We start from the raw sequence: 58248 nt of genomic DNA on the forward strand, positions 1-58248 counted from the left end.
AATACAAAGATCTGAAAATAGAAATACCGTGTTTCTCACATAATAAGGCCGGGCCTTATTTTTTTTGACCCTGAAAAACGGCTAGGCCGTCTTTTGGGTGACTTAATTCCCCCCTTGCATCCTCGGGTGGGTGGGCGGGCGGCGACAGCTTGGATGTTCAGGAGACCTTCGGGTTCGGGCCACCGTTGCTTTCCCTTCTCCCTTGCTGCCCCTTCTCCCTTGCTGCCGCGGCATTAAAGCAACACCGCGGCACTTGGCACAGCCACATGAGGCCAGTCCTTTGGGAGGACTCCTTTGGGAGCGCCCACCGAGGGAGTCTTCGCAGCTCAGTTTCCCCTACCGACGGCCCTGGTGGGATGAGCGGAGGGTCCGGCAGGGAGGTGCTCACTGCCCACCAGGGCTGCGCCAGAGCCGTGCAGGCTGGGCAGAGCCGGGAAAGCGAGCCGCGGATGCGTGCGTGCCTCCTCCTGCCCCTCGTTCCCAAATCTCGCCCGGGCGAGCAGCACTTCATTTGCTCTGCAAAGCCACGGCTCAGCAAGCAGGAGGAACCGGCTGCAGCCACCTCCTCCGCAGCGCAGACGTTGACCTTGCAGGGGAGAGAGGGAGAGATCCTCTCGAGCGAGCACCTTCCCCTGCAGCCCTCCGCACGAAAGGAGGACCTGCCGGTAGGGGAAACCGAGCCGCGAAGACTCCCTTGGCGGGCGCTCCCGAAGGAGTCGGTCAGAAGCGGCGTGACTAGGCTGGCCGCGGAGGCGCTCGGTGCAGGTGCCTCCAAAGGCGGGAAGGACGGGCTGGTGGGCGCTAACCTCGGTCGTTCTCCCCGCGTCAGGCTAAGGGTGGTGGTTGTTTCTGCTGCGAGCGGCTCGGACCCGCTGCTGCTGCTCCGCAGCCTCCCGCCTGGCCTTTCTTTGAGGTGGAAGAGCTCGCTGGGCTGAAGGGACCGGCGCGTCAGAGGCGCGCAGTGTAGGGAGGCTGGGGAGGAACCGAAGAGGCCCCGGGAGATTCGCCTCCCCACATGGGGTTGGGCTGCCCTCTCGGGCAGGGGAGGCTTTGTAAAATAATTTGCTTTACCTTCGAAAGCAAAGGGAAGACGGGAGCGCCTGAAGCCAAGTATCTCCTCAGGGCTCCGGTTGCAGGGAGGAGCCCTGACTAGCCGCACATGGCTGCACCAAATGCCTAACGCCGCGGCAGCAAGGGAGAAGGGAAAGCAACGGTGGAAGGTCTCCCGATATGAAGTGCCCCACCAACGCAGGCAGCACCATATCCGGGCATGCAACAAAAGTACTTCCTAATGGCAAGCACCCCCCCCCGCCATTCCCCCCCATTTCGCATGTTTAATATGGGCCTTAATTTGGGGGGAGGGGCTTAATTTGATTTTATGCCAATAAGACATGGTGGGGCTTCCTATTGGTGGAGGCCGTATTGTTGGAGAAACACGGTAGGACTGCCCTGGCAAAAGAAAGCAAAGGTAGAACCAATAGTAATAGGTACTTTAGGTGGAATCCCAAAACAACTGGAGCACCACTTGAACACCATCAGCATTGACAAATTCATCATCAATTGCAAAAGATAGCTTTACCTGGAATAGCTTGCATCCTGCAGTGATATTTGTAACTTCATCAAACATCCAGATCTGCCTATTCCAGGTCCTTAGGAAGGACTCAGTAGCTGAACAAAATGCCAAATCCAGCCTGAACATCTGGCTAGCTGTGAGATGAACCATAATGATAATAATAACAGACTTCGTAGCATAATAAAAATGCCTGCATTACTATATGATAAAATAAACAGACCTGATTAGATTTTACTGAATAAGGGCATAGCATCCAAGGAAGAAACAAACAAGAGCCTAATTTTTAAATCTGAAATTAAATTGGGTTCTTGGGGACAAAGTTGATTTGGAGAGTTAGGAATACAAGGTAGGAGAGGAAGAAAAATATTCCCTTCAGTTAAGAAATATGAAGTAGGGAAACTAATAGTAAATGTGAGACAAAAATTTTCTAGTGATGGCCACTGTTAATTCTATATTTCTAGCTGATTTATAAATGAAGATAATTGTGGAGAAAGATCTTGGAAGCCAGAGAATAAAATAAAAAATAATCAGGTAGAAGTCGCAGTGCACTTCCTAGCTAATGTTAGATGTCTCACGTTTCTTCCTACACAGACCTATACTCTAGATTGAATTAAATACACTATAAAGGTTCTAGAATATCAAGGTGACTCCAAAGGGTCAACAGGAGAAAGTTAATGTCTCAGCAGGTTCAGTCCCCTTCAGTTCATCTGATCTTTTGCTGATAGTGTTTCCTCCAGGGAGAAACTGGCTTGATTTGCAAATAAATTAGATTGAGCTAGGGATCCTGGCTCATTCCATACTCCTGGGACCCCTGCTGGCAAGCAAGAAACTAATACATTTTGGAAGTGAAGGAGGATGGTGGGAGAAAATGTGAATGTGATTCCTTAAGACGTTTTAAGCTGAGAAATAGTTATAATGAATTTTACAGTTAAAGCCAAGACAAGTTTTGAAAAACTAGTTTAATTTAGAGCTGGACATTTTCAATCTTTTTAAAATTGAGAATAAAAGGGAAAAACATAAAAATAATAGTGATTGTGATACATTGTCAAAGAGAACCCCTGCCCAAAAAACCCCACATAAAAGTGCTATAAAAAAGTGGGGGGGGGAAATAAACATAATATGACATGACATAATTATAATTAAGATATATTTTATAGTTAAAGCCAAGGGAATTTTAAAAAATTAATTCAATTCTGAGTGAGATATTTTCATATCTTTAATGGCCAGTTGTTGTGATACTGATAATCCTTGTTCTATGCCCCAAAGCTGTACGTGAAACTTCATCCATTGTTCATGCATCACAATTTCATAATTTCCTTAACTATGGTAAAGAAATAAACAATAACTGAGTGGAGAAGCGATAAATTAACTTTCCTTAAGAAGTCTGAAGGAAATTGAGGAATGGATTTATCACATTTAACTGGAAGACAATTTAATCCTGGACCTTTTTTGGAAGGTAGACAGACTTTGGAGATTGATCCTATGATATTTAAGCAGACAATAATAGATAAGAGATGGTCGTAAGAAGCAAACATGGATATTTGATCCAGGACAAATCACTCTTATTTTTTGGGATGACTTGGCTATAGTAAATTTTCCATGAGTTGATTGCAATAACAGTTTGTTATCAGAGAGTTTTGAAACATTAATGTTATTTTTTTTTTTATTCTTGTTAACAACTTGGTCATTAATATATAGATAACAGGCCACTAAATTGCAAATAGATTTAGTAGTTTAAAAATATGGGGGAGGTGTTTCTCATGAGTGGGAAACTAGTATTGTTGTACATTAATCAGTATTCAACCAGGGCAGATAATGTGTCTGTGTTAGGGTTTTTTTTAATGCACTTTTTAATGTCTTGTTTTGTGGGGGTTGGGGTTTTCAACAAATTCAATTTGTTGTTGTTTATTTAATATAATTTTTTTTTTGAAGTTTTGAATTTGTTTTTGAAACTATTTTTGGAATAAAATAAAAAATAGAATAACAAAAAGGAATAAACAGTAATTGTCAAGAATCACTCCAGCATAGCAGAAGATATACCTATTGTTCAGTTTGCATTTGGGTCAATTTTCTGTTGGCAACATTCAGAGCAATTTGCATTCAGAAGATCGGTATGAAAAAGCAATAGTGAGAAGCATACAAAGGGCCAAACATTTAATTTTCATAGTCATTTATTTATTATTATTTATTAATTCAATTTCAGTAGCAACCCATCTTACACATGTGAATCTTGGTGGCTCACAATAATTAAGATAACATCAAAACACAAAATAAACAAAATACAAATAAAAACAACAAAGATGTATAAAACTATATTTAAAATAACATAGAATATAATCAATGGCAGATTTACAGTACAATCCATTTATAACATTCATGTAAGTAGTCTTCAGTTTACAACTACAATTTTCAGACCAGAATTTTCATTGCTAAGCTAGCGGGTTGAGTCACACTTGACTTTAGGGTTCTTTTTGCCATGTTTGTTAGTGTGAATCATTGCAGTTAAATGATTCACACCGTCATTAAGTGAATCCACTTTCCCCACTGACTTTGCTTGTTGGCAGCGGACTGGGAAGGTTGCAAATGAAGATCATATCACTCTGGGACACTTCAGCCATTGTAAATATGTGCTAGTTGCCAAGCATCAGAATTTTGATTGGAGGGGTGGACTACAATAGTTTTAAGTGCAAGGACCAGTTTAAGTCACCTGCTGTAACTTTAAACAGTAGCTAAACAAAGGGTTGCAATCAAGGACTACTGAATAACCACTAAACAGGGCCTACACTTCTTACTACCAATTCATTCTTTTCTCCTAAGCCCAGTCTTCTATTTCAATTAAAAAAAAATAACATCAGAGAAATATGATCATCTTGTGAGGAGAATCAGATGCTTAAACAGGTTACTTAACCTGCCAAACTCTGCCAATCCCATCTCATTGTATTCCTGAGCAACTATTTGACTCCTATTTCACATCATTTCCCCATCCCTGTAAATGCTTAAGCTCCTCCTAGTCTCATGGATTCTGCCCAGCAAAAGCCCATCTAAGATTTTTACACATCTAGCATCAAAGACCCACCTGTGTTTAAAATTGGAATATGAGATTGAGGGAAACAAGCTAGGGAAATAATGTTGGCCAGGAAAATTAAATAGAGAAAGAGTTAAAGACTTCTAGCAAACCTTCCTCTGTAAGTGGCCCTTAGCCCTACCATCATATGTTTGAGGGTGTAAATATTTGAACAGATGTTAGAGTGCTCATTTGAAGTTCCAATCTAGAGATGTTCCTTTAATATGGGCAAAATTATTCTTATGTGTTAGATAGAAGACATCTTACAGGCTTCATGGACCAAAACAGTTTTTCTCTCTCCAAAATATTATTTTCCTCCAAAAATGGCTGAATTCCCCCCAACCAAATAATTTTACATTATATCCAACTATAATGCTTAAGGGAATAAAACTGAATAAATAATAGAACTGAAGCATTTCTTCAAGCAGCAGCTTAATTGGATCAGATGATTAATGTCCTTTTTACTTGAGTGACTTAAAAGCAAAACTAGATTGCCAAATGTTATAATCCCCTCTCTTATAAAAAGATATAGTGGCTGTCAAAGCGCTGTTGAAATGGCAGTTTTCCTGTAAAATGCATAAAGATGCTTGCATTTGTGGAATTGTGGGATGCGAACGATGCACATGGAAATAGAGAGCTGGAGATGCAGGTTGGCTTGGACAATGGAAGAAATGTCTTTCAGCAGATGCTCTTCACCAGAGATGGGCAAAAGAAAATAATACAGGGGACTGCAGTTAAAATCGGGAATTGGACTGGGGTTGTGTTGCTTCGACTGCATTTCTCTCGGGTAGGACAGTATCTCCTCAAGTCCCATCCACATACTGACAATACACAGACCTCTTAAATTCAGACAGGTGGCAGCTCTAGTGCCACTACTTTCTGCTCTGCTCATCCTCAGAGGCTTTCGGCCACGATCCTGGCTGGCTGAACCCTTGGGCGGAAGGGAAAAACTCTAGCCATCTTTCATTTCCCCCCACCCAGTCCCAGAAACAACCCCTTCAGGGGATCTCTTGCTGCGCTTTCCAACTCAGATCCGGGTAGGGGAAAAAGAGAACCCGGACGGTAATTCGGATTCCTTCCACTTCTCTATTCTCGTTCTCACATGGAGCTTGAGCCGTTGTGTCGTTCGGTCGCATGACTCACCGCTACTCCACGGATCTCGCTCTTTGCCGCCTCCCGTCTCCGCTACGGGATCCCTTCAGCAGTAGCAGCAGCGGCAGGCACCGAGAGCCACGGGGAGCGGGCGGAAAGATTGGGTTCCCTTGCCAGTCTACCACCAACGTCCGCTGGAGGCCGCCGGCAGCTGCGGACGCGCCTTGCCGGCGGAGGGGTGGGGGGAGAGTGATCGCGTCGCGGAGACCCCACAGCACCCAAAAGAGGCAAGAAGGGGCGTCCCGGGTGGGTGGTGGTGGCAGCGGCCGCTAGGCGGCGGTGTGGAGCGCGGTCAGCTTGCTCCCCTGGCTCGCTCGGAGCTTTCGGCCACAACCGGAGACTCGTGCAGCGCCTGCCTCCCAATTTCTTGCCTGTCCAAGATCCGTCGCCGCCTCAGCTGGGCAAGACCACAAAGGGGAAGTTTCTCACAGAGCTATTTCCAAGCGCGCCGCGACAGGGGCTGAAGGAGGGGAAGGAGGATTTGGGTAGAGGCAGAAGACGAGGCTTTCTCCTCGCTCGCTCGCTCGCCCGCCCGCCCGACCGCCGTCCTTCCTCTCGCCGTGCTGTCGCGGGGCTCAAATCCCCGGGACTCGACTGGGAAGCCCAGTGCTTCGCCAAGTGCCGCCTGAAGGGAACTTCCATCCACGAGAGGGGGACACGCGTCCCTCAGGAATTCCGGGCAGAGAACCCTGAGGAAAAGAAGCAACCGGAGCAGCAGTTACTCCTGCAACTGTCGCCTCTATCCAGGACGTTGCCGTGGCCAAGTACCTGAGGGCTGGTTGGTTACCACACCCCGGTTGCGGTTACCGATACGGCGCACGAATCTGGCTGAGTTTGATCCCGGGGCTAGAGAGCTTCACTCGAGAGGGCACCACCAAAGCATCTATCTACATCACCACTCTCACATCTGCAAAGCCTGGCTTCCTGCTGGGGTTGCCTGCAGATGTGGTGCTTATAAAGACTGTGCTAGATAGCCTGTGCCATTCCAGAAGGAAGCCACTCCTTGCAAGACAGCTGGCCAGGGACAACCCAAAACGAGCAAACGGGAGGTCCCCAATAAATCTGACCTTATCCTGCTTTTGTGCCAGTCCACTGGCATCATAAGAGAGTATCTGCCAAACTAGTTGGGTCTCTTCCTTGTGTCTCAGTGTTTGTTCTGTGCCTCTGGCATCATCCTCTCCCAAGACAATGCTTTAAATAATCAAAGATTCCACAATCATCTGGATTTTATTTTGTGCTAGTATTTGGCAGTTATCCAAGCAGTGGCACAGAAAAGACCTCTCTAGATTCAGCTCCACTGATCTCCAACAACTGCCCATGCCAAGTGGAAGAGACCACCAGCTACCGCCTGCTCTGCTGATGATTGTCTACGTTGGGCCCCTTGCATGAGACAACCAGAGTTTCCACACTGAAACCAACCTTTGTCCTACTACTAACCACCCAGAGTGCAAGGAAATCTCCTTCTCCTCAGGATGTCAGTTGTGCGAAGAAAGTTTGGCGATGACTATCAGGCAGTGGTGGCTGCACCATCCCATCGGAAACGGCAGCGCTTTGTTGACAAGAACGGCCGCTGTAATGTCCAGCATGGCAACCTGGGCAGTGAGAACAGTCGCTACCTTTCCGATCTCTTCACCACTCTGGTGGACCTCAAGTGGCGTTGGAACCTTCTCATTTTCTTGTTGACCTACACTGTGGCTTGGCTGGTGATGGCCTCCATGTGGTGGGGAATTGCTTATTTGCGTGGGGACCTAGATATACACCAGAGCCCCAGTTCAGGACATAACCCCTGTGTGGCTAATGTCTACAACTTTCCCTCAGCCTTCCTCTTCTTTATTGAGACAGAAGCCACCATTGGCTACGGCCATCGCTACATTACTGAGCGCTGTCCAGAAGGAATCGTGCTTTTTCTGTTCCAGTCACTGCTGGGCTCTGTGGTAGATGCCTTCCTCATCGGATGCATGTTCATCAAAATGTCCCAACCCAAGAAACGTGCTGAAACTCTAATGTTTAGCCGTGCTGCTGTCATCTCGCAGCGAGATGGAAAACTCTGCCTTATGTTTCGGGTGGGCAACCTCCGCAACAGCCACATGGTCTCAGCCCAGATCCGTTGCAAACTCATTAAGGTGGGTGAAAGGATTCCCTGGAAGGGAGGGAGGCTCGTGGCGGGTAAGATTCTTCCTATCTTCTTGCATGCGGATCTTGGCGGCTCTGCTCTAGGGCATAGCAAAGCTCTGTCTTTAAGCTTCCTGTTCTAAGACTATTTATTTTTTTTTCCCCTCTCTGCAAAGGAGGAACAAAGAGCTATGGGAGAAGGCAAGCACATTTCATACATGATAGTGGGTGGCAAAGGAAAGCTGCTGTATAAATAATACACACCAGTAGATATTAAACCAAGAATAAATGGGCTCTAAAAAAGATGCTGAAATGGGCTTACGGAGTTGCAGCCGGCACTCTAAGGATAATAGATGTTCACTGCTACGCTTTGTGATATTGGTAAAATATACACAATTCCAGATTTTGCTTTGGATATTTAATTTTGAGGATATAACTAGAGACTACAGATTTACAGTTGCGGCCTTCTGCACTTATTAGGGAACTGTTTCCAGTAATGTTCATAGGATCAGGGTGTATTTTATTAATTTCAATAAATTCAGCTCTTCACAACTTCTCTCTTTAAAAACCAACAAACTTCGAAACCCAGAAAACATTCAATAAGCAATCAAGTTAGAAAATGTCATTGAATGTTTGCAAGTACCTCTGAGTAAGTCGTTGGTGAACTTTGCTATTGAGTAGCCTATCTATTTTGTTAATACACAAATAAAAATTAGGAGAACGTACTAAGGTTCCGTCACAAATGACCTAGGCTTTTGAGTTTGGGTGGCTTGATTTAAGCAAGCTTGATTTAAATCCAAAATGTTTATAAAGCCAGCTCTGAAAGACAGAGGAAATACGCTAAATAGAAAATGTCTTTAAACACATGCAGTATGCTATTCCACTTTTCCTCTGCTGCCTTGACTGGTACCTACATACGTTCTGCAATGCCAATAAATGGCCAGTGCTTTCTGCTTTGACCCCACCAGTCAGACAGAATAGATTCCAGGCTTTTCCATTCCTGCAGTGCTACTGCCACAGCTGCCATTCCTGACAATCTGTTCAACATAGGAGCCCTCACCCAAACCAATTTACACCCAGCCCACTCTCTTCCAGGTCAGAATCATTCTACAACAGCAGGAGCAAACAATACTCAGAACAGCAGCCAGGAGGAAAAATAACACTGAAAATGCTGCGGGCAAGGAACCAAACACAATGAATACCTTTCTGAATTATCTGGAATTGAATATTTCCTACCAAAGAATATCTTCTTACCTCTGCAGACAGGTCTGTCCTTGGCAGTGAGGAATTCAAAATATACTTCCTCTTTGTCATAATTTCATGTAGCATGAAGGAAACAACTTTCCTATCTGAACCTAAGGCTAACATTAGGCTGGGTCTTTGGGGTAGAAATATAGGCTTTCACACAATAAAGAAGAAGGTGTTAAACATCCAGAGTCTAAAACTACATCCAAGTCAGTTACAAATCTGAGACATCAAATGAAGACAGCATTAGATTACCAAATAATATGGCAGAACCTGTCAAACAGATCATCATCATAACAAGTTGTAAAGTAACTATTATTTACTTGTACAACAATATAACAGCTCAGTGCTATGTACTTCCTTCCACCTGAAAAGAAAAGAACTAAAATAATTCTGATATTTGTAAGACAGAGAAGACAAAGAGGTCTGGAACATCTGCTTTTGGAAAACAAAAAAGAACCCCCCGAGAAAGAAACAGAAAGAACAAAAAAAACTGCAGCTAGTTCGATTTAGTCTTTTCCTTGCCTGTGCAATGCTGTACATAAGAAACATGCGTGGACACAAGAAGTTATAAGAGTCGCCATTTCAGAAGCTAGCAAGACTAGAAATCTTTAGCAGGATGACTTCCAATTAACTAAAAACAACTAGGTACATGCCTATCTCTATTTTCATTTTTTTTTTAATTTTCTCAGACAGCAACATAAGTACTTCTTGTGTTTATTTTTGTATAGTTCGGATCTCCTTCCAACTTGTAAAAGATGGCGTATTTTTAAGCTTCTCACAGTTTTTACAATTGATACTCTAGTGAGGTGTATGTGATACATATAATGGCAGACAGTTATTGCTGAATGAAATTTGTAGCACTACAGAAATGGCTGCTTTTGTTCTTATAATAATCCGGATGCACTTTCTGCTGCCTCGATATTTTTCAGAAAATCAAGCCGAGCACATGTTACTCCCAGAAGAAAAAAAGACAGATATCATTTTAAAAGAAAGCATATAAATTGATTGTTGAGTGTAATACAAATAACCCTACTTAATGAAAGCATCAGTAGAAATGTTGACCTTTGACAATTCAAGGGAGTTTAGATTTTTTTTTTTAATGATAATAGTATAACACTAACTGCACTCTCAAGCTCTCAACTTGTGTATAATATCTTTCCAGAGCTTAGTGCAAGCCAATGAATATTGAATTTTGAATATTCTTAAACCACAGTGACACTGAAGAATCTAGACGCATGATATGAATAATCCATACATATCTCTGCACAAATTGTAATAATACATGGACATCTCACCCCCATCTCACCCCCATATACACAAAATTAAGTATCCTTTCCTCCATAATTCTATCATTGGAGTTCCTCACCTGTAACATATGTAGAAATGATATGAGTAGTAGATTTACCACTGCTTAGTAATAGAACTGGAATTGGTGAAAACTAAGTCTAATAAATTCCTAATTAGGTCTAGGTCCAACCTGCTAAGATCCTTCTCCTACAATTCTATTATAAGTGGCACTTTCCAGATTTATAGTATAGATAATCCTTCACTTACAACCATTTGTTTAGTGACCATTCGAAGTTACAATGGCATTGAAAAAAGTGACTTACAACTAAATGCTTGCATTTATGGCCATTGTAGCATCCCCATGATCACTTGACCAAAATTCAAGCGCTTGACTATGGGAATGCAGTACCAAAGGTTGCAACATACCAGGGTCATGTGATCGCCATTTTCAAACTTCCCAGCTGGCTTCCAACGAGCAAAGTCTATGGGAGAAGTTGGATCTACTTAATGACCACATGATTCAATTAATGGTTGCAGTGATTTGCTTAGCAATCATGGCAAAAAAAAAGTCAAAATTGGGTGCATTTCACCTCTACTTTGCTTTGCAGTGGAAATTATGGTCCCTACTGAGGACTATCTCTTCACATATTCTAATAGACCCTAATAGTTATCCATTTCTTGTTCATTGTAAGTTAATTGTTGACATACTAAATTCCATGATGAATCCTGTTGAACTGCGTGGGGCTCCTTCTTGACTTTTTTGTTTGTTTGTTCATTTGTTCCTTTGAATCTGCCTTGACGCTTAGAGATTAATGGACTAGTCCTTTGCAGTTGTCCTGACAAGGTTTTCATAAGTAGTTTGCCCTTGCTTATGTCCTAGAGCTAAGAGAGAGTGGCTGGCTTTAATACCTCAGGCAGAACTAGAACACACAGTCTCCCATTTTCTACCCTGCTGCTTTAACCACTACACCAAACTGGCTCATCACTCTTCATTATACATGCATATATTTGTATTTTAAATAGTTAGCTGTAATTAAGCCCCACTGAAACCAATAAGACCAGTTAGTAGTGACAAGTCCTATTACTTTAAATGGTAATAAACTGACCCTCTGTTTCAGTCCATACTCGTTTCTCATCAATTTTTGGTCATAAAACGTACCCCATAGAATAACAAATAGCACCCCGCCATAAAAACCACTAAGGCATTCTCAAAACCACTAAGGCATTCTCAAAGCATTATGCTGGTCTATGTCCCGTAATAAAAGAATGCCAATTATTATAAAGAGTAATGCTGATAATATTGTGTTACTGTTTATCTTTTTATTTTGGTATACAAGATACTTGTAAGCAGAGTATAACATTTTTATCTCATCCTTCCCCATGGCAAGAATTATCTTGTCAGGGTCACAGATTCCAAGGTGTGAAACTGAACATGATTTCTTTCTTCTTTTTCTTTCTTTCTTTTTTTCTTTTGCAAACTGAATTAGCCACACAAAACTCAGGATGGATTCCAAGGTCTGCTCTTATTGGAGGGTGGCATTTGAAGGAAATCTGCAGCTAGCCAGCCCTTGTTCCTCCTGGCAAGAACCGTTTCCTCCCCATCCTGCTGTAGCCACGGCACAAGAGTAGGAAGTGCCTCAAGCTGTCACTCGTATTGGAACGAGTTGTTCTCTGACTTGTGGCCCCAGTCCAAACCAAGTGCTTTGACTATCAAATGCAAACCCTGGTGAGTGCTGGAGACTTTTGACAGCAGGCAAGTTGTGGCAGTTGGCACCAGCAGGCATCGCAGCACTTCCTAGAGCTGGATTCCAATGGTGGCATTTGAAGGTCAAAAGCAAGATAGGGGGTGCACTTCTTCCTTTCCAGCTGAACTGAGCAATCTGAACATTTCAGCTTTTAGAAGTCAAGGTTCTAGTTCCTAACATGTCAAAGTAAACATAAGGATCAAGTTTCTAATATCCAGTGTTCCAAAGTAAATGAAAAGATGTGGAATATTTTCTTTCCTGTGTCTTTAACAGTTCTTAAGGAAAAGTTAAGGTGGCATAGGGCATTCGTGCCAATTGGGTCAAGCTTAATTCTGCTCTGGGATATATTTTAAAATATGGTTTTGATGTTGTACTGGCTGCCATTCTGTCAGCTCAGGCTAACTACAGCTCAGTGTTTCTCAAACATGGCAATTTTAAGATATATGAGCACAGCTCCCTAGTCAACCATCATTTCTGGGGGTTAGAAGTCTATACTTCTTAAAATTGCCAAGTTTGAGAAGCAATGCTGTAACTTATCTATCTCAAATAAATGATTCTAAAAGAAAGTGAAATGCTGGGTTTCGAGCAAGACATGTCTTTCCATTAATTCTCCTATCTTATATTTCAGATCCTGTAAAAAAATTAGTTTGCAGATTAGGCAAATGCCTGGGCTACAAAAAAACCCATATGGTCATCAATGATGGCAAATAGGCATAGTAGCCCTGCTGATATTTCATGGCATTCTAGATTTCTGCAACCAGCTAAATAACAGTAGCTCACTTCAGTATGGATAAAATAAGAATTAATCATTTCATATTTTGGACTTAAATGAATTTAGATAGATTAGGGTGGATTTAATGCTTTCTTCCAGCCTCCCAATCCTGCATTTCCTAAATATGTAACAATTCAGAGGTTTTCCCTCCTTGTTCTATTTAGTAGTAACCTGGAGTATCTTATCATATCTTGAAAAGGCATTGAGGTTAGGCTTTTGATGGTCAGGTATCAGAGAGTACTTTCCACCTTTCCATTCATCAATCGCTCTCATGAAGAAGGTAAATCTTTCCAAAGAAGGCTATATTCATAAATTGTATTAAACCATGGGTTGTGGTATTAATCAGAAATCATAAAACAAAGCAGGCACATCTCACATCTGTTCAGCAATCTTTTTTTGCATTAGGAGCAAAAAAGCAATGCTGAGCAAACTTGTGCTTATAGATTAGATGAGCTACCAAGCTATTTACTGACCACAAGACTGGCAAAACATTATTAAACAAGGCAGCCAACAATAACAAAAAAATATTGTAAAAACAAGAAAGAATATCTAACTCTTAGGAGACATATATTAAGCTCCAAGAATTCATATCTTCACCTGAGGTTCTTCTGGATTTAAAGGAGGTACACCTACTGCTATGCCATCCTTCTATGCGTATTTACAAAGAAGTAATGTACCCTGATTCATAGCTAGAGTGTCTGGGCTTACTCATTGCACTAAGTCAAAGCCAGACAGAAACATATTATGGTTTACTGTGATTGATTTTTGTATTTAGTGGAGTGGCAAAAAGGAGTTGGGAGGGAGAGAGGGAGCTCAAACGACAATTTTCCTTAGATGCTTGGAAAAATATCTAAATTAATCAACAACAAAAAAAACCACCTCATGAAGTCATCAAAATGCTCAAAAGAGGTTCACACAACATATTAATCAGGAAATTATATTAGCTTTAGCTCTGCAGTGTATTGCAAATTCAGCCATTATGGTTTGTAATTGTAATGTATGGTCTGTGAACGTAGCCTGCTGTGGTTTATGTAACAAATAGGGCTACCGGTTCTGGGTTATGAAAATCCAGGCAATCACAGATAGCAGATATGGTTTCCAATAGGTGTCTGGATTTTTGTGGCACGAATGTGTGACTCAACAGTAATAAAAGCATAAAATAGTTTAGCATAAAATGTAAGCCCAGTTCTTTTATTTAAAAAAGACGTTGGGTACGAAGCATTAGCTACTCTGTTTAAAACTGCAATCGTACCTACCCACTTATGAATACAGATTAATTCAATCTTTCTTAACATACGATAGAAAAACATGTATAAATTTGCAAGTTCTGGGAATCCAATCCATGTGGTCTATTATTGTGATTTTTCTTTAATTTGTTGTGTGAAGTATGGTTTATCTGTAAACCATGGTTGAGCAAAACACATCTACTTGTCCAGGAGGGAAAGGCTACTGCTGTGCTTGCCCTGCCATCCTAAACTTGATCTGCAAAGAGGACACTTTAGCTGTCTCTGCAAAAAAGGCATTTTTCCAAGATCAGTCTGCAAATAACCTTTTCTTAGTCCTACCAATGAGCACAGGGCAGGAAAATGCTATACCCGGTTTGTAATCCCACTTAAACCCAGAATATACAATCAAATAAACACATAAAGTAATGCTATAACTCACTGTTTCTCAGCCTTAGCAATTTCGGATGTGTGGACTTTGACTCTCATAATTCCCCCAGCCAGCATACTAGAATTCTGGGAGTTGAAGCCCACACATCTTAAAGTTGTTGCCATTGAGAAACATTGTTGTAATCAGGGGTCTTCAAACTTGACAGCTTAAAGACTTCTAGACTTCAACTCCCAGAATTCCTCCTCTAGTCATGTTAGCTCAGCAATTCTGGGAGTTGAAGTCCACAAGTCTTAAACTTGCCAAGTTTGAAGGTCCTTACTGTAACTGAATCTTCCACTTTTTTGTCCTCTTGAGTTTCCCTAAGTTAGGGCTAACAGACCTGGGTTGCAAATATCTGAGCTCATTTATTGGACTCTCAGATGTAACCTACTCATTCTTGGCTGTTCTGATTATGACCTTCTGAAATCTCAATCAGAAATTATTCATTCAGCTAACTTGCTCTTGTTTTTAATGAGATGGTGCAGAAGATCTTTTGTCAGCAAATCATGGGTATTGCTACCAAACTACAGTTTCCAACTATTCTTATTACCTTTAATGGCACTTAAGGCAATGCTTTAAAGCTCATGCTACCCATCTGAGGACAGAGTTGGAATTGCCATCCTAAGTGCCATCCTAAAATCCATCATCTCAACTTTTCTGCTGCTAACTCTACATGTAACGTCAGCCTTCCCTCTCCACAAGGAAGGAACCCACCAGGACCCATGTTGACAGGTTCTTTCAAATCTGAAGAGAGGATAAACTGTCATGATCTACTCAGGTCTGATGAGCTTGGTAACTTCAGAAATGAATGTATCTAACTCATTTGTTTTTCCAACTTGAGGATCTTTATGTATTTTTGGTATGTGTCTTTGCTGGGAATTTTGAGCTGGGAATTCAGTTGGAGGGCATTTGAAGTTGGGAAGGTTTCAAAGCATTTGAATTAAATGATTTTAGATTTTGGATTTTAATCCATATAACAAACAGGGCTTTAGAACACTGGGTATTAAATTAGGCAACCCACAGGGATGCCTGGTTATAAGTGATCTGCTTATCATTTTACCTCACCAAAAATATCACGAAGCCAAGATTGCTAAACCGAGGCTGTCACACCTTGGTCATGTCCCAAGAGCTGATTCACTAAAAAAAAATCAGTCATGCTGGGACTGATGAGAGGAAAAAGGAGAAGGGCCACTCTAGTATCTTCTGGCTGGACACTATAAAGCAGGGGCATCCAACCTTAGCAACTTCAAGACTTGTGGACTTCAACTCCCAGAATTCCTCAGCCAGCTTTGTTTTGCTGGCTGAGGAATTCTGGGAGTTGAAGTCCAAAAGTCTTAAAGTTGCCAAGGTTGGAGGCCCCTGCTGTAAAGGATGACACCAGGATGACTGTGGCAATCTAAACGAGGTGGTGTGAGACTGAGGTGCGTGGAGAGTGCTGATCCATAGAGTGCATCGGGGATCAGACACCCCTGAATGGCTAGCAACGGTGGTGATAGTGCTGTGCCCTACCACTTGCAGTTGGAGGAATGGATCCTGTCTTGGATCAGGCCTCATGGAGAATCTGATCCGAACTGCTCAGTAAATGGTAGAAGGGGGCTGACTTTAAATCCGTCCCAATAAAATCCATTTTTGCCATTGAGTTTGACTTTAACATCTCTCGTTCATTTTTATCAAGCCTCTGCAGTCTGCAAGATGCTCTGAATATTACTGAAAAGAGTTTCCCTCCCCACTTTTGCTGCTGCAAAATTAGTTAATTTGCTGAAATTATTTCTCTTTCATTCCATTTATCTTTAGTCACGACAGACACCAGAAGGAGAATTCTTGCCACTAGACCAATGTGAGCTTGATGTTGGATTTGGAACCGGGGCCGACCAACTGTTCCTCGTTTCTCCTCTAACCATCTGTCATGAAATCAGTGATAAGAGTCCCTTTTTTGCCCTCTCGCAAAGATCCCTAAGGAGCGAGCAGTTTGAAATTGTCGTAATCCTTGAAGGCATTGTTGAAACTACAGGTAAGTGATTACAATCAGGTGCCGCCCATATAAACTTAATATTGGGTTGTTACTTCCAAGCCTGTTGTATTTTCTTCTTGTGATGCCTTGTAAGTAAGTGCAAGGTTATTGTGGATATGGAAAGAGGGAGAGGTAGATTGACTTTCTGTAATGCTATGTGAGAATGACTGTGAGAGGCAACAAGAAGAATGCAAACTAGATAACCGTCAGGCAAAAGGTATCTCAGCTCACAGAATGATTTCAAAATAGATTTTCCCTAGTTTTCTGGGAAGTAAAAGTAAAGGAGGAGAGAAATCTTTTCAGATTTGCAAGATTCTCTAAATGTAATCTTACAATAATGGTAAAATTAGTACTCACTGTTGTGCTTCTTATTTGAACTACTTCAAAGGGCTAACACTTCCCTAACGCAATCATTTGTGTGTTAGGGCAAAGATGAGATAGGAACCAGATTCTTAGCATTTTTTACACTCAGATTTGATGCTCATCCCCAATAGTTAATTTGTCAACTGGGAAAGTATATCAGAAACATTATTTCTTCTTCCTTTTTTATACTTACTATTTATTATTACATTGCTCAGTGAACATTGGGACAGCTAGCCCAAGGCTATTCACGTTAGTAGGCAATGGTATATTGGTATATCTGGAAAGGAAAGCTGCAAATGCCAAGTCAGCCTTGATAGCAGTTCATAGTCTTGGATAGACCATTAAAAATCAACAAATTAAATAAATCACAGTTTAGTGTGGAGAACTATTATGTGAGTACAGTTTATATATTCTACCTACAAGCTAGTTAAGATTCCTCATGTGGATTCCAATATGCTTGGAAATCAACCTTTGATCTTGGAAACTATTTAGCATTATCTGTGACTATGGTGATTTCTTCAGTATTGAAAAAGAAAGCTTTTTCTTCCCCACCTGCCCTGAAATAATATTTTTTTATATCAAAGCTTTCACATGCTTTAAGACATGCCCTGTACCTTCATCTTAGTATTGAATTCTGTCTCAAATTTATGTCTCTTTTCCCTCCTCCCCCATATAGCATGATTGAATATTTCGCTGATAAGTAATTTCTCAATTATAAGAATGGGAATTCTAAGTTACCATTAGAAGAGAATTTGTAGCTCAAGGTTAAACTGTGGGGTGCTTAGTGTCCTTTGAGCTTGGTGGATTTCTTTCTGACATTTCATTACCAAACTAGGTAACATAATCAGGAATGTAAATTAGCTGGGCAAATGAATAAGAAAGAATTTAAGACCTTACTACAATCTTTAAACCAGCTACACTCAGAGGAAGCTGCTTCATTATGCATAATAACTTGATCAGCCCTAAGCATTTTTATGCCAGTTGCCTGCTTCCCTGTACTGAGTCCTCCCTTTGTTCAGACTTAAAGGACAAGTGGGATATGCAACCAATTCATTTTCAGTGAGTGAATGAAATATTTTTTAGAAGTCAAAAAGACAGCCATGTCTATGCAATGAAAGCACACATACTTTCCTTCTTTCACATGCCTTATAACAAATGCAGGTCATGGATGCCCCTTTCCCCACTCATCTTATACTCACCCTTTAAGAACAGTGGAGAACTTCTGTCCTTTTGCTGAACCCCAAGACTCAAATAATAAATACAACTGATACAGAAAGTTAATTATGTGACCTGTAGCACGGCCATTCTGATTCAAGGGCACCTATTTAATGAAGCAACATTAGAAGTGTGTAGATGCTTTTTGAGTTCTGACATATTTATCATTGCTAAAATAGAGGAGACATTTTGCCTTTGAAGATAAGAAGGGGGAAAAAAATTCCCTCCCCACTGGGTCGTAAATTATTCCAGGGCTTAATCTGAGCCAACTTTCTCCAGATGTCAGCTGCCAGCTCAGCTGCAGTACCTGCCTTCAAGTTCTGCAGAATCTGTGCAGGAATGATTGTTCTTTGGAATGGCTCCTATTAAAAGACATTTAGAGTACCTCTAAAATGAGTGGATAGACCCAAGAAAACTCTTTTGCTGATTACTGTACATTCCCATTTTTTAATTTATTACTCTCTTGGTAGCAAAACTGCTGGGAAAAGATTGCCTTCTCTATTATTAAATATCTTTGTCCTTGGTGGAGGACAAGATGTTCCCTAAGAGAAATTGTTCCTGGCAGCTGATGACTCAACAAGAGCCTTCATCAACCTGATACCCTAGTGGGTACCTGTAATTCTTGTAACCCAGAACTTTTGGCCAACTGCCTAGAAAGTAGGCAGCTAGAAAAAGATATTGAGCTTCTAGAAAGGGTGCAAAGAAGAGAAACAAAGATGATTAAGGGACTGGAAGCTAAAACATACAAAGAATGGTTCCAGGAATTGGCTGTGTCTAATTTAATGAAAAGAAGGAATAAGGGTGACAGTGTTCCAATATCTAAGGGGCTGCCCCAAAGAAGAAGAGGTCAATCTATTCTCCAAAGCACTGAGGGCAGGACAAAAAAGTTTGTGGGTAAAAGCTACATAAAAGGAAACGGCACATTCCTTTGCTAATGTCGCCAAAATCTTGTGAAATTATTTTTTACTGTAATGATTGATTCCAATTAGATAACCAACTTAAGGAATGGATTGTGCATAGCTTAATCCTATAGTTGAGCCAAAGAAGGTGGGTTGGTTCCCATAAAATATTGTGCATTTAAATGACTACATGTTTTAGCTGAAGGACCATATCCTAGATCTTCACTAGTATAAGATCTAGTATAAAGATAGAATGTAATCTGCATTTCAAAGGCATTCTTGATACTTTGTGTGGTGATCACTAATCAGAGGCATATTGGCTTACCTATAAAAAATGCACCAGAAGGCAGGACAAGAAGCAATGAGTGGAAACTAATCAAGGAGAGAAGCGAACAAGGGAGAAATTTCCTGAAGATTAGAACAATGAATCAGTGGAACAACTTGCCTCCAGAAGTTGTGAATGCTCCAACACTGGAAGTTTTTAAGAGGAGATTGGACAACCATTTTCTGAAATGGTTCCTGCTTCAGCAGGGGGTTGGAACAGAAGACTTCTAATCAATCCACGTAGAGAGGATCAAATGGGGAAAGGTACTGGGTGGGGACCACTAGTGATTCTTGATTACCATTTCAGCATTTCCAGTATTTTATGCTGGGTTATTATCACCTTCCAATTGTAACCACGTGATTACATTCATTTTTTTGTTTTCCAATCCTTTCTTACTGAACTTTGTCCTTAATGATAAAGGAGGACAAGATAGAATAGCTGCTCAATATTTTTGACTGAATCTTAACTTAGAAAATAAATAGGTCTTGGTTAGGTATGGGCTGAACTTTTCTCTAAGTACAGCATGCTAATATACCATATTCTTTTTCAGTAGTGAACCTATCAAAAAAACAGGGCAAAATTAAAACAAACCACAGTTTTCCTGACACAAGATACACTTGTAGTTTTCCCCCCAAGCAAGGATTGTATAACTTAGAATTGTGAATGAATTTTCATTCTGGATTTCATATGATTTAAGTATCATATTTTATTTATTTATCATATTTTGAAACTGCCCAATTCTCTCACACTCTGGGCCATAGAAATATTATTTTAAATATTGAATATAAAAGTATAATAAAATATAAATGTATTTCAGCTTTTCTGAGATTTTCAACAATTCTTTATTACGGCCTTTAGGTCAAAAAACTTCTGGAATGTTTTACACATTCCTAAAAAGAGAGGGGCCAGACCCTATAGATTTAATTCTGCCTGAAAGGCCATTTTGCCCTAAACTCTGGGAAGGCAGATGTTGCCCTCCAGATATTTTGAACCAACTCCAATCAACCCCATTCAACATGGCCAAGAAGCAAGGAATCTTAGGAGTTGTCAGAAGGAAATGCAGAGCAAGGACAGGAAATTATGACTGCAGGTAGTTTGCAATTTACAATCATTCATTCAGTGACCATTCTAAAGTTACAACGGCACTGGAAAAAAAGTGACTTATGACCAGTTTTCACACTTTAGGATCGTTACAATATCTCCATGATCACATGATCGCTTGGCAACTGGTATGTATTTATGATGGTTGCAGCATCCTGGGATCATGTGATCGCCATTTGAAACCTTCCCAGACAGCTTTTGACAAGCAAAGTGAATGGGGGGAAGCTGGATTTGCTTAATGACCATATGATTCACTTAAGCAGTGCAGTGATTAACAAACTGCAAGTTAAATGGAGCAAAACTCACTTACCAACTGCAGGGGTGGGATGCTACCGGTTCTGCCCGGTTCTACAGAGCCGGTTGCTCTGAAGAGCAGCAGACACCGAACCAGTTCAGTGTTTGCTGCTATTTAGTCCACCCGCCCACCCGGGCTCTTACCTGTCTTTTATTTCCTGCTTTTTCAACCTCAGCTGCTTTGCGCGGCACAGCTGAGGTTGAAAAAGCAGGGGAAAAGAGGCTTTTCAAACGCTGTGCACCCACACGCAGTGCTTTTCAACTGTCCGAGTGGCACAGCCTAAGGTTGTTCTACATGCATGCACAGTGTGCGTCAGGCGCAGAATGTAGTAGTAACACCAGTTGAATCCCACCCCTGACCAACTGCCTTTCTTAGCAATGAAAATATTGGGCTCAATTGTGGTAGTAAGTCAAGGACTACCTATAGTTGGATACTGTTGAACATCATGAACATGCGAGTTTTGTGGCGCTTGTTGTTGTTCCAAAACTGCTAATTCTCATAGGGCCTGGCAATAACAAGAACAAATTAGAGTCTACACAAGCAACGGCCAGATAGAAACAAGACCAACCCACTCAAAAAAAAGGAAGCCAAGTAGGTCATTAACTAAGGTGGAAGGAAAAACTAATCATAGAAACCTCCTTTTATTTTAGTTTATTTTTTAAAGGGAAACTTTTTCCATATGGATAACCCTTGACAAGATTGTTCACTTAGCAACTGTTTCAACACTCCCCCTCCAAAGATACTTACAACTTGGTTCCAAGGTTGCCATGGTTAGGTATCCCACCTCATAGTCACATCTCGGGTGCTTAGGCAGCCTGCATTTACAACTACTTGTAGCTATAGTCACATTACTTACTCATGTTATTGCAGTGTATGATGTTTTTCCCAAAAAACAATGTTTACTCCTGTTTTGGGCAAAAATGCCCATAGTGAACAATAGGTTTACTTAAGGACTGTGATGTTAACTTACCAACCACCACAAAAAAGGTCATAAAATCAGATCAGTCATGTGTCAGACTGTTATGACTTACGACCATAATTAGCAGGCTCCGTTATGGTAATAAACTATAGACTACCTGTAATTTTAGTTGCTACAGTTCTTTTGGTATTGGCTTCTACTTTCTTTAGTAAATATTACTTATTCTTGGATCTTGGATTTTCTTGTTAGTTTATCAATGTGATTCTAGCTGTTTCCAGCCAAAAGATGGTAGAAACTCTTAGACATCATTGCTCTCCTGCCAACTCTGGTCTAGGACTGCAACTCCCAGAATCCTCAGAGTGTACAACCCTGAACAGGCATTGGACAATGGTGGAATTCAATTTGTTTTACTACCAGTTCTGTGGTGGGCACGGCAGGGAAAGGATATTGTAAAATCTCCAGTCAGAGGTGGTATTTGCCGGTTCTCCGAACTACTCAAAATTTCTGCTACCAGTTCTCCAGAACTGGTCAGAACCTGCTGAATTCCACCTCTGGTATTGGGCCCATGCTCTGCTTGGAACAAAATACTGAGATAAAAGATTTTGTTACCCCGGGAGATTTTAAAAGTTTCTTTTCTTTTTTTCCCCATTGAATCTTCCTCTTTTAATAAATTTTCCATAATTTTTTTTCCAAACATTTTTATTAAGTTATAAAATATTATAAAATACAAAATGCAAAAGTAAATAAAAGAACAGTGAGAGGGGAGGGGAAGGAGGAGAGAGAAGTGAGGAAATGTAGGGAAAAGAAAAAGAAGCTTTGAACTTCCGACTCTCTCTGTTGCAGTAGAATAGGGCATTAACATGAGATCCCAGGTTTTTGTTTTTCCATAATAATAAGAACAAGTCATTTCTGTAAATCTAATCTGTAAAACTCAAAGTCAAAATTACATTCTTTTCCACATCAAGTACAAGATTTGGAAGCCGTTTCCACGTGGAAATGAAAGTACTTATGTTTTTTTTCTTTAATCAGAGTGGTCAGTTTTGCCATTTCAGCCAACTCCATCAACTTCTGCAACCATTTTTCCATGGTAGCTATCGAAGTGTCCTTCCATTTTTGCACATATAATAGTCTTGCTGCTGTCAACATATATAGCAGCAAAATTCCCGATTTTTTTTCTCCAGTTCTTTTTCCATTAGTCCCAAAAGGAAAAAATTCTGGTTTCACTTCTATCTCCATTTTCAGGATTCTCTGTATTAAGAGTATGAATCATACTCCCAAATTAGAGATTAAAGGGGTTTCTTAATCATTTCTCTGAATATACATTCTGTATCCGTTTGTGTATTTTACCTTCAGCACTTCCTAGGCATGTATGACTTTTAAACAGGGGTAGTAAAACATACTTAAATAAACTGAGCTAAGTCAATAACTACTGAGGGATTGATCACCAGCAAATGGAGCCACAGGTTGTTACTTACCTTTGCATGAACTGGAATTGATGGATGAATTATACAAACACAGTGCTTGCACGATCCTCTGCCCACCCCATTCCTAAATTGCCATATGGCGTTCTCCTGACCTTTCTAAGATGATTAGTTATGCTTTAACTCCCTTGAAAGAAATAGGACTAAAGTCACTTTTCTCAATGTGGCAACACCCAGAATTCCTAGCCAGTGGGTGTGTAGACTCTGAGGATTCTGGGAGTTGAAGTCCTAGACCATCTTGGGAATGGGAAAGGCTGAACTGAAACAAGACTGACACAGAAATTGTTTGGTGTAACGGTTAAAGTACTGGATTAGAAAACAGGGATTGTAAATTCTAGGCCTTCTTTAGGCATATGTAATGGTGTGCCTTGAATTGTACATAACAAAGGTGGGATATAGCAACTAACTTCCTTTAGATTATCTTCATAATTATTCTTTTGCAGAGCGTTGTGGTGAGTTTGCCACTAGTGATGTTTGAAAAGACTCAGGATATACCAGTGCTATAATTTAGGAAGGTATATGGAAGAGAGTTTAGAATCCAGTTATCAGAACAGTCAACACATTTCCATTATTTGTAACACAGATTTCTAGTCCTTGAGGCTGTTGAGATCCACCTAAAAATGTGTGGTGATCTCAGAAGCAAGACAAGCAGTGTAATAAAATCTGTAGCTGTTCAAGGTGTGTTAACTTCATTTAACAGTCCTTTGCTGCTGCTTTTCCTCACAATTGACAGAGTAGAACACATTATGTAATAATTGTGTTTAAAAAAAAACCCTCCTTATAAGTGGTTAAAAATAAAAGGACCTGTAATGAAAAATGGAACCACTGTACAATACATTATGCAAAATAAGGGAAGATGCTATGTTTAATTTGCATAATTTGTACAGATTGCCTGGTTCAACGTTTCTTGGCTGAGATTCTATATGGTCCTTGTCTGTAATTATTATTTATTTGGTTATTTTAAGTTTGGGATACATGAAGCTCAGGGAATGCACTAGCCATAAAGGCTGCTAGGCATTGGACAACTAGTGCTAATAAAACTTTTTTCATGCCAAGAGAATCGTGGAAGAACTAAAAGTGCTTGTATATCTTTGTAATCTGGTGTAATCCTTCACAGCTGGATCCAAATGGAAATTGCTTTGATGTATCTAGGTTGCCCTCAACCACTGAATGTGTACAGGTAGTCCTTGACTTACACCAGTTTGATTAGTGGCCATTCAAAATTACAACAGCACTGAGAAAAGTGACTTATGACCATTTTTCACACTTACAGCCCCTATGGTCATGTGATCAAAATTTGGCCATTTGTCAACTGACTCAAATTTATGATGGTTGCCATGTTCTGGGATCATGCAATCTCCTTTTGCAACCTTCTTGACAAGCAAAGTCCATGGAGAAGCCAGATTCACTTAACAACTGTGGCACGAAAGATCGCAAAAATGGGGGGAAAACTCACCAACTGCCTTTCTTAGCAACATAAATTCTGGGCTCCATTGTTATCATAAGTCAAGAGTTAGCTATAGTTACATACAAATTGAATATTGTTTGAACAGAGTCCCAAATTGCTGTCACAGAATCATGGCATATATATTCCTAAATCTGCCTTCATTGTTACTTGTTAAACTGTGAACAGCCTAAGGCGTATTAATAGCTGCTTCTTTTTAGAAAAAAAGAATTCCAGTGCTAATCTCATGCAGAGTAGTGATTCTGTTCACATAATAGAAGCAAGTACAGTGGGTAAGAGGGGAAGCTTTCCCCCAGTTCCATCCAAACCAAATGCCACTCCTGACCAGATTATGGTTGAACAAAGCTGTGTCTTCTCTAGGAAAGCACAAAGGGAGCCCGACACCACCAGGTCAGGCAGGAGAAAGCTTACATAGAGCCAAATCAAACCTTGGAGCAATCAGCCTAATGAGAGATGGCATGGGGAAATGTAGCAAAACTGCCAGAGTGACTAGATTAGCGGCACGCAACATTTTTTTCCGGCTGCGGGCGACGCAGTTGTGTGCCTGGGCCAACCCAACTAGAAGATCATGTCTGGTGCTCGGACAAAAAGTTTCATTTCATTTCTTTTCAATTTGCTTAATTATGTTCTGTTGGCACATGTTCTTCTTCAGTAATTTGTTTAATGATTTTCCCCTTCTGTCCCATTAAAACTTACTGTATTATTTTTCTCCCTCCCCCCACCCCCACCCCCCCCCGGGAGAAAATACATCTTTCAAACTGGAAGGACATCTTAGATTCAGCAAAAATAGAGTAACTGAGGCAGATTAATGTGTTTGTTTTCTGCCTGATTGCCTTTGAAACGGGCAATCAAACTCATGGCTGTCCACCCAGTTTTAGGTTAAATCAGTACAATTTAGTAACGATTTGATGGGGTCCCTTGCTCAAGGCTTTTGTGGGATTGTATGTGGCACAAGTCGCATCCAGCTAAACAGACTATGTCACATCTGAGCAGAGCACAAGGAAAGGACGAAGCCAAGAAGGAGCTCCAGGAAGAGTGGTATTATAATATACGCACCTAACTTTGATTCTTTTACTAATTTCTTCTCTTAGGAATGACATGCCAAGCCAGAACATCTTATACAGAAGATGAAGTCCTCTGGGGCCACAGGTTCCTTCCTGTGATGTCCCTGGAAGATGGCTTTTTCCGTGTAGATTATTCCCAATTTCATAGCACCTTTGAAGTTCCAACGCCTCCCTATAGTGTGAAAGAGCAAGAAGAGAATTTGGCTCTTCCATCACCTCTGAACACCCCTACTGGGAGTCATAGGAGTCGACGGGAAAAGATCTCCTCTCTTGACTGTCTCGATTTTTTTGAAGAGAAAAGCAGCCGCCTTCCCAGCAAATTTCAGAGGCTTTGTACAGGGAAGGTGGATCTCCAGAGAGGTATCCCAAGCCTTTGCTCCACCAATGTTGAGAAAGCTTGCAGCACTGGTGACCTCTTGAAAATCCAGCAGATCAGTTCTGTCTGCAACATGGAGGAGGAAGGTGAAAAGTTGAAGTTGGCTGCCTTCAAAACCAAATCAGAGCTCCTGGCTCGGTCCACTGGGAACCTCGAATTCCAGCAGAGACCTCAACTCTTGCATACCCTAGGGGCAAGATTGGAGGATCATTTGCCTGCCAAGTTACGAAAAATGAATTCAGGGCTTTTCTCTTAAAAGAGCAGACAGACAACAGGTTGCATTTTAAACTTCTAAAATTTTCACAATGTTGTTAGGAAGAAGATTCTGACAAAGCTGATCTGTGCTGCTATGCCAATTCAATTTCATAACCACAGTTTGAAAACCAAAATAATTTCAATCAAGAATAAATTGCTAATAAAGTGGTGTGGTAAGAAGGGATATATAGTGGGTGGTAGTTAAGTGAAAACTGTATTCTGTTACGTGTAGATTATTTGTTTTGTTTTTCTTTTTAAGTTCTAACCTTCCTCCTTTTGAAGCATGCTTTTTTATTAGTGTTCGTTTTGGGATTTCCTCTTTGGAAAAATAGACTGGAAACAGGTATTGTAAAGCAAAAATACTTCCATGTGTATTCTGGATGTCATTCTGTCTCCGTCTGAACAGATGCACAAATTTTACGCAGGAAGCAGGCAAAAGTATCTGCAGGGGGGCAGGTAAAAAAAACCACACACAAATATGAAAATAGAGGACCTTGCAACATAATGGTGTACTGTTGTTTTCATTGTTTTAACTAAAGCACTGGGTCCTGCAGATATTTCTGGGTTCCAGGCATGTAGCAGAATTATTGTTGGGCTTCAGAATTTGGATCCTCTATTTTTCAAGAATCAGTGCTAAAAGCAAGGAACTCAAAGACCACGGGTGTCAAACTCGCCGCATTATATTGCCATCACATGACATTTTGTGGCATTTTTCCCATTCGCAGAGCTGGAGTGGGCGTGGCCTGCACATGACGCATCCGGCCCACCGGCCGCCAGTTTGACACTCCTGTGACTATGGTTGTACAGGCGTGTTTCTGCAAAAACACCTTTTCGATATTGAGAAAGATGCCTTCTTGATTTTCTTGCAGCAAAGATAATTATTGGGGTTAAATAGAAAGATAAGAGACCCCTAAGCCAGGGGTCCCTAATCCTCAGGCCGTGGCCTACTACAGCCACCAGGCTGTGGATGCGGTGGGTGAATGTGTGCACACGCATGAAGCTCCATTTGTGCAACTGGTGGGTGCATGTGCACGTCGCTTGTGCAAATGGAACTGAGGGTACCGCTTGCTTGTCACTTGTACAGAACCACCCTCTCTCCACACACCCCGACCCTCCACGGGTATGCAAAGTCAGAAAGGTTGGGGAATGCTGCCCTGAGTCAAGTTTGTATTCTGGTATTTTACTTGGCAATGTTACAGAAGGGATGTTCCTGAGGTGAATAAGCTGAGGTCTCCTTTTACTGCTAAGCTAAATCTCCCTGCATCTCTTACTGTTGGCTATGTTGACCAATGGTGTTGGAAGATTGCAATTGCAACCATGTTATTGAACATGGTTCCTAGCTTTTTTGACATTGCCTCTTCCATGGACACATCTGGTTCAGGATTGTTTAAAAAGGATATGTCTCTGCCCCATTTTTGTCTTAAAAGCTTTCAGGATCATCATCTGCTTGGTGCATTGGCCTGAATTTTTAGCCTTGATTATTTAATTTTCCTGACCTTTTTCTTTACACGTAGCAGCTGCCATTTCAGCACATCCCTGTTGTAGGAAGTGAAGCAGAGGTGATATTCAGCAGGTTCTGACCAGTTCTGGAGAAATCTATAGTGGAAATTTTGAGAAGTTCGGAGAACTGGTCAATACCACCTCTGACTGGCCCCACCCCCATCTATTCTCTGCCTCCCGAGTCCCAGCTGATCAGCTGGGTCTTCTTTTGTTGCCCTGCACAGGAGAATGGAGCTGGAAAGTAGGTTAATGGGGTGGGGAGGGAATGGGGATTTTGCAGTATTCTTCCCCTGCCACATCCACCAAGCCATGCCATGCCACCAAGCCCACGCCCACAGAACCGGTAGTAAATAATTTGAATCCCACTACTGAAGTGAAGCTTCTGGATCTGAATGTAGCCAGGGATGACTTAGTGCCTAGAGGTCAGTAGGAATTACTATCTGGCCCCCTATGGATTTGGAGGTCAACACATGACCTCTTGTTCGTCTCCCCTAGAAAAGGAGGCCATCAAAGGGAAGGTGGCCATTTGAGTTTGCAAGACAATTGGAATTGCCAATGCAAGGAACTAAGGCTATGTTGGAGCATTGTGGGAAATGGAATGCCTACCCGTTGTTGCCAGACGAGCCTGCTGAGGTGAAGACTTATCAAATGCCTGCTACTTACACTTGGCTTAGGTCCAATTCAGACTTGAAGCTAACAAAAGACTTAGTTTTCACTTTTATTGCTGCCCCATAGGGCACCAAGAACCCCCTGTTTGGTCTAGTGACTAAGGCATCAGGCTAGAGACCAAGAAACCGTGAGTTCTAATCCCCCCACCTTAAGTACAAAGTCAGCTGGGCGGCCTTGGGCCATTCGTTGTCTTTCAGTCTCAGGAATGAGGCCCTAGCACACCTCTTCTGAAACCTTGCCAAGAAAAATACAGAGACTTGTTCAGACAGTCGTCAGGGGTCACAGCACAGAATAACACCCGATTCCTGCATCTGAATACGCTCAAATATAGATGAAACATGCCTCATGCCATGCCTCATGGTAATCACTATAGCTACGATCAAACGTTTCCCTTTTGCAACAGTGTCAGCTTTAACTGTTGCAGATTTCTTTTTCATTTCTGATGTCTTATTTTCCTCACTTTTCCTTTTCCATCTTCCTAACAGTGTATGCAGGTTTCCACAGCTGGGGAATAAGCCAGTCTCCTCCGAGAGGTGCTCTTGAGATGGGTGAGATGAGATTCCTGTCGTTATTTTCATGAGTGTTCTGAAGATGCTGAGCTGACAAAAGTTGGATTTGGGAATGACTGTATGAACTCTTTTCCTGGGTGTGAAGTTTCTTCCTTCGGGAGATTCCTCACAATTTCAGGCTTTGAACTTTTCAGAGGTAATGGGCTGGTTTGGGTGTCCAGGTTAAATTAGGAAAGTGCGAAAATTCCTTCGAATGGTGTCTCGGTTCCTAGTGACTGTGTGGAATCATCTTTGACCTCATATGGAAGTGGATTTTCTATTGCTTCCAACTGGGATTTTTTTTTTTGGACTTCCTAGTCTAGCCTTCCCAGTCTTGGCCATCCCTCATGATATTTCATCCAACCATGAACCCGTCTCACCTTGTGTAGCTTTTCTGGGGTGGCCCAAGGTCAATTAGGAACTGCCATCTGCTAAGGGCTAAGCGCATATAAATCTCGTAAAGAATTAGGACTCCAATGGCGATGGGAACATAAGGATCACTTGACTGTATTTCGTTCTCCCAAAAAGGCAGGCTTCTGAGTCTTGTTGAACCAGGCAGTAGCAGCAGTCAAGGTCACCTCACAGAAAGACTTTCCTCACGATGGGAATTGCATGGCAGACTCTGACGATGTCAAATAAAGTCAGTTTTTTATCCCTCCCCAAAGGGACAAATGATTTCCAGAAAGGGTAACCCTGTTGGTCTGAATCCGTGCAAAATAACTGATGTGGAATCCCAGGAAGGCTATAGGGGAAGAAGTTGCTTCTTTTACAACCCTGCCAGTGAGTAGTCCCTTTAACACAGAAATGCCTCCGAAACATTTAATGTTAAATGATTTTGATTGTGTCAGAATGGAAAAGTTAGTACATGAATGAAACTGATCATACTATCTGTACTGAATTAATTTAATTTCCATTCAATTTAAATTCAATTTAAACTCCACCCAGTCTGGAACTCCTTTTTTCATATGCCACCCAAAAGAGAAGAATGGTCTGAAAATGCTTCTAAATTCTTGAAATAGAAGTGGATTTTTCATTCTGTTCCATTTCATTCTTTCTTGCATTTAACTTTTCTATTCCATTACTACTAATACAAGGGGAAATACCCTGCTTTCAGAATTGACATATCTGTTGTCCTATTTAGCCATCTGGCAGAATGAAAAGGCTTTGGGATCCAACCTCCCAAAACAAAAACAATTTCAGTCAAAGGCCACACAAAATCACAAGAAGTGAAGTGATGGGGAGGGAAATTTTCACAGACCACCAGAGAAATCTCTGAAGCATTCAGAGATGCTTTGGGAAACATAACGTTTGCCCTAAAGTCAAACTCACGGTGTCACATTGTCGTCATGTGACATATCGGGACTTTTTCCCCTTTCGCTAAAACGGGGGTGAGGGGTGGCCAGCGCATGATGCATCCGGCCCGTGGGCTGCGAGTTTGATACCCCTGTCCTAAAGTAACTTTTATATATGTACTTAGAATTACCCCACCTAAAGGACTGATGTAAAGCCATCTGGTGAGTCAAGGGAGGATTTGAGCCTCGATCGTCTTGTTTCCAGGCCAACTTCAATCCCTCCCTACACCTGTTCTCACTGTGTGTCTCTTCCATCCTCATGAAAATTGGTTGAGTTAGATGAGGGAAGAGAAATGTGGGTCCTAAATGCCCCTTGTAAATCACTGGTAGATTGGGAATGTAATTTTGCCTCTCCCAAAAGAAAATAATGTCCATGACAAGAACTTCCTCAATTTTATGCCCTTCAACTGTGTTAAGCCATAACTCTCACCATTTTTAGCCAGCAAGCAAAATGGCGTGCTGATTGAAAATGATTGCAAAGGGAGTTGGTATGGGTCATTTCATCAGAGGCACCAGCTAAGTGCCCTGGATCAGGTAAAAACAACAAGAAATGCCTGTGTGTTTGAAGCCCCAGTCCTTTTCCTTACAAAAACAAGGAAAAGCAAGAGAGAGATAATTATACATTTAACTGACAGCCATGAGGCTAGCTTGAAGAAACAAGTGCATCCATAAGGGAATCAGAAAGACCAAGATGGCACCTGCATGTAAAAAAACAAAGGCAGATATTTTGATTATGGAGTCATTGTCATCTTGACTAGAGAGAGGGAGGGAGGGAGGGAGGGAGGGAGGGAGGGAGGGAGGGGAGAGAAACTTCAGAGACACAGATAGCTAGAGTGTGTAAAATCAAACCAATACTAAGAGTTTTTTTTAATTTGGATGGAAAGGAATAAAAATATAAATACTTGGATTCAGTGTCAATGACATGCAAAAAATGCAGTCTGAAGCAATTTAATTTGGCTTAATTATGTGCAAGAAATGTCCCTTCGCAGAAACACTAATTTAAAACTCCAGTTGAATTGTTTCAGACCAACCTTTCTACCCATGTTCTGTCCTTTCTCAATTTTTGTTACTCTTACTGTTTTTCAGTATATAGCAGATAAATGCGCCCCACTCTAAACATTTAAGGAAATGTGCCCTAATCAATCCGTGTCTCTGCCTTTATAAAGTGTGTTGTTCTTCAGGATGTCCGGTGGCTGTTATATTTGGGGGAGATTGTGGGGTGGAGAAGAGAAGCATACCAAGTTATGTAGACCTGAAACTCCTTCTTTGGTTCTCTCTCAAATGTAGTGGAATTACAATCTCTGAGGAATCTCTAAATTGAAAAATAATCTCTTGACGAAGAGATTATTATCTGGATAGAGCTGAATCTTCCTGAATTTGATAATACAAAATACTAAGATATTCTTCTATTCACACCTTGGTAGCTTCTCATCCACTCAGCTGTCAGCCTGAAATTTCCCCATTTGGGGTGTGTGTGTGTGTTTAATATGACAAATTCCAGAGGGGTTGCAAGGGAAGTCTGTTGCAGAAAAATAACACAAAGATTTGAGCCATGTAAAACAACAACAACAACAACAGATTTATTGCAATTTGCCATCAAGGCTTTTGTCATAATAAATCTGTTGGTTTACGAGAGACCACAATATCTTTTTTTTTTTTTAATCCTCCCCTTCCATGGATCCTCAGCAGCTAAAATATCTGCTGCCGATCAGGTTCTTCTTGCACTGGTGATGTGCTTTTTATAAATGTGACAACTCATTTATTATTAGTAGAATTAGTGTGAAATATTCTTTACCATTGTAATCAAAAGAAGAACACAGAGAAAATTTTAAAAAAAACCCTTAAAATAAATAGGAAAAAAAAAAAAGATTTACAGACGTTGGAAGATATAAAAAATTTCTTTTATGGTAGGAAAGGGAAAAGGAAGAAAGAAAAGTAAAAAAAGAATTCCCTAACCTGTAGGATTCTAGAAATAATCTTGCCAAAGGATCTTAAAAAACAAACAAACCCCCCACTATATAGCTGGTGAGGTGCGCCCTCTAGTGATAAAGAATGAAATGGCATATATGTAGTCCAAGACCAAAGACCTAGCAGGAAAAAACACTGTTCTGTTTCTGGCAACAATAAAACAACGTAAGGCCTGTTCCCACATAAAATGTCAGAATCTACAGAAGGACTACCTAAATATTACTAAATATGTTTATTTTCAACTTTCTGAACTAAAAGAACAAAAAAAAAGCAAAGATGGGAAACCATTGTCCTTGTAATGTTTGAGACAGCTATAAGAAAATTTTTGTCTTAGGCTACATCACCTATTTCCTCAAATAAGTCTGACTATTCTCATCTCTTTTTTTTGTAATGCATTTTTTATTTTATTTTTTGTTTCAAGATATCATTATGTGAATAGTGTGGTTCTGGAGTGTCTTCCATTTTAAAACAAATATGACAATAGTTTTCAGAATTAATACAGTTGACATTCTTATAAAATTTTATATTAATACACATATTTTGTTAAATTATCAATCTTAATTATTAAATATTAAAGTATGTTATTTTTTATCAATCTCTATATTCTTAATATCACTCCTTATACTACAGATACTATATTAATAATAATTTTGCAGTGTTTAACAAATTATATAATTCTAATAACAATTCACAAATTCATATTGATTTATATTTTTGCATTGTTTAGCCCCTTATTATTTTTTAATTGTGCCACTATTATATTTAAAGCATCCCTTTTCAAGTCACATTTTAATGCAAATAAAATAGTATTCATCATATTAATGTTTAACATATTGTACAATTCTACTAATAATATAATTGCTTTTATTAAATTGTAATCTTTCATTATCTTATTCTATATTGTGCTATAATAGTTTAATGTCAATCAGATTCCACATACCATTTCTTTTCCTGCAATAGAATGTTAATATTCCTATTTATTACATTCAACGATTGTATATCTTAACTAATAGTACACACATTTATGTGGAATCATAATCTTTTCCCGCCTTTTAACCATCATCCCTCACTTGCATTAAAGCTTTAATTAATCATTTCTTAGCTTGTTTCCCAAATTCCTCTCTTAAGTTTTCATTTCTATTATCATTTTTTGACCATTCCTCTTGAATATTCCTCCCTTCTCTACTATATTCCATTGTCTCATTTTCAAATTATCTACTCTTACCCGTCTTTCTCCCAAAAAATTATCCCTACAATTCCAACTCCTGTTTGACTTCCCTTAAAGTACTCTTCTCTTGGTTTATTACATCAATCATTATCATTTTTATTTCCTTTTTATCATTTCTTTTTCTTTGTTGCTTCATCTATTCAATCTTTCTGGTTACTCTTCTGACTGGCTCCTCCTCTTCCTGGATCTCCTGCTTTCTTTCTGTCATTTGAGTCTCCATTTCCAGATACACTTCCATGCTCTGTATTTTATTCAAAATGTTCTCCAATCTTCTTGCCAAGGTATCTTTTATATCCTGAAATTCCAACACAATTTCTTTGCAAATTCCACTCATCTTTGTTTTTGTTTATTCTATTTCTTTCTGTCCAATTGTCCAACAGTCCTTTATTCAAACCAAAGTCGCTTTTCACATGAAAAATCCAATGTCCAGGAGTCTTTATGTCCTAAAATTAATCATTCTGTTTTTTTAAATAGTCCAAGAGTAAAACCTTCATAAATTCCTCTACTAGTTGAATCTTGTATTATAGCTTTCAGGGGTCTTTTAATAATAAACTTCTTAAACCAAACCTTATCAAAACTTTGGGGATCTGTAGTGTCTTCCTTTGACAGCAGATGGCGCTCTTAAATCAGTTTTCACTGATTTATTATTAAAAATTTATTATTTTTGTCTTTCTCATCAAACTTTACTAATATTTCCAAAAAGAAATGTTATTTTCATTTTTTAAAAAATAGATTACGGCATTTTAAAAATGTCTATCCAAAGCTGATGTCTGTCCAATCAAAGAATCCAATTTTCTATATTTTTAATAGATTTACAATTTTCTTCCTTTATTTTGCTTTGCTTCCTTAAAATTCTACTCCAGTGTTAGGTCACTGCCACTTTAAGAATAATTATGAGTCCTCTTTTCTGAGTCTTCTTGTCAGGGTTGCATTTAAAAGTTCAAGAGCATTCTCTCGCCCAGTTCACACACTGTTCACTGTCTCTTCGCTCCTCACTGTCTTGGGTTTTCAGACTGTCCCCGGCTTCATGGCAGCCATTTTGGTTGTCGCTGTATCTCATCTTTGGATGAGGGGTTCTTCCAGGTCAGGGAAGAGAGATGCATCTCTCCTTGACCTGCCAGGCCTTAACTTTATCACCCCTCCAGGGTGTCTATAGCTTCGATTGGAGCCCTTGGAACGAGACCACGGGGTGAGCTCAGAACAGGAACACGGAGCTCGCAGTCCTCGCTTCCAATAGCACCAGAAGTACATCCAGAAGTCAACTATTCTCACCTCTATGGAGACTTTTCCCCTCCTTCTGTTTTATCGCCTTCTATACATGTAGTTCTTGACTTACAACCACAATTGAACCCAAAAATTTTGCTGCTAAGCAAGACAGTTGTTAAGTTTTCCCCTATTTTATGACTTTTCTTGCCACAGATGTTAAGTGAATCACTGTAGTTGTTAAGTTAGTAATATGGTTCTTAGGTGAATCTGGCTTTCCCATTGAATTTGCTTGTCTGAAGGTTGCAAAAGGTGATCACATGACCCCAGGACTCTGCAACTGTCATAAATACATGCCAGTTGCCAAGCTTCTGAATTTTGATCATGTGACCATGGGGATTCTGCTACAGTCATAAGTGCGAAAAACAATCATAAGTCACTTTTTCGAGTGCCGTTCTAACTAAATGATAACTAAACAAATGGTTGTAAGTTGAGGACAGCTTATAACTGTGTGTATTTACAAAGCCTCTCTCACAAGAACCAACAGCATGCATCTGGCACAGTGGCTTAATCTCATAAAAATCTATAAAAATTGAGGGTTAGAGTTAGGAATATCCATAAACCAACAAACAAAAGCTTGAGAAGAATAGCAGAGTTACCTTTTTGGAAACTACTGTCTTCTTTTGTGTTTAATTATATTTTACACAATGGTTAAGAATAAAATAGCCTAAGTTGAAACCTAGTTGTTTCCTTAAATTGTTAGCTTTATTTATTTATCTACATTTTATCTATTTTAACTACATATTTATCCACATTGACCAAGTATATAAGCTGCTAAATTAAAATCTGACACTGAGCACCATACAGTTCCTCATCTTTGTAAATTCAGATTAAGATATCTGAATACAGGTAAACATACCAATACAATTAAAGCCAAATCAATAGGAAAAAGAAAGAAGAAAAAGAGGAAAAATATACAAAGTAGTTTCATTAGTTGTAAGGTGTTGTTGTTGACAGAGCTAAAAAATAAGGAAAAGACATAATCAGGATTGTAGAGCTGTACTACCAGCTACCCAACCTTGAGTCATCAGGAAATTCATATCAGCATGAAAAGTTGCTGAACTCTGTTCTGGGCTACAAAAATTTGAGCAACCAGATAGATCGTTTTTTTTCCTTCTGCTATCATGATTGTTTAGATTTTCGCAGCCTAGAACTTATATCTAGCCTCCAGTCTTTCTTTCAAGCCCTTGCAGCCACCTAATTTCCTTCCAAAATGACAGGTGAAATGGTATAATAGACTTTACACACCCCAGACTGCCTTTAGAAAATCTTGGAATAAGTGGGAAAATATTACTAAGTACAGTTAAGGATTTCTTAATTGAATCTATCTTATGGTTTAGAACTGAGATGAAGGCAGCAGCATGGAGCAAAGCAGACAAATGGGGCATTTTTGTGTCAGGATTAAATGGGAACTCAAAAACAATAACTGTGAGAGGGATCTGGAGTCCTAGTGGACGATCACTTAAATATGAGCCAGCAGTGTGTGGCAGCAACCAAAAAAGCTAATACAATCCTTGGAATAGAATCAAAATCACATTTTAAAAAGGAGTAAGGCCACGCCTGAAATACATCCAGTTTTGGTCACCACATTACAACAAAGATGTTGAGACTTTGGAAAAAGTGCAAAGAAGATCAACTAAGATGATTAAAAGGCCTGGAGACTAAAACATAGTTCTTGCAGAATTTGGGTTTAGCTAGTCTGGAGAAAAGAAGGATTAGGGTTTCTTTTCTCAGGACAAGCAGTATTCCAGTGTTTGAGAGATTGCCATAAAGAGGAGAGAGGGCCAACTTTTTCAACGCACCAGAGGGCAGGACAAGAAACAATGGATGAAAGCTAATCAAGGAGAGAAGCTTGATTAGCAGTGAGAACAATTAATCAGTTGAACAGCTTGCCATCAGAAGTTGTGGGTGCTTCATCACTGGAGGTTTTTAAGAAGGGACTGGACAATCACTTGTCTGAAATGGTATAGGGTCTCTTGCTTGAGCAAGGGATTGGACTATAAGACCTCAAAGATTGTTTCCAGCTCTACTCTGGTTGATGGCTTGCTTGCTTGCTTGCTTGTGATTGATTGACATGGCCAATAAATCACTAGTGGAAGGAATCTACTTATTGTTGGTGCCTTTAAAAGGTAGCAGAACTGACAACTTGTATATGGAGCCTGAGAAAGTGAAGCATGGAAAAGCAAAACTGTGAGTAATAGGAATCTTATTCTACGCTTTTACTCTTTCCAAGAACAAACCCAGTTATTAAGATTGAACAAGATTGAAGTGAAAATCTGCAGAAACTGTACAAAAGACAGTGCCCTATGATTCCACCCAGTATATCTTTGTATGGAGTTATAATTTTTTCCCCCGGGACATGAAAAACTGGCAGAGGGGCCTCTGTCAGCTATAGTTTTAAGAATATTCTTGAACCCATGTAAACTAGAGTAATACAACTAAATGATGGGAGAGGCATTGCTTTGTTTGAAAATATAGTTCTCCAGAAAAAAGAGGGAAGGAGAAGCAGCATCTTCATTTACTTTCTGGTCAATTGGTACTTTGTGATTAGAAGGACTTGATCATCATGATAATCGTTTGTGCTTATAATTTGCTTTCAAAATGTTAGAAATCATGAAAAAAGCATATATCTTGCTGGCTCCTGTTCAGTGGATATTTCTTTCATTTTTGCCCAGATAATCTCCAGACAGCAAAGTTGCTCCTTCTCTTCCTATTTCAGCTTTCCATCAATTTTATAGGCTAAGCGATCAAACAGATTGGTTGAACAGCATCCAAATTTAACTGGGTTGAATTTGAATCTTTATTTCCCTCAGTCCTAGCTTTCAAACTAAGTAAATAAGAAAGCAGGGAGAAAAAAGAAGAAATTAAACCAGGATGAAATTTGCATCTTAGATCAAACATGCCATCCCAGTGAGAAGGATGCTGGGAAGAGAAGCCCAAGAAGAATTAGCTCTATTAAGAAGAGACCCTTCAGCACCCCATTCTACTCAGCTGAAGTGTTCTTTCAGAATGACCCTTGTTTTTCACAGTGTTTTAAGTAATTGTAATGCTGGTAAGTGTTAATAACATTTGATAATGTTGCTTCAGAAGCAAGCATTAGAATGAATGCGGTCAAGGAAATGGAAAAAGAAGTCTGGAAGCTTTTGGGTAGAAATATAAAATTTTATGATGTTGTTATTGTTAGTTATGAAGTCATGTCTGACCCATCGCGACCTCATGGACAATGTTCCTCCAGGCCTTCCTGTCCTCTACCTTCCTCTGGAGTCCATTTAAGCTCACGCCTACTGCTTCAGTGACTCCATCCAGCCACCTCATTCTCTGTCATCCCCTTCTTCTATTGCCCTCAATCTTTCCCAGCATTAGGCTGTTCTCCAGTGAGTCTTTCTTCCTTCTCATTAGGTGGCCAAAGTATTTGAGTTTCATCTTCAAGATCTGGCCTTCTAAAGAGCAGTCGAGGTTGATCTCATCTAGGAGATCAACTAACTGGTTTGATCACCTTGCACTCTCCAGCACCATAGTTGAAATTCTTTGATGCTCAGCCTTCCTTGTCCAACTTTCACAGCCATATATTGCAACTGGGAAAACCATAGTCTTGACTATATTTTTGTTGGCAGGGTGATGTCTCTGCTTTTTAGTATGTTTTCTAGATTTGCCATAGCTTTCCTCCCCAGGAGCAAGGGTCTTTTAATTTCTTGGCTGCAATCCCCATCTGCGGTGATTTTGGAGCCCAGGAAAATAAAATCTGTCACTATCTCCATTTCTGCCCCATTTATTTGCCAGGAATTGAGAGGCCGGATGCCATGATCTTAGTTTTCTTAATGTTGAATTTCAAGCCAATTTTTGCATTCTCCTTCTTCACCTGCATAGCAAGAGGTTCTTTAGTTTCTCTTCACTTTCTGCCATTAGAGTGGTATCATCTGCATATTTGAGGTTGTTGATATTTTTCCTGGCAATCTTAATTCCAACTTTTTATTCATCTAGCTCTGCCTTTCTCATGATGTGCTCTGCATATAAGTTAAATAGGCAGGGCGACAGTATACAGCCTTGCCAAACTCCTTTCCCAATTTTGAATGAATCAGTGGTTCCGTGTCCAGTTCTCACTGTTGCTTCTTGACTCAAGAGACAAATAAGATGGTCAGGTCACATCTCTTTAAGGATTTGCCACAATTTGTTGTGATCTACACAATCAAAGGCTTTAGCATAGTCACTGAAGCAGAAGTAAATGTTTTTCTGGAACTCCCTGGCTTTCTCCATGATCCAGTGTATGTTGGCAATTTGATCTCTAGTTCCTCTGCCTCTTCGAAATCCTGTTTGTACTTATGGTAGTTCTCGATCCACATACTGCTGGAGACTAGCTTGTAGGATTTTGAGCATAACTTTGCTAGTATGTGAAATGAGTGCAATGGTGCGGTAGTTTGAACATTCTTTGGCATTGCCCTTCTTTGGAATTGGAATGTAAACTGACCTTTTCCAATCCTGTGGTCACTGTTGAGTTTTCCAAATTTGCTGGCAAATTGAGTGTAGCATTTACTGCATCATCTTTTAAGATTTTGAATAGCTCAACTGGAATACTATCACCTCCTCTAGCTTTGTTGTTACTCAGATTTCCTAAGTCCCACTTGACTTCAGATTCTAGGATGTCTGGCTTGAGGTCAGTGACCACCCCATCATGGTTATCAGGGACGTTAAGCTCGTTCTTGTATAGTTCTTCTGTGTAATTTTGCCACCTCTTCTTAATCTCTTCTGCCTCTGTTAGGTCCTTGCCATTTCGATCCTTTATCATGCCCATCTTTGAATGAAATATTCCCTTCATACCTCCAATTTTCTTGAAGAGATCTCTGGTCCTCCCTATTCTATTGTTTTCTTCTATTTCTTTGCAATGTTCATTTAAGAAGGCATTCTTATCTCTTCTGGCTATTCTCTGGAATTCTGCATTCAATTAGGTGTATCTTTCTCTTTCTCCCTTGCCTTTCGCTTCCCTTCTTTCCTCAGCTATTTGCAAAGCTTCCTCAGCCAGCCATTTTGCTTTCTGTGGGATGGTTTTAGTTGCTACCTCTTGTAAAATGTTGTGAACCCCCATCCATAGTTCTTCAGGCACTCTGTCTATCAGATCTAATTCCTTACATCTATTTGTCACCTCTACTGTATATTCATCAGGGATATGATTTAGTTTATACCTGGGTGGCCTAGTGCATTTCCCTACTTTCTTCAACTTAAGCCTAAATTTTGCAACAAGAAGCTCATGATCTCAGCCACAGTCAGTTCCTGGTCTTGTTTTTACTGCCTGTATAAAGCTTCTCCATCTTTGGCTGCAGAGCATATAGTCAATCTGATTTCTGTGTTGACCGTCTGGTGATGTCCATGGGTAGAGTCATCTCTTGGGTTGTTGGAAAAGAATGTTTGCTATGACCATCATATTCTCTTGACAAAATTCTATCAGCCTGGGCCCTGTTTCATTTTGTACTCTAAGCCTGTTATTCCGGTTATCTCTTGGCTTCCTACTTTAGCATTCCAATCCCCCATGATGATAAGGTCATCATTCTATAAGGTGCTGTAGGACTTCATAGAACCGGTCAATTTCATCCTCTTCAGCACCAGTGGTTGTGGCATAGACTGGGACTACTGTGATGTTGAATGGTTTGCCTTGGATTCAAACAGATCATTCTATCATTTTGGGGATTGTACCCCAGTATTGCTTTTCCTACTTTTTTATTAACTATGAAGGCTACTCCATTACTTCTGAGGGATTCTTGCCTGCAGTAGTATACCTGATGGTCATCTGAATTAAATTCACCCATTCCTCTCCATTTTAGTTCACTGATTCCTAAAATGTCAATGTTCAGTCTTGTCATCTCTTGTTTTACCATGATTCATGGATCTTACATTCCAGGTTCCTATGGAGTATAGATCTTTACAGCATTGGACTTTCCTTTCACCCCCAGATACATCCACAGCTGAGCGTCCTTTCGGCTTTGGCCCAGTCGCTTCATTTTTTTGGGCGCTACTAGTACTAGCCCTCTGTTCTTCCCCAGTAGCATATTGGACACCTTCTGACTGGAGGGGCTCATCTTCCAGCGTCATATCTTTTTGCTTTTTGGTACTGTGCATGGGGTTTTCATGGCAAAAATACTGGAGTTGGTTGCCATTTCCTTCTCCAGTGAATCACCTTGTGTCAGAGTTCTCTGCTATGACCTGTCCATTTTGGGTGGCCCTGCACAGCATAGCTCATAGCTTCATTGAGCTACGCAAGCCCCTTCACCGTGACAAGGCAGTGATCCATGAAGGAGATAAAATTTTATAGCTAGCACTAAAAATTTGGAATTTCTTTGTTTTTTCAGTCCAGTCACCCTAATCAAGTTTTTAATTACTTCTTTAGTTTGGTACAGTGAATGATTGGCCAATTGAAGGAAAGGCCACTAGATTCCCCCCTCCCCTAAAAAACTAGTCTTATTTGCAGACATTTTCCAATTAATTGCTAGTGCATAAGAAGTAATGGAAACAGCTTAATTAGTAAAAAAAAATCTCAGAACATGCTTGCTTTTAATGTAGTTGCAGAACAAGGCGACTACCTGAACAGAGAAATTGAGGGAAAAACAGGAAATATATGTTTTCTTAAGTTTTCGCGGGTACTTACATGTAGGGTATTCAGCTTTGTTCGGGTATTTTCCCACGTCATTATAGTTGTGCTTTTAAAGTTGTAGCAACGTTTCAGCAGAATCTCATCTGTCATCATCAGGCTTCTGTATTGTGTTCGTCTGTGTGTGTGTGTGTGTGTGTGTGTGTGTGTGTACGGACACACACACACACATACGGCAATGACTTGTGAAAGGAGGACCTTGAAGGGGGCAATGTACTCATTATGGCATAGTGTGCTACTTGTTACTGGAAATTGGGGCAAAACTGCTGATTATTGCTAGATAATTCAAATGCAAGTTAAGCAATGTTAATAAATGGCTGGATGGCTTAAGAGGGGTTGTCTTAAGGAGGGCTTATGGAGAAATATGTATAAAAACTGTACTGTTGAAGGAGTGGCCTTCACAACAGGCCTAGTGTGTCTTTCTTTTGCGCAAAATAAAGCTTTTGCAAATCTCCATTTTTGGTGAGTGGTTTTATTGGGCACTGCACACTGGGAAGAACCGGTTTTCTGGGACAAAACAGTTGTGATCTATGGCCCTCCTGCTTAGTCTCCTGCCCAGATATTAGCTGAGACAGACCTTTGTCAAGACTCCTGCTCTCCTTTCTGATGTTTCACTTTCAGTGAGATTTGGACTGGATGATTCCTCAGGTAACGATACTTCCTTTTATTCAAGGCCTCAATTTGTACTTTGAGCACATTATGCAAAACCTGGCCCATTTAAGAGACCTATAATGCTGGGAAAGGTGGAAGGAAATAGAAGAATACTAGCTACAAGATGGATGGATGAAGTTACAGTGACACTGCTAGAAGACCTAAAAAATCAGGTTAGGTTGTAGAGAAAATCTACCCGCAGTATGTGAGCCCTAAAAGTCAACTCTGACTTCATGTCAGTCAATCAATCAAAGATATTTAAAAACAAAAAAACTCCAGCCATTGTAATGCAAGCCCTTGGACACTATATTTACATTGAGATCTACTGAGATGCTCTTATTCTACATAAAAGAAAAAGCTGGATGATAACCAAATGACACAAATATCTTTATCAGGTGTGCCTCTGGACTTGAATTTATAGAGCAAAAGACAATGCCCATAGATGTATTCCATAAGACACACTCCTTGCTTTCGAACAATATTAAGTCAAATCAAATCCCTATAGCAATAGCAATTTGCACTTAGACTTATATACCACTCCACAATGCTTTACAACCCTTTCTAAGTGGTTTACAGAGTCAGCATAATGCCCCCAATCTGGGTCTTCATTTTACCCACCTCGGAAGGAGGGAAGGCTGAGTCAACTCTATAGCTCTCCGGAAGAGGAACTCAGAGGTTAACACAAACTGAAAAAGAGAGAGGCCACACCGCTAATCAGGATGGGATTGATAGTCTGGGAAACTATAATATGGAGTGGAGATCAGAATGTGTTCCACATCTAATCACCAAGGCAATAAACCATAAATAATAAATAGGGTGATACAGGAGTGGCTCATGGAAGAAATGGGGATTCAAGTGTCTCCTTTTTAGTCCTTATGCAGGCTGGCCCTGAATTACAATCCCAACTGAGCCCAAAATTTCCACTGCTAAGGAAGACAGTTGTTAAGTGAGTTTTGCCCCATTTTACAACCCTTTTTTTTTTTGCCATAGTTCTTAAGGGAATCACTGCAGTTCCATTAGTAACATGTTTGTTAAGTGAATCTGGCTTCCCCGCTGACTTTGCTTGTTAGAAAGTCACAAGAGGTTAGGGTTAGGGTTAGACCCCAGGACGCTGCAGTTGTCATACATACCAGTTGCCAAGGGTCTGAATTTTAATCGCGTGACCGTGGGAATGCTGCAAAGGTTGTAAGTGTAAAAAATAGTCATTAAATCACTTTTTTTTTCAGTGAGATTATAACCTCCAATGGTCACTAAACGAATGGTTGTAGGTCAAGGACTACCTGTAAATCAGATTCCAAAAGATAGCAGGTGGGAGTGTCCGCTTTTCTGCCAGGCAAACAGGCAGGCACCCATTGAAGAGGTGCAGGCAACCTTTTACCTGACTGTATTTTTCCATCATTTCATTTCCTGGTATCTGGAGGCAGCAGGGGAAAGGAGTGTGTGTGTTTTTTGTTTTTGCTTTTGCTTTCATGTATTTATTTACTTTAAAAAAATTATATCTCAATGACTCTCAATGGCTTACAAAGATGAAAACCCAATATAAAACAATAAAAAACCAATAGCCCTCCACATCCTCCCCCCCCCAGCAACAATCAGTCAATCAAAGGAGCCATTTGAAGGGCTCCATCCCACTCTGGGTTCCCCAGGCCCTTTGGCAAAACCAGGACATCTTCACACTCTTACAAAAGAAATGATGAAGTGGGGACATGATGTTCCATGGGCAGAGAGCCACAGGGAGGGAGGGAGGCAGAGCTGGGATTCAAAAATCCCAGCAACTGGCTCTCCGCCCAGTTGCTGGGTGGATGTGGCCATGGCCTACCGGAACTTCCTGTTTCCGGCTTCCGGTGGGCTTCCAGAGTCCGGGGATGGCCATTTTTGCCCTCCCACGGGTCCAGAGGCCTCCCCTGGGCCTCTGGGAGGGTGAAAACAGCCTCTCCTGGCTCATTTCTGGACTTCTGGGAGGCCCGTTTTCCCCCCTTGCAGAATCTCTGCGCAGACCCTGCAATTACCTCCATAGAAAATGGGCCACGTGGAGACTCCGGGGAGGGGAGGGGAGGAGTAGGCGGGGCCAGCCAGTCACTTGACATACCAGTTCGGGGAACCAGATGTAACTTTAACATCTGGTTTGCCCAAACCGGTCTGAACTGGTAGAATACCACCCCTAGAGGGAGGCACTATGGAAAGGTCCCTTCTTCTTGAACCTGCTAGATGTACCTCCTTAGGAAAGGAGACCCATAGCATTTCTTCCCTCTCTGCTCAGGTGGGTTGGATAAATGTGACCAGGAAAAGACGGACTGTATGTTAATTCTTCATTAAATGTAGCTGCTACTTCTTTTTGCTCCCTGAACCGCTCCCTTTCAGTGACCTGCTACCCATTTTTAGTGGCGCGCTCTTAAAAGAACATCAGGCCACAGATGGTCTACTTTTTGCAATAAAGCAATCTACACCTTTGTTTCTACACATGTCAACTAGCGAAGCCTCTACCCGGATTTCTTCCTCTGCAAGCTTTGGAAGAAGCTCACGCATGCTAGCTAAGACTCTGTGGATCAGGGCTTTTTCCGCAGTTTTGTCCAGATTTCATAGATACTGGCTGGGTTCTCGTAATATATTAAGCCATGGTAATTTTACTAAGGTTTATTTCATAATTAAGAGTTTACAATTGGTTAGATTCATTCAACACACTAAATAAAGAGATTTTCAAACAAAGCAACTTTTAACATGGTGCTTCAACTCTGAGAATTCCATGCCCAGCAAAGGTGTTTGGGGGAATTCTGAGAGTTGAAACCCATACATTTTACAATTGCCAAGTTTGAAAAACACTGAACTAAACAAAAAACCACCTTTTGGTTGTTGATTTTAATAAGGGAATCTGTAGAAATGTTCCTACTTGGCCAGTGTTTGTCATCCCATCGATCAAGCCCTTCCGGTTTTCGTCACCAGGTTCCTGAAGTACATGTTCTAGCTACCACAATTTAGAATATATTCTGCATTTAATTTCAAAAAACAGGGTCACTGACCTTTTTGTACATCTACAGATTCCAATTATCAGCAGAGGGAGCTTGAGTGACTCTTCAGTTTCCAATTTCCTCCAAAAGATGAATGGAAATGGAAATGGAAGTTTCCAGAAACAAAGTGCTTGCGATCAGTGAGATGCTGGTGGGGGGGAATGCTGCTTCAAGGTATGGCCAATGTTTTGCAGGGATGGAAGAGAAGCGGGGAGGCAAGCAAGGGCTCCCTTGAGGTCCTGTGCAACAGTTGGGGAAGCTTAGCAATGCAGGTTTAGACTCTGTTGCCATGGTAGGTACAAGAAGAGCCCTGTGTCATCTGCATTATACTTTTTAGGAGTACTGTCCAATTTAGCCAAAGTCCAGAAATGGAAAGTATGTATCTCAAGACCATGGTTGGCTCCCAATTTGTGAGGTGACACTGGACCTCCAGCCCTCCCTACATTAGGGAAGGTCAAATAGATACAGGCATGTTCATCATATCAGGAGCTAAATAGTAATATATCATTAGCTCCCAGTCAAAATTTCCCAACTCGTTGCTCTTCGCATCTTTTGGATTAATGTCCCAATACACACCAGGAATAACTGATCAGTTGATAATGAGAACAATCGTGATACTAGGAGAGGGGTGGGTGCTAACTTTCTACACTAGTCATTCAAGAGCTCATAACATTTCTTCTTATTTCTTCCTGTGAAATGAGCTGACAGAGAGTGACTGGGCCAAAAGTCATCTAGAACAGGGGTCTCCAACCTTGGCAAATTTAAGCCAGGCGGTCTTCAACTCCCAGAATTCCCCAGCTAGCAAAGCTAAGCCTGAGGGACTTCAAAGCTGGCTGGGGAATTCTGGGAGTTGAAGTCCGCCAGGCTTAAAGTTGCCAAGGTTGGAGACCCCTGATCTAGAAGGAGCTTCAGTGGCTGAGGGAAGATTAGAAACCGAATCTCTCCATTCCTAGTTCAACACCTTAACCTTGCACTGGCTCTCCTTCCCCACTAGGTGTCGATCATTTCATATCTTTCAACGGGCAACTTCCCGAGGTCTTGCATACTAGCCCCAGGTAGGGGAACAGAGGAAGAGATGCCTCTTCAGATAACCTGGTCCTGGAATGCTTTGAAGGTTAAGCAGCACTTTGAGTTTGGCTTGGGGGCAGGGGCCCACAGTGCTGATTACAAGGCACTAGTATCAAGCGACTGCAGGCTAAAAATGGTTGATGTTACCTACCTCTTCCCCAACTGAGAGCATTCTCAAAGCAGCTTACATGATTGCTGAATTCTCAATCAGAAGCTACCAGGGCACAAATAATTGTTGTAAGGCTCCCTTTCTCCAAGTAGTGCCATAATCAACAAATGTTTTCTGTGTTCATTCATTCATTTATTCATATTCATTCATTCGTGGAATCCAAACCAAGTATCCAGTACAAGCCGAGATGACATGATATGCCATCGTATTAGCACAATTTTCATCACAAAGAAACCAGGTTGACAAACTAAGGGAAGGTGCGGAAGAAAACAAGCCAGGGTTCTAGTCCACCCTCATCAAGGAAGGTCTCTGGGTGAGAGCCAATAAGGTAGACCAGACCAAGAAACCAAGGCTCTATAGATCTGAAACTAGTTTCACTAGAACAGTAACAGAAACTTGAAACTCTGCATGTGTTTCCTTGTCCCTCATTTATCTTGGTGTAAATCAGAAAGAAGCTTCTATGAGACATTTTCTCAAATTAGTTTTTGGGGATGAACTCAAGCCCCACTTGTCTGGGTCTTCCTCCTCCAGTCCTTCAAAGCCATTCCCTAGTACCGGTAGGTGCTTTTGGGCCAGCTGTTCTCTCATTCAGCTCAATCTAGCACATGGGATTATTGTTGGGGGGGGGGGGAATAGGAGGACGAAGCGGTATCTTTGTCACCTTGAATAAAAGGCAGAATATAAATCTAATAAATACATAAATAGATAGAACAAAGAACATGATCTAATGGGCACAACATGACTGATGCAAATCATTTGTGCAATGACATCATCACTGCACAAGTGACGCAAATTCATGATGTCACTTGCCCCTGCTGTGGATGCCCTGGAACCACGAGCAATTCCAATACATCTGGAATTTTAGCCACGTTGACTAAAAAGAAAAAAGCTAAGCAGAATTTGGAATTATAGATTTAAAGAATCATAGTAAAACAACATTTGAAAAACACCCAAAGTCTATTTCTCGTCTCTTGTCTTATTTCTCCTGCGAGTCAAAGGGCCCTTCCAATTCATTCCAGTTCTTTTCCTGGTTCTTCTTCCTGTTCCTTTCTGCCATCACAATCGCAGCAATCACTGTCACCAGGACAGTAACTGTGATCACTAAGACAGTGGCTGTCTCTGCCATGCACAGCTGGCTGTCCACAGAAACAAGAGGCGAGCCAGCTAATTGCCAAGGACTGGAACAGGTGAGGTTCTCATAATCGTCCACATGAAGGTGCCGAACACTCATGATTTTGCCAAAAACCCTTTGGAGATCACAGTCACAGGCCCATGGGTTACCAGCCAGCTGGATATGTGTGCTTACTGTTTGGATATTTAGGAAAGTCTTAAATTTTAGGTGGATGAGCCGGTTGCCAGTCAAAGCCAGAAAATTCAAGTTGTGTAATGAAGTGAAAGCCTCTACTTCAATAAAGCTGATGTTGTTGCTGTTAAGCAAAAGAACTTCCAGGTTCTGAAGCATAAAAAAGAAGCCGTTATAGATAACTGCAAGCCTGTTAGACTGAAGGTAGAGATGTCGGAGCCTGGAGAGTCCTCGGAAAGTCCCTTTCTCAATCGAAGTGACCAGGTTGTGGCTCAAGTCCAGCTTCTCCAAGTTCTCCATATACTGCAAGCTTTCAAAACCCAAAGCTATCAAACAGTTGTGGGCCACCTTGAGATCCTTTAGGGAAGTCAACTCATTTGAGAAGTCATGTGGTAAGTGAGCCAACAAGTTGTAGCTGAGGTCCATCTTCTCCAGGAAACTCAGGGACGTGAATGTTTGGGGCCAAATCTTTGCAATGGAGTTGTGGGACAGAAGAAGGATCTTCAAAGACCACAAAGCATCAAAGCAGCCTACCTCTAGTCCACTCAAGTTGTTGTGTCTCAAATTCAGCATCCATGTATTGTGAGGGATGCCATGAGGAACATGGGCCAAGTGCCGATTGTGACAATCCACAAAACTGGAGGATTCATAGCAGAAGCAGAGATGGGGGCAAATCTTCGACGTATCAGCCCCATGAACAGAAAAGAAAAGAGCAGCTATAAATGAGAGATACATTTCTGAGAGGCCTGCAGCAGAAATTATTCTTGCTGCGCACTTGCAAAGCCCACAGAAAAGGAATGGAGATCTACGTCCTGCACTCCAGATCCTTGTCAGCTTCTACAGATGGGAGAAGAGAGTCAGATTTCCCCAGAGGAACCCATCACAAAGAGCTCTTTGTTAAGTGATTAGCTAAGAGCTTCCTTGGACTTTAGCCTTGAAGAACAACAACAGGCAACTTGAGTGAACAAGAGAGGAGGAAGGAATCAGAGACCTGTAACTGGAGCACTGGCATTTTCTGTAAGATAGGTCATTCATACCTTAGTTTCTCTGTTTTCAGCACTCGCTGCTTGCTTTTTGATAGACTAAGGGCCAAGAAAAAAATTGCTTTTTCAGTAAAGAAATGTTTGGGGGAGAGGGGGAGAAGGAAGACACACTGATTGGCATATTAGTAGTGGAAGGAAATATAATTGCTAGCATTACCGGCAGTTGCATATAGGTCTGGACAAACAAAAAATCTTTCACCTCTGAACCTCTAGCCCACTCTGAACCATGCATAGTTATGCCAAGCAAAGCACACAGAAGAAAACCTGAAAAAACAGGCTAGGGATAAATCACCACGAAGAAAATCTATCTATCTGGTTGCTAGGAATCGAAAATGACTGGATGGCACACAATCAATCAAATATTAAGGATTTTTTCATGCTGCTCTGCTGCATTGTGCATGAACTCTACAGCACTGAATGAAGCCACAAAGTGTGCAATGTTCATATGCTAGCAAATGTTCCTGCTTCTGAGATTCAGCTGTCAGCTAACAATCTACCGTGTTTCTCACATAATAAGGCCGGGCCTTATTTTTTTTTGACCCCCGAAAAAACGGCTAGGACGTCTTTTCGGGGGTGACTTAATTTCCCCCCCCCTTTGCATCCTCGGGTGGGCGGGCGGCGACAGCTTGGATGTTCGGGAGACCTTCCGCCACCGTTAATTTCCCTTCCCCCTTGCTGCCGTAGCGTTACAGCAACGCCGCTGCGTTTGGCGCAGCCACGTGCAGCCAGTCAGGGCTCCTCCCTGCAACCGGAGCCCTGAGGAGACATTTGGCTTCAGGCGCTCCTGTGGCCGCCTTCCCCTTGCCTTCAATGGTAAAGTGAATTATTTTAAAAACCTCCGCTCATCCTATCAGGGCCGTGCGAGCTGAGCAGAGCCGGGAAAGCAAGCCGCGGGTGTTTCCTGGTTCTGCCCAGCCCGTACGGCTCTGCCCGGCCCTGGCGGGATGAGCGGAGGTTTTAAAATAATTCACTTTACCTTCTAAGGCAAAGGGAAGGCGGCCACAGGAGCGCCTGAAGCCAAGTATACCAACAACAAAAGGCAAATCCTCAAGGTGGGCTGGAGGGAGGTGGCTACGTGCCCCGGGCTGCTTCAATGCAAGGTCCTGACTTGCAGCATCCTGCCGTTGCCGCCGCGTCCTCCCTCTCCGACTGCAAAACTCGTGTGCTTCGCCAAACGCTCCGAGCGAGGCGAGCTCTTTCATACATAGAGAGAGAGGGAAAGACGCCGGCGTGCTCCGAGAGGCTGGCTCTTTTCTCTAGCCGAGGCTGACAGGAAGTGCCTCCAGGGCCGTGGCAGGCAAGCCGCGGGTGTTTCCTGGTTCTCCCCAGCGCGCACGGCTCTGCCACGGCCCTGGCGGGATGAGCGGAGGGCCCGGCGGGAGGCACTGCGTTGCCTTGGTGACATTTCGGGTGCCTCCGCCGCCTCCTCGCCCATCGCCCAAGGCAACGAGTGCCTCCCCGCCGGGCCCTCCGCTCATCCCGCCAGGGCTGGAATCCATGGCCAGGTTGGAGATGGAGTACCATAGGGATTCGGTCCTGGGAGATTTCAATCATCTTTGAGCATAGACCCAGAGGCAGCTTAAGAGTTCATGGTACCATGACAACCGTGGACCCAACACAAATTATTTCTGGCCTGACTGACAGTGGAGGCCAGACATTAGATCTGGCCTTTGCTTGCTAGCTAGCTAGCTTGCTAAATAAATTAAACAAACATTCATGGCATTCGTGTGTGATCAGGGATTGTTGGCTATTCCCATTAGTTCTTTGCCATGGACCAATCATTCTTTGACCCTTTTGGAGTTATTTCTTCCCTACTGGTCCACTCCAGATACCTAACAGACCCTATCAGGTTTCAGGTGGAACTTGGGGGTGTTCCTCGGACTCTAATGCCTGCTTTGATTAAGGCCTTAGTTGCTTCTTGGAATGAGACAGCAGCAATGTTGGCCTTGGAAGCCTGGATCACTATCTTCACTGGACTGTTTCTAATGTTTATTTTTTTTAATTTCTCCCAATTCACATTCCTCCAAGTTTGTTGATACTTGTACCTTCATTTTGGGCCTCTCTGGTGCCCTTTTCTTACAGCATTGACTGTAGATGTACAGCATCACCCTACATTGTTCACATAGAACTGAGCATGAATAGGGGCACCTATGGAAAAAACCAGGTGAGAAAAGCTATTGTATCACTTTCCTTTGTTATAATCTTATTTAGATTAATACAGATACTTTGTGACAAACTCTTTTCTTTCTCATTAAATTTCTCATCCCAACAGGGACAGCAATCCTGTTCAACCAGTGGTGGGATTCAATTTTTTTTTACTTCCGGTTCTGTGGGCATGGCTTGGTGGATGTGGGTTGGCTTGGTGGGCATGGCAGGAGAAGGTTACTGCAAAATCCCATTCCTCCCCATCCCAGTAACCTGCTTTCCAGCTCTGTTCTCCTGTGCAGGGCAACAAAAGAAGACCCAGCCGATCAGCTGGGACTCAGGAGGCAGAGAATAGATGGGGGCGGGACCAGTCAGAGGTGGTATTTATCGGTTCTCCGAACTACTCAAAATTTCCGCTATAGATTTCTCCAGAACTGGTCAGAACCTGCTGAATACCACCTCTATGTTCAACCCATGTTTGGAAGAGATATGACGGTCCACAGAGTGAAACCTACTCTCATATTCAGTATGGAGATAAAAGAATATTAGCCTGGGTGAATGAATCACTTTGCATTTAATGTCATATGATAGTATAAAGCGATATTTCTCAACTTCGCTAATTTCAGAATGCTGGTTGGAGGTTTCCAGAAGTCCACACATCTTAAAGCACTTGAGACTGAAAAACTCTGCTGTAAAGTATTATTTTAAAAGAAAAGGAGGTCAGGGGAATGGGAAAGGATTGTAAATCTGGATACTAAACTTTTATTTTGACAGAAAAACTGTTCATTGGAAACCTTTGTGAAGGAACAAAACAGGAACAAGGTAGTGATTCAGATAAGTATTTAAAATAAAAAGAAAAGCTATACTTATTTTAGAAGCATGCTTATAGCAGCCTGCAACCTGACAAAGTACCGTATATACTCGAGTATAAGTCGACCCGAATATAAGCCGAGGCACCTAATTTTACACAAAAAACTGGGAAAACTTATTGACTCGAGTATAAGCCGAGGGTGGGAAATGCAGCAGCTACTGGTAAATTTCAAAAATAAAAATAATTAATTTGGGAAACGATCTCACTATCATGAAAGGTTTAATTGATTCACTAACCCAAAAGATGATGATGACAGCGGGAGGCAGGAGTCACTCTCTTCCCCTCCTTGGAGGCCCCCTGAGTCAGGAGTCACTACCGCCGGCGTGGCCCCAGTCCCACCGCTCGGGAAGGGAAAGGCAAAGCGCTTTTGCCTTTCCCTTCCCGGTTGGGCTGTTGGGAGTCGCTGCCGCCGGAGGCCGCGACTCCACACCATTTTTTTTCAGAGGGAATCTGACTCGAGTATAAGCCTAGGGGATTTTTTCAGCACAAAAAATGGGCTGAAAAACTAGGCTTATACTCGAGTATATACAGTAAATGATTATCTGTTGTATGTGAAAGCAGACCTTAGCTTTTCTCTGTATCTATTCTGTCAATTTCCTGTTCCAAAATCAAGAAATAGATTTAAAAATGCATTTAGCCCCCTTCCTCAATGCCCACAGGAAATCTATTGGTTTTATATATATTCAATACTTGTAGTTTAGCAACTGGTCCTCAGATTAATCCAGGGAGTAGGGAGTAGACTAATCCCAGACGGTTAAAGCCACTTATCTTTGTTCTGCTATATTTAGGTTGTTGAACACTTTTAATTCTAAAAATGACTCTTATAGTTTTGTATCAAAAAATGAAACATGACAAATAACAGTTTCCCCTAAAAGTTTAGATAGGGATAATATTAGAACAAACTATCAAAAGGGACATTATGTAGGTAAAATTTTCCCAATTAATTTCAATAGAGGACACTCCCTATGAAGTATGAAATCTTAAAGATATTTCCACTGAAATTAACCTTTTAAACCATGCAAGTATTGTATCTCTATAATTCATTATAAATTAAGGGGCAGTGATATATAATAGACAAGATATACAGTATATTGTTGAAAGTCAGTGTGATGTAGCAATTAACTTGCTGGATTAGATTGTGAATTCTAATTTTAGGCATGAAAGTTTGCTGGATGACTTTGAGCTAATCAAAAGAACACAGGCAGTACCTTGCTGGATTGCCTCCTGGCCCACCTATTCCAGTCGTCTGTTCTTACGGAAACCATCATGTACACAAGGAAGGCCAGTAATCTTCCAAAGTTGGCCTTCAGGGGCAGTCATACTGCTTTTAAGACTAATATCATTGTTTCTTATGCATTTCTCATATGACATTGTACCACAGTAACTTTTCGTGTGTATTCCAAACTCATTGTTTTACAAGATATGTTTTATGGCTTAGCAAACTGTATAAATTTAACCAGTGATCAATTTAATTCAATGAAACAATTTAATCAGTGGCTTATTGAAACAAGCCATGGCTTAATGCTAAGAGTGATTTTAGTCACTGACAGAAATTCTCTCAAATTATATCACAAAAAGTTTTCTCTATCTGTTTGCTACTATCTAATGTTTGTCTAGATTTTTGCAGTCAAGAGATGGGAAACCTAATTTATTTAGAACAATAACTTGTAGTTATTGCAGCTGAAAGTCAAAAGGCAGATGGTTGAAGCAGCTACTGAATCATTTCTAAATGCACCAGTTTCCTGGCATAAATGCAGTGGGTTTATCACATAAATGTTTGTGTAATTTGTAGTTTGGTTCTCAATTAGATTGCTGCTGAAACTTTGATTCCCACTGGTAGCTATATTCATAAAATGTGCCACCAGGTCAGATAAAGATCTAACAGATGTATTCACATGCTTGACTAATTTAATTAAACCTGTTAACCTAGGTTAGGTGTTTGTGACATAGCATGGTTTGAGAGTCCAATCTGCCTGGTTACTTTATAGTTCAATGAGCTATACAAAATTAGAAACAGATTAATTTTGTAAACAGAAAAGCATATGATGTGAAGGCAGCATCCAATGGAAAGCAAGCTGTTAGTGAGGAGTGTTCAAAAATCAAAAGGAATAGAAATTAACATTTGATAAATTTTAAAATATGGATGACTTTAGATTAGTCAATCTCAGCCTGCAAAACTTCACAAAGCTTGGGAATATAAATCCCAAAATCCCCAAGTGGCAAGATTTGCTTTGAGGATCAGGGAACATTTTCTAGATGAAATTAATGTGAAAAGTTAAACAAGATTAAACAGCAGGTAGTTCTTGCTTAATGAACGTTTATTCAGCGACATTTTGAAACTACGACCGTGATGAATGAAAGGACTTACATAAATTATGTCTTCTGCAGTGCTCCTGAGATCATATAATGAAAATTTGAGTACTTCGCAGTCTGCCCACCCTTACAATAGAATGTAGTAGTACTGCAATGCATCTATCTCTCCCTCCCATCTCAATTGCCCACTTGGCCTATTAACATAGGCAGAGCTGTTGTGATGCTGGATCTGCTCCTCACCACACTTGTGAGGCCTCAGCCAGTTATGTAGCTGACTAGTACATGTGTTGTAAAATTACAAGGTAATAATGTTAGACATCAGAGTTGATAGGATTGCCAAGTTCATTTAGTTAATAGTACAGGGTTCCGCAACCATCCATTTCCACCAGAGGTGGTATTCAGCAGGTTCTGACCAGTTCTAGAGAACTGGTAGTGGAAATTTTGAGTAGTTCGGAGAACCGGTAGTGGAAATTTTGAGTAGTTCAGAATACTACCTGTGACTGGTCCCGCCTCCATATATTCTCTACCTCCCAAGTCCCAACTGATCAGCTGGGTCTTCTTTTGTTGCTCTGCACAGCAGAACAGAGCTGGAAAGCAGGTTAGTGGGGTGGGAATAGAGATTTTGCAGTATCCTTCCCCTGCCACACCCACCAAGCCACACCATGCCCACCAAGCCACGCCCATAGAACCGGTAGTAATTTTTGAATCCCACCACTGATCTCCACTACAGATGGGTCTATGACAAGTCAATGTAGCCAGCCAACTCACCATGCCCAACTCACCACAGCCAAATTGCTGTGGTCAACTTGCTGTGGGAAAACTTACTGCGGGATAAGAATTACATTAATATCAAAGAAATGGTGGAATAGAATCATTAAAGAAACAATGCAAAAGGAGGAAGAGAATGAAATGTGAATGGCAAAAATTAAAATATTTTTAAATTTTATTTTAAATAATTAAATTGAACTGATAAATTGCCACACAGCGAGTTGTCTTGTGACAAGTTGGTTGTGGCGATTTGTACCACAGCAAGGTGGCTGTGGCAAGTTTGCCATGGCGAGTTGTCTCATTCTTTACCCAGAGCCAAGGAGATGGCCTTGAAGCAAATATCCAGAATCTGTTAAGTAAACAATAAGGACAAATGCATTCCTTAAGTGCTGGGAAAGGAGTAGAGTTCAAAAGAGACCTTTCTGATTCACCAGGACATGAGAGATGTGTATGATGTTGTAATTACTACATAACCTACAGTATAATATTAATCTTCCTGAGGAGTTGGTTTTCTAACCCAGTCTCCCTTATAGTGTTGACAACAGTCCAGAGATTGAAATTTAGCTCTCATAATTCCCCAGGTTAACATCTCCAGCTATGCAGTATGCAACTGCAGTTTCAATACAATTGAAATATGCCAGATTGGAGAAGATTAGGTCTAGTACCAGTAGTTAAGATACTTAAGAGTATTTTCCAAAATCTAATCAGGCCTCTGTTTTCAATATTCAAAAATGGAATTCAGCACCACCCAACTGCAAGAGAATGATCCTGGCAGGTATTCTAATCCCATTCTGCCAAAGAGAACCAATTGTCATTTTAGGGAATATTAAATATATTTGGGGGAATATTAAAAAGGCAGGATAGAATATTTCCCCTAAAGGAGAAATGGGGGGGGGGGACCTTAAGGGAGGCAGAAACTAGTCCCAGTTTCCTTGCCCCAAGCAGAAACTGAGGAGGCTAGTTTATAGAAATGCAGATTTGGTAATCCATTCAGAAAGACTGGGTCAGGCAGAAACTTCAGATAAGCAACACAATCAAGACAAAATTTGCTCAAACTCCTAGGATTTGCATCTCCTCTTTTTTATATAGAGCCAGCCATGACCCCTACATGACTTCATAGGAATCCAGAAGGTATTAAACCCACCACTGTAAACTCCATTTTGTCAGCTGTCCCACAATCACATGTGGTTGGTGGTTCTGCTTCATCAATAAAGGGAATCTTTCTTTCTAATCAGCCTCCAGCCTTCATTTTATTTCCAGTGCCTTTTTCCCACCTTTGAACTGGAACTGGATATTTCTTCTAACAGTTATACACATGCAGAAATTGTTGACAAAAAAGTAGTTTTATAATTTTTGGGTGAAAGAGAGCTTTGGAATTCTTATAAGCTCAAAATATACAAGTAGTCAACAAAGCCTACAATGCTAGCCTGCAGAAAAATTCAACTTTTGGGGTCCTTATGTTCTGCTCACACAAATGCCTCCCTCCTGCCAATTGAGCAACTTATACCTGTTTTCTAATTCATGAAGCTGCCATTCTCCATGGGACAGCATCATATTTCAGTCATTCAACACCTGAGCCCCTATGCCAGGAAGAAAAAATCATCTGTGTCTATTAAAAGCTGCCCAGATAATATTGGCTTTGTTCATTTAAGGAAGAACAGTGAGAAGGATCCTTGAACAGGCATATATGTTACATGCTCTCCAGGACATTTTCCTAACATTCTTCTAGCATGAGTCTACATTTTATCAGAAAACCTGAGATTATTGCAGAAATTAGCTTCCTGAAATGGTAAATCCCTTCCTTCAAAGGGAAACAACTTAGATGGAGTAATCTCAACAGGAGTTCAAACAAAATGCCTCTAGGGGATCCCATACTCCTGTACCTCCTCACTTTCATCCCCCGCTCCTGCTGTAGGACTTTCTGATTGGATTCAATCATGCTTAATCAAGTCAGTTTAAAATCTGCACTCATTATAAACATACCATTAAGTTTTGTTTTGAATCATATCAAGTTTTATGAATCCAGTTCGTTTGGCTTATGCATTAGCATATAATGGAAGTTAAGAAAGTTGGTTTTAGTAAACTATATAAAGGAGCTTTTTTTATTTAAAAATGAAAAAAAATGGTTTTGATGATTAGCTGGGATAGATTAAAGAAAGAAGAGTAATGTGATGTTAGAGAGATTAACATGTATTTTTTAGTTATACCTGCTGCGAGGAATATTGAAAGCCACTTCTTTATATCTTTTTCCCCCTGCTTTTCTATTTTTTACTTTTTTCTTTTCTTGCACTTTTTGATTTTTCTTTGTCTTCTTTCTTTTGAACATAGCTGTGCTCTTCTCTTATTCCCCACCTATCCAGTGTATACCCTCTTAGATCACTGTCCCCATTGCTCTTCATTCACTCTTCATTCCAATTTTTGAGCTGACCCTTTATCAGGAAGGACATATTTTCTGCCACTCTTTAAGTTTTAAGCATTTAGTTACATTGCAGAAAAATGTTGCTCTTTTGCCTGGAGTTTTAATATTTCCAAAAAATTCTTGAAGAAAGAAGAAAAATGTTTGTGATGCTGAATTTGTCAGCCAAGCTGATAGGCTGATTGACACATCATACAAGGATAATGGCTGGGTTCTCACAAACATTGAACCACAAAGCACCAATTTTAGTCTACTTGTCTGACTTCAGGTAAAGCAGCAGCCAATTGCAAGTCCCAAGAAGATGTAGGGAAAGTTATGTACGTGTTAAATTTTCTATAAAGAAATGGAGATGGACTATAACACAACCTTGTTATTTTTTAACTGTACTATATAATTTACTTCTCTTTAGGCAACATTCAATGTTCTTGCAAGACATTCCAGGAATGACAGTTTTATGAATCCTAACAAGAAGGGTTGATCTATTCAAAACTGTCCCGACTAAGAATTGACACATTTTATGAATTCTGTGGTATCTGACAAGAGGATGCACAACAATGCCACTATTATGTCAGTCTCCCTCTTGCTGAAGGAGAAAATAAGAAAGGCCGTTCATCAGAGCAAAAAAAAGAGATGAAGATTTGTTGTATGGATTCCCATGCCTCTATCCTGCAGGGTAAGGAAAGATGTGGATTATATGCAGGGTGTATCTACAAACAGAGTGTCAGCTCAGTTTCCGACATGGATACATTAATGTCTACTAGAAAACAGAGAGGGCAGCAAGCTATTTGGGCAGACACATTTCTGTTTTCACATTCTCCGTAATTTTGAGTGTATATGTGTGCGTGTGTGTGTATACACACACACAAATATGTATTAATATATAGCACATAGATTAATATGGAAATGAACATTGCCCATCAATGAGTATCAAGGCAACAATGAAAATCGGTCACATA

The 58248-nt window shown here is 40.9% G+C and overlaps 2 protein-coding genes across 3 annotated transcripts; one reads left to right on the plus strand and one right to left on the minus strand.

The window, feature by feature from the left end:
* The first annotated feature begins 5465 nt into the window (after nt 1-5465).
* LOC113413434 (G protein-activated inward rectifier potassium channel 1-like) lies at nt 5466-31203 on the plus strand. 2 transcript variants are annotated; one of them, XM_026669672.2, is made up of 4 exons: nt 5466-7912; nt 16401-16617; nt 25772-26395; nt 29030-31203. In XM_026669672.2, exons 1-3 carry the CDS (start codon nt 7262-7264, stop codon nt 26374-26376), a joined length of 1473 nt encoding a protein of 490 aa, XP_026525457.1. In that variant the 5' UTR covers nt 5466-7261; the 3' UTR covers nt 26377-26395; nt 29030-31203. The 2 variants fall into 2 exon arrangements, with proteins under 2 accessions (XP_026525457.1, XP_087803186.1); XM_087947060.1 differs by having other exon boundaries at nt 6470-7912; nt 25772-31203.
* Nucleotides 31204-46549: 15346 nt separating this feature from the next.
* LOC113413387 (uncharacterized) lies at nt 46550-48981 on the minus strand. The gene has a single exon (XM_026669559.2). It carries the CDS (start codon nt 48469-48471, stop codon nt 47410-47412), a length of 1062 nt encoding a protein of 353 aa, XP_026525344.1. The 5' UTR covers nt 48472-48981; the 3' UTR covers nt 46550-47409.
* Nucleotides 48982-58248: the final 9267 nt, after the last annotated feature.

This window comes from Notechis scutatus, chromosome Z (assembly GCF_049901735.1).
Source record: "Notechis scutatus isolate UNSWTSFEM ecotype Mainland chromosome Z, rNotScu1.2, whole genome shotgun sequence".
Lineage (NCBI taxonomy): Eukaryota > Metazoa > Chordata > Lepidosauria > Squamata > Elapidae > Notechis > Notechis scutatus.

Excerpts from the sequence above, each read along its gene's own strand:
- LOC113413434 (XM_026669672.2), top strand. The coding sequence starts at position 7,262 with ATGTCAGTTGTGCGAAGAAAGTTTGGCGATGACTATCAGGCAGTGGTG. Across the intron at positions 7,913-16,400 it reads TCCGTTGCAAACTCATTAAG|TCACGACAGACACCAGAAGG; the intron begins GTGGGTGAAAGG and ends ATTTATCTTTAG. Across the intron at positions 16,618-25,771 it reads AGGCATTGTTGAAACTACAG|GAATGACATGCCAAGCCAGA; the intron begins GTAAGTGATTAC and ends TTCTTCTCTTAG.
- LOC113413387 (XM_026669559.2), bottom strand. The coding sequence starts at position 48,471 with ATGTATCTCTCATTTATAGCTGCTCTTTTCTTTTCTGTTCATGGGGCT.